This window comes from Danio rerio, chromosome 8, assembly GCF_049306965.1.
Source record: "Danio rerio strain Tuebingen ecotype United States chromosome 8, GRCz12tu, whole genome shotgun sequence".
In the NCBI taxonomy this organism is placed as follows: Eukaryota; Metazoa; Chordata; class Actinopteri; order Cypriniformes; family Danionidae; genus Danio; species Danio rerio.
In genome coordinates, this window is record NC_133183.1 from 45,832,833 (window position 1) to 45,893,780 (window position 60,948).

A 60,948-nucleotide genomic window follows, 5' to 3' on the forward strand; every position below is an offset into this window, starting at 1 on the left:
ACAAGCATCCGGATACCCTTCAAACGTTACCACTGATGCTGAAAAAAGAGACATACATCCGCGAATACTATAAGAGAGAGGGGATTCAACTTGACCCTTCAAAGATCAGTCATAACCCCGCCTAGAGGGCCATAAACAAGCTCCTCCGTAATGCGATTTGGGGGAGGTTCGCCATGCAATCTCGTCATGCGGTTACGCAGCTTGTACGAGACCCTGAAGAATTCACCACGATTGTTTTCGGTAAAACTGATGCATTGAAATATTTTACGTTCATCACAGATGATGTAGCACTAGTCCAATTTCACCCTACCGAAGATAGTCATCAAATTATTTGTGACATTAACATTTTTGTGGGTGCATACACAACGGCGTGGGGTCGGTTAGAATTGTACAAATTGATAGACAAACTTGGCGATCGTTTATTATACTCTAACTCAGATAGCGTTATTTTTGTATCCAAGGACGGTGACTGGATGCCACCTCTGGGGGATTACTTGGGGGACTTGACAGATGAAATAGGCGTCGATGATTATATTACCGAGTTTTGTTCCAGCGGGCCCAAGTCGTATGGTTACCGTACCGCTTCCGGTAAAGTCTGCATGAAAGCTAAGCGTATAACTCTGAATGCTAAAAATTCCTAAATGATAAGATTAGACACATTGATTGGTCTGGTTGATGGGTATGTGACATCCGGCGATGACTCTCGATACATTTTAGCTCAAGTTGACAACATTGTCAGGAATAAAAAACACCTCACACTCCACAACAAATCAGTCGTTAAAAAGTTCAAGGTGGTGTATAACAAGCAAAGACTTTTACCCGACTACACAACTCTGCCTTATGGCTTTTAATTCAGTGTATAGAGGAATGCGTGAAATGGTTGATTTTGATTTCAGGCTTCAACATCCATTTTTATGTGTCATAAGTGGACCATCCAATTCTGGGAAGTCCTTTTTTGTAAAAATGCTTTTGGAAAATGCTGTAAATATGATTTCTAAAAAAAATTATAATGTTGTTTTCCTGTATGACTGTTGGCAACCTTTGTATGATGAATTGCTTAAATTGCATGACATTAAATTCATTGAAGGTATACCTCAGAGTCTGAATGATGATCATCTACTACCCCGTGATAAAACAAACTTGTTGATTATCGACGCAAGTGGATTATCGATAAGCAAGTGGTAATTCCGAAATTGAAAAAGTCTTCACACAATACGTTCATCATCATAATCTCTCTGCAATTGTTATCGTACAAAATTTGTTTGATCAAGGTAAATCCAGCAGAACCATCAGTTTGAACACAAATTATTTAATTTTGTTTAACCTGTTAGCCAGCACTCAATTTTGGGGTTTTACACCTACCTAACTTTAAATAGTAACAGTTCCTGACTCCAGTAAGCTACAAACACAATTATGTATAATTAGAAAGAAGACACTTTGAGCTTTACTGTGGTAAAAGGAGAAGTTGTATGTTAAAAAATATAAAAAGTTATACATTATGAAGTCATGAGGAATTTTTTTTTGTTGTTCGTTTAATTTAAGTTTTCTATATAGAAAAAATATGACTTGAAAGCCAAGTATTTCATATGTTTACATTTTAAATTTGATGAAAATAGCATGCAAAATGAGATTAATGTAAAAAGTTTTCTGAGGCTATGTGCCGATGTCCTTCTCTTCCTCACCGTCAGAGGCACTCTCAAAAATCATCTTCCCAAGTTAAACATTTACAGTTGCTGAATGATTTGGTCTACATTCAAAGTTTATGTATCTTTGGAAAGAAGACACTCTGGGCTTTATTATCCATCATCTTGAGTTCATAATGCTCAAAATGAAAAAAAGTCATAGATGCTTAAGTAATGTAAAAAAAAATAATTCACCGCACTAAACATTTTATTATTTCATAAATAAATATGTAAAATTTGTTCTGGAGCAACACAGAAAAGCAATAGATCAAAAGCTACACATCTCCTGAGTATATGTTTGGAGCTTAGCTTATAGCAGCCATTCAGATGAATGACAAAACATACTGTATGATAGCAACCATTACTGAAAGATTACCGGAGTGACATTCACACTTATAGGCACAAGCAGGCTAAACACAGAGAAGAACTGAGACGTAAACAATGAGGCAATGAGGGTAAGTTTCTTACTGTTAGAAAAACCAAAACTATCAGCTCTCCTCAGAAATAGTCTCCTCTTCGTTTCAAACAATCTTTTAAAACTCTCTTTAGCAGATTACAACTTTTGACGATGCACTTTCAGTTTTCTTTTTGCAAACGAGCCGGAGCCGCGCGCTGTAGCAGCTGTGCTGCAGAGGGCAGGTGCGATCGAGTGATGATTAACAGCTCTCTGAGCCACTAACACTGGAATAATATTGCAGTTGAACAATAATATCAAAATAATGCAGTCATTGGTTCGTTTCTCTGTCAGTCAACCTTCTGGGAAGAAGGAAGTAAGTTAGCTTTTGACGGAGCAGTGACTGAGAAATGCAGACGGCCAAAACACTCGGCTTTGTTTAGATTTGTTGTGTAGATTTGTTTGTAACTATAACTTTGGCTTTTTATTCAGTTTTGGTCACCTTTTATCTTTAACAATATAAGCTATGACATAAACTTGCCTTTTTCTGCAAAAATGGCGTTTTAATGTGTGAGTACCATGGTAAAACAGTGTAAACAATAGGTCTCCGGCAGAAATGGTGACAAACAAATGAATAACCATCCATAATTCAACACTATTGTGTCGGTGGACTAAATGTGTTTGATGGGATGTTTTTCTGTGGACTCTTACCTTTCAAAATAAACTGTGATGTAAAGCAATGAATGCGTGTGTGTTGGTATTACATGATATGTACGCCATATCTAATAAGCGTTTTCTGTAAAACTTACACAAATTTAGCAAATACATTCTTTATAAGCTTTCCACTGAAAAACAACTAGCTGCAATGGGTGCTTAGGGTATGTAGCTTTAAACTGATGTAGAGTTTTTCAAGACTACTCTTGTCTTTTTTGGTGTAATCTATTCATAAACATTGACATATGGAAAAACAGCGCCTCAGTGCGACCTCGTCGGGGCGCTGTGGAAGGGGTTAAAAACCCCCGCGATGCTAATCAAGTAGCGGTGTTGGGGCGTCAAATGTATCCTGGTAACACAAAATATTTTATGGAATGTTATCAAGATGCAGTCAAGAGTCCTTTCGGGTATCTCATGATCGACTATAAAGCTAAAACACCTGAACAATTTCGACTTAGAACAGGATTGTTTTCAGATCGTCAGGTGGTCTATCTCCAGAAAAAAAGAAGATCGTGATAATGAACCATGTCAGCGCGACTATGTAAACATCTACCTGTATTAAAAATGCTACATAAATCTACTCCTAAACAAAGACGACTTATTCTAAGTCTTTTAATCAGACTGGCGGATTTCTTTTACCGCTCCTAAGCGTTGCTGTACCATTTATTTCAAGTTTGATCGCTTCTAGACAGGGGTGAAGGATGGAGTATGCAGAGAAAATGTATCTCGTACCACAGAATCAGCTGGACAAAATACAATCAACAAGCGCTCGTGAAAATATTCAACAGGTCGTAGAGAATAATCTTGATACGGCTATAAGAAATATTTTACTCAAGACTGATTTGGATCAACGTGAAAAAGTTAAACTTTACTCAAACATCTTAACCAGATATTTAACAATTGTTAAACTAGGCGATCGTGAGAGTAGTGTTTTAACGCTATCGCTACCAACCCCTGAACACGATCATAAAGTTAACTCTATCGAAGCACATGCTGAAGACAAGTCAAAATATGCTGTGACGTCTGAAGTTCTAAAGAACGTACCGACAAAACGTATGAAAAACAGCAAGTATATATTAGACAAAATGTCTAAAGCTAAAGATCTCAGCTCCTGGTCCGAGTCTGGTGAGTTTGTGTTTAAGGGTAAAACCATACCTGGTTCACACATGCTCGATTTTAGAAACAACGTTACAGCCCCGCAACAAGTACGAGATGACTGAAGACCTAAAGGCTGGACGGAGATTCTTCAAGCATGTGCGGAATTAAACATACCTTTTTCGACTGTACCAAACCAACAAGTTAGGAGTTAGATTATTCGTTTTAAAACACCCCTATTAACGATGATCAGGAGATTCTGTCTACTAAAAAACTACTCGTAAAAAGAAAAAAAACAGCAAAGGACACAACTGCTGGATAAGGACATGTTTGTTTCACCTACTCGTGATAAGAGTCGATGGATGAATTTTTAATGTCAACATGTTTCATGTTTTTATGTTTTTTTTATTACTCATTAAATTCATTTATGCATCATGGAAGAATTACAGGTCTGAACACAATGGGTACACAAATACATGTTATCACTGCAAACATTAGCTTTTAGTTTTTTCACAAAAAGTTCTACCATTTTGTAATTTTTAACATAATTTTCACTAAACAGATTCATCACATAGTTGTAGTCACGACCCCTAGACATATGATACAAGAAAAAAACACAGTGCTGACCACACACATTTGACATAAAGTCCTGGACACGTTTTGTAGAATATTTTGTCACTGTACTATTTCTCATTAAAAAGTTTTTGATGGATATTGGAAATCCATCATTGTCCGGTTTGTTACCGAAACTGTCAAAGAAACATCCGACACCATCTTGCGATAAATAAACAGCTAGCCAGTGTTCGCCCGGTAGTTCTGAAGGGTGTGTGTTAATAATCACCATCGATGGTAAGTTTGTTAACGGTCTTTCAGATCAGATGCCAGAGTCCCGAGAAAATGGGTGTTACATGTAATTTTGTCCATGATTGCGTTTAGCTGTATGGTGTTCATTTTCGATTAATAGTAATCAACCAGAATCTGTCTTCGGTTAGACACCTCGATGATACTGTCAAACACTGAGTAGATGATGAGGTTTATGGTATTTGGCAATGGCTGTCTGAAACGGGCTTCGAGTCTGATATTTCCAGACTTTATAAGCGAAACGTGTTGACTGCAGTCTTCGTCCGGTGTAAGGTTGAATGCATAAAGAGAATAACCCCTGGCAAATTCAGATCTGCTGATAGACAGTGCATGATTTTTAAGATGTCTGCCGGTAGCTGTTACCAGTTGATAAAATTCTCGTACCACAGACCCGTCTGTAAAATTTGGCTGTAGAGGTTTAGCAGGAATTTGTTGTCCGTTGACGTAGATGGCTGGGAACTCCAAATCGTAATGTTTGAACGCAAATGGGTTTTTATCATAAGAACCGGTAAATGCATCGTTATCGGTCATCCCCAAGACGATTGATTTCGGTAAAGTCCCCAAAAATAGATTTTCATGATTTGAAACTCGGGCTCCTTCTGGTATGGAGAAATTTTTCAGGCATACCCTGTCAATCGGATACTTTGCGTTGGTGGACAGCAAAGCCTGAGCATGGGCCAGCCGAACGATCGGAGCGACTGATACTTTCTTGACAAATAGCGATGCAGACACAATCTTTAATTTATATGCTACGTCATCACTCCTCATCAGACAGAACTCGTCTTTACCTCTGATTATGCGTATTTTTATATCGACGCCATTAAGCATTAATTTTTCTTGAAAGAAAATATTGCTGTGAATAGGCCCCATCAGATCAACAATCTTACTCTTGCTTGTGTATGTTGACCTTTTCAGGAGACCCTGATTATTGCCTAAGGGGTTTTTGTCATCCATATGACCACCCGTGTCTTTGAAGAAGAGACCGGCGCTGAATGTTGATTCCAGCGTGTCTTTGCCATAGTTGATGAGACTCTCGATGATACATTGGTACGGGTGGGTGCTTGAGCTTTGAGAGATTAGTCAATCTCCGAGACTCACGTCGACTTGTGAGAAAATGGTGGCGGCGGGGTAATTGATTAAACCGACTTTTGCAGGATCTGCTATTTTACCATCATTAGGCTTTGTGATTTTAAGTCTTAGATGCAACAATGTGTTATTTAGATCGATGTATTCCTCACCAGACCCTGCTATAAAAAACTCCAAAGGCAACGAATCCGAGATGGCTGATAGAGGAGGTACCTCAACATACGTATTTTTTTCTATAGCCGTCTGTGTTAAAGGTACTGTAAATAAGTCAAGCTCTGACTTAATACACTCTCCGGACATGCGATGCAGTAGAGCCATGTTAGAAAATCGTGTTTATGTTTCTCTTAGTGAAGGTATTTCGTCTCACAGTCTTCTTACGCTTCCTGCGTGTGAGTGAAGTTTTCTTGACAGTGCGCTTTTTCTTTATAGACCACGACCACGCCTCTTGACCTCTGGTGGTTTAGACATTCTCTTACGGGCCATGACCATAAGACCTGAACCGTCTTGTTGTCTTTCATCACGATTTCTTGAAAGCACGTTTGAAATTACGTCCGATGCTATGTTTTTTGCAGCCGTTTTCAAGTGAGGCTTGGCGATGTTGAACCCTTTTTTTAACAAGGGTACCGCCATTCTAAACAGACCTCTAAATAACCCTCCCAGGCCTGATCCGTACATGACGGCACCGCCTGCATACCCCGGGAGGCCTCCCCCAGCTTGATTTTGGTAGTAGTTGACATAATCGCTGATTTCGCCGTGATGTGTATTGTCAGTGTTGGGGAGTAACTAGTTACATGTAACGCCGTTACGTAATTTAATTACAAAATAAAAGTAACAGTAATTAGTTAGTTACTAAGAAAAATATATAATTAAATTACAGTTACTTTTGAAAATGTTAAAAATTACAAATGGGGTTACATCTAATAATTTTCTTTAAATCTCTGTGATATGTTGAATAATATTAATCTATTGCTTTACCAGTTTTTGATATGCACGATGGCTTCTGCTAAGGCCATTTATTCAAGCGCTGATGTGTTTGATTTGCGGCGCAACCACGTCCGTAAATCCCGGGGGGAACATGTTTATTGTCCTTCTCACCAAATAAAATATATAAATATATATGTATATATAAACGCACTCTCTATTTTGAAAAATATATGTGTGTATACCTAAAATAATTGTCTAAGTAGAAAAAAAAACGCATTTATTATTTAAAATGCATTTAGAAAGAGTTCACCCCCGCTTCCTCATAGTGGTTTGATCCACCTACTCCTCAAGTACACGCAACCTGTCACACAGTCACAGACAAACAGACGCAGAAGTTAGGTGTGTGGCTTGTGGTATTTTTCAGTTTAAATAAAACTTTGACATGTTTTCCATGCATAAGAAGTCTTTAACGATTGACCCATACACAGCAAATTCATCACAGTTAAATTCTCGCTGTTGAAGCATTTCAGAGTAAAGTGTTGACGTTAAAGAGTTAAATTTTGATAAATGAATATAATAGGAGTTAAAATTGATTTTATTCAGTGCGAAATCAAGGAGTTATCTTTTCAACACTTGGTGGTGTTATTTTCAACATCCGGGAATTCATGCAGCCCCAGTCACTGAAGAATTTTCCAGACGCCATTTTCCATCTGAGGTTTAGAACAGCAACTGGTGAGTCAAACTACCTACATGTTGGTATTTTACTGACTTTCTTTAAGGAAATACAGTTGTAAACATATTGTTAAGTTAATAACTTTAGAATGGAGTGACAATTTTAAACTTCTGCGGTTCATTCATGGTCGTTTGTGTATCTAGCTTAACTGCATTACTATTGACTTCTTTTCAAGAATGTTTTTATATATGCTCACGCATACATAGTGCATAAAAACATCAAATGTACATGTTCAACACATTTCTGTCACGCTTAATGCCATTTTGTGCGTTGTTACCCATCTGTAAAATAAAATCGACACTTCTCCTTTAATTCGAAGCAAACTAGCGAGGGAATCCCCAGAGCGCCTAGCCTACTCTGCCCGGATGCTAACGGCAACACAGGACGGTTTCCATGAGCTCTGGAGAGTTTCTAAAACATATTTGGTGAGTAAATGAACATGCTTACTTGTAAAAGGCTTCCTGACTAAAACATATGATTGTTTGTTATTCGTGTACGTTAATTTGGTTATTTTAAACACCGCGGCCCTTTTAAACTGGTTGATTCGTGGCCGTCCATATACCGTTAGTCCATAGACTCGTGTGATAACGTAACAGTTACGCTTGAATTATATTAAGTGTTGACAACTATTAAAGTCGGAATGTTAACATTAATGTCTTTAAATGACCGCGTTTGCACTTTATCAGACATTTGACGTTACAGAAGTCTCCCGGAAGTTGCGGGACTAACGTTAACGTTACCCCGCAAATGCACAGACTCCCAAATGCCCAAGTAGATGCCCGCAAATGAATGATAATCTCCTGGAAATCGCGCGTCTCCCGCCCGGTCATTAAACACTTTGCACACCCCTCTCCACCGCATCCCTCCCAGCTCTTCAGGTACGTCGCGCGCAAGTCACCCCCACCTCTCTTTAGGTAACGTAGACTAACCATATTCCGTACACAACGATGTTCCGTACAGATGACCTTTTAACGTTAATCTCTGAATAAATACTTATGGGTCGTAGGCAAGCTATATATCTGTGTAATCTTTAATTCTCACTCTTTCAGCCCCAACCACAACAGAGACATTCCTACTATATGTTTCCGAGTAAAATCAGTAAGTTTGCTACGTCCACCTAATGCGCTTGAAAACAGAAAGTGGGCAAGCTTAAAGTGCGAGTGTCGCCTGGGAGGGGAGACATTTAAAGCCCCGACAATATGCTTTTGCATTTAATTTATGCATCACATGGTATTACAGTCTTTATGAAGTGAATATTATGTTATCACAAATTGTTAAATAAATTATCTTTTGTTAAATAAATGCTTTGAAATGGGGATGTTTAAACATCAATTGTGGGTAAATACTGCATGTCGCAACTCTCCGCCTGAGAGACAGGCTGCAAACGCTGTTTGGATCCTCCTTTTGCAGTAATGATGTTTATATTCATAAAAGGTCAGTCAAGTTAGCTTCAATGTGCATGAATTTAATGTTTTTTATATTTTAAATTGTCATGCTGTCATAAAATAAACATGATACAAAAAGTAAATGATTTTGAAGCTATTTCATTTAAAACTTTCATAAAAGAGTTATTTAATATATCATTGACTTCAAGTTAAACACAATAATAGTAAATTCTGACATAAGAATTTAATAAGACTTCAAACAATGCCCATTTTTGCCAGTAAATAAAGTTATGCGCCCTGTACGGAACACTATTTTAGTCGTGTACGGAACACCGTTAATACCTATCATCTTCCGTACACATGCGAAGGCGATACTTTTCCCATCTTTTCTCAAAAACTACTGGTCCAAAAGACATCAATCAAGATTTGGATTGTGCAATAGGTATTCCCCCAGAGAATGAACACACAAGCATGCTTATCTGGCTTTCAATGACGGAGGAATGGTCGTTTGAGTGCGCTGAATAGCGAAAAGTGTACGGAACATGGTTAGTCTACGTTACGTCGCGCGCAACTCATCTCATTGCTCTTCAGGTACTCATCTCTCCCGCTACCTCCCGCAAATCAACTCTGTATCCCCCGAAAATGACTTTTGCCAACTCGGGATGTCTGACGTTAGTAAGTTAGGCTATTTCTGTAGTCAGGAACATCTTAGTCAAGCTTTTTCTCCCGCATGATATTGTGCTTAAAACTATAGGCTAAACTTAGCATGTACTGTACACAACATTCCCGTTTTATTAAAGACAATTTAGTGCGTTGTAAACAGCCACCTGTCTGTAAAATTAATCAACTGATTCATATTTGAGCAGCCAAATGATGATACAGGTTTGATTTGTAGATGTATTATCAATAATCAACATCTGAATCAAAAGATATCTGAAAAAGTGTGAGGCATACTTTGTGATGTTTATCTCTCTTTTTTATCTGAAGGTTATGCATATGTGTTAGATACTAATGTGTTGTTTTTTAACAGCCACAGTTCTCTATACAATAACACAAGACCCTGTGACGGTGGCTGATTAGAGACGGATGGTGTATTTCCAGAGTTGGTGAAATGACCAAGCACACCTTCTTGGTCATATGTGGTGATAATAATGAAGGTATGTTTGATAAAGTTCTGTATTTGTTTCACATTAAGCTAAGAGGGTATTAGAGCATTAGAGAATAACAAATGACATGAAGGTGATAAGTTTTGTATTGTGGGTGAACTGTTACTTAAATAATGTTTTGCTCTTTGCTTTGCACTTTTCCTCTTCTGCTTATCCTAATATTTTAGATTATATTTGGACCTGAAACATCTGCTGGACTCCAGGAAAGGTGGCGTCAATACTGGACCTGAAAGGGCCTAACAAGTTGAATCTGGTAAAGAAACACGCACGCACACACACGCACGCACACGCTTACAGAAAACTGTAAGTTTATGAATATTTTTTAAACTGGCCAATATTTTGGGGAAGTCAGCATCACTAAATGATATAAAAGATTTTAAGCTCCTCTAAATTTTGCTCCAAGTGTTGTGTTAAATTCAGGATTCTGGACAGACAGCTGCCTGTTTTTCCAGTTCTAGCCATAGTGGTTAACCTAATTGTTTTTGGAGATCCAACAGGGATGTATGTGTTTTTTCTACTCTTCCTTATCCACCTCACCTCAACCTCACCTCAACCAGCTGGGAGAGTCAAGTTGTGGATCATCATGTAGATTTTCAAAAGGTGAGTTTAGATTTCTTGAATGTTTTATTTACTTTAAATGTTCTTTTAAATATATCATAGAATTTGATTGCAATTTGTTTTCAAACATTTTTCTTATCATTTTTCTTTTCATGCTGGAGTCTTGAAGAGTTCTTAGATGAGCATCACCCTATATCCGTGCATCAGGAACCACCAGATGAGCGATCAGCAGCTGCTACATCGTCATGGATAAAAAGGTCATCCTGTGGCTGGGAAGCACTTCATTCACAGGACATGCTTGATGAGATTTCCTAGCTCCAGTTTGTTTTCACACAAGTTTACAGCATTTGTACCTTCATTTAAACTGCTGTGTTTGATATGGAGGACCAAGGAAACACCAGAAGTGAAAGATTTGCACGCCAAGTTGTTTAAAATGTAATTTCAGAAGAAAACTATGCGTTCAGAAGAAAACTATGAGTGACGATATATTGAACTTTCAAATTGCACTGATGAAACATCAAGTTTGGACCAAAGGACTGAAACAGCCTTTTTGAGCACTGGTCATACATATTTTGTTGATACTGTCTGTACTAATAAAACATTTAAAGCATATTTGACATTGTTGCATTTTAAAAACTGAATGAATTGTTGAAGTAGTGAATGTTTTCAAATAAAATGTATTTTCTTTTGTAATTTACAGTCTATTTGACCTTTTTACCATATTTACACTCAAGAGAGTTGAATAAAATAACAATATATTATACCAGGCGGTGTTAAATATAGTTACATATTTTAACTCTGCCCAGAGTTGAAATTAACCCTTACTTTGGTGTCAATGTGCCAACCCTTTTGAAAGTGTTGATTTAACTCTGTTTTGAGTGGACCCCATGAGACACTTTCAAAGGGTTGAAATTAACACCCATAGAGTTGTTTTGGGTCCCCATATTTTGCTGTGTAGGGTGTTGGTTACTATGAAATCGTCTGAAGGGTTAACAGCCATATTGTGAGCACGGTATAGACCAGTGTTGCAGACTGCTGAGACCAGCACATCCTGTTATTGAATATAGGTGCGAGTTCTAAGAACGACAGTATGTATGAGCCATGTGTGTGCTAAGAAGAGACATTTGCCTTAAAAGGTTAACTCTTAAGAGAAGATGCACGGAAGACAACTGTGGTATAAAAGGATGTGTCTCTGAAGGACAGTTCAGAGTTGAACCTCTCCTGCGCAGTGTATTGCTTTTGGTTTCTTTCCTGCTTGAGCAAATAAAACTTATAATTTTTGACATATTGACTCCGAACCCATTTTTGAACATGCACTGGACCCTTTAAAGTCCAACAATTTTGGTGACCCCGACGTGATGGGAAAAGGAGGAATTTTGCTGAACAGAGGGATGAACTGAATTCAACACAAAGGCGCGCCTAAAAAATAAGGTAAGCAGAAACCTTTTAAATAAATTCTGCGATTGAATACTGCAAATTAAGTGTTGAATTCAGCATAATCCTGATGTAAGTAAAATACAGAGAAACCAAAAGTAATATTTTACATTTTGTTTTACATTTTTTGAAGAGTATCAGGGTAAATTGTTAGAATTTAAAGGAAAGGCCTTGTCCCTGCAGGGTAAATTTAGGGTGAATTACTAGAATTCAAATAAAATCCTTGTCCCTACAAGGTATAAGGGCGAATTTTCGCGCAAGAGAATTCGAAGGAAATCCTCTTCCCTTAGGAGGTAAAAAATTAAAAGTGACCCTACTCTTGACGAAGGTAGAAAGCTTTTAATACCAGGGACAAAGACAGAAAGTCATGTCTTTGTAAGGAAGTCCCCCTCCCTGGGGAGGCATTTTTGAGAGTCACTCTTGTTCTGACGAGAACCAGATACTTTCAAAATAAAAATTGAGAAGAAAAAATAATTTCCTGAGAAAGACTGATTGCAGTATCAGGAACGGATAGAGTAGGGAACAAAAAATAAATAATAAAAAAATAAAATAAAAAAATAAAAAATAAAAAAAATTCTGAAAAGACGTAGGGACAGCTTAGGTAGCCCCGGGCGTGGGTGACGCCGTATACTGAGGGTCAGAGTAGGGAACAGAGCTCAAAACATCTAACGTGCGAATACAGGAAAGACGTCATGGAAGAAGAATACAAGAGGGAGTGATAAGGAAAAATAAATGAGAGAAAAAGTTAATATTGCAATTTGAGGAACATAAAGAAAATATGAGATATACTGTATATATATGAAATACTATAGAAAATATGAAATATACTGTAGAACAGGGACTAGAAGAAAAGGTTCTAGAGAACCAGGATTAGGACAGTGTAGGGAAAAGCACTGACCTGACGAGGTCATGTGTTGGTATGAATGAGATAAATGGTAAAGAAGTGTGAGGATGAGTGACACCACACCCTGAAAACAATGTTAATGTGAAGGTTAAAAGTATATGTGTAGTTGTGTCTTGAACAGAAACTAGCTGAGTCTCTCGGGTCCAAGAGAGGGAGGCAACCAGGAAGGAGACCACTGCAGAAGGAGGTGACACATACCAGGGGCGTTGCGAGGGGGGGGCTTTGGGGGCTTAAGCCCCTGATGTATTGTCAAAAGCCCCTGATCTCTTGGAATATGTTGCACTTATATAAAAATATGTAGTATAACATTTATTTTGTTATGTAAGTACTAAAAATTACCACATACATCACGAACATTCCACTTAACGCAGCGTTTGTGTCAGGTAATTAAACCGTCAGCTGTTCAGCAGTACCTGTTTCTACCGGCAGGTGGGAGTGGCTCTGTTGTCACATGGTGTTAAAAAAAATCCCGTCACTGCACATCATTCATTTATTATTTTGAGGAGCTAAAGCTAGTGAGGTAATAATACAACTCTTTCGCGAAACTGAATAGTTTTAACTACTGATAAAGCTTGTTTCCACAGCATAAAATGTGTGTAGTGACATAAAATAACTATAATCAGTAAAATGTGCATCATATCAATGTAAATACAAGTAAAAAAAACGTAAATTGTTCTAGCTTTCTAGATATGATATATTTATATGATATAGCAAGTCACATCTGTTTCTGTAATAGTTAAATCACAGTGAGTTTATGCATCTAGCTTATTATTATATAACTATATATACTGTAACATGCTATGTTACTTTGAATCAAATTATAAATCGACTTTCTTATGAAAATACCTAAAATGGTTGGAAGAACACACAGTTGAAGTCTGAATTATTAGCCCCCATTTATTTTTTCCCCCAAATTCTGTTTAACGGAGAGAATATTGTTTTCAGCACATTTCTAATCATAATAGTTTTAATAACTCAACTCTAATAACTGATTTATTTTATCTTTGCCATGATGACATTACATAATATTTGACTAGACGTTGTTTAAGACACCTCTATACAGCTTAAAGTGACATTTAAAGGCTTTAAAGGCAGGTTAGGGTAATAAGGCAAGTTATTGTATAACAATGGTTTGTTCTGTAGACTATAGAAAAAATATATAAAATCTTAAAGGGGCTAATAATTTTGACCCTAAAATGTTTTTTTTTTAATGTAAAACTGCTTTTATTCTAGCTGAAATAAAACAAATAAGACTTTCTTCAAAAGGAAAATATTATCAGACATAGGCTACTGTGAAAATTTCCTTGCTCTGTTAAACATCATTTGGGAAATATTTAAAAAAGAAAATAAAATTCAAAGGAGGGCTAATAATTCTGACTTCAACTGTATAAAACATTTATTGTCGCAGTCGTGTAAATGATCAGTTAAAGCCTTTTTATTTTTATTCAGATCATATTTTTATTCTACTACAGCAACAGCTGGATGCCTTCATCCATATTAGGGATTTCCTAGAATGTTCTACTACTTTTGTGAAGAATATATATGGAATTTCTGCTCAAGTATGAATAAAACAGGCATTACATGCATTTAAAGTGCTACAATGCCCACATCACCCTATTTTGAGGAAAACTGAAAAAAAATCCCTCTGAAGAAATTTAAAGTAAACATATTTCTAGCATATAGATCTTTATTTTAATTTTTTTGTAGCCTTAGCTAGCCTACTATTTTTGATAGAATTGTTATTATGTAAAAAATAGTAGCCTATTGAATATCAATATTTTGCAAGGTATTGAATTTAGAAATTCCATTATTTTGACAACACCTCAGTTAATCACTCTGTCCAAATGAACATGTTTGTAGCTTTGTATCACATTAGATAACAACTCGCACTATAAAAATAAATCATACTTTCAGATTTGAAGACATGCATTACATTTTCAAAAAACATTACATTTTCAAAAAACAAACAGAAACTTCAAATCAGGAGGAGATAGGAGGCTCAAGAGGTATGATATGGCTCATAACAGACTAGTTTTTTTCCTATTTGGATTTTACAAGTCTTAAAAACCCTTTATGTATTATTAACAATTTTTAATCCTGTTAATAAGATTAGAATAGGTATATTAGTGCGGTGAATTAAAATTTCTTTTTTTTGGGGCAGGGGGCGGGGGGTGGACGGTTCTTTGGGGCTAAGCCCCTTATCCCTTTCGACCCTAGCAACGCCCCTGACACATACACATATAGGAAAAGACCAAAAAGAAAATTTCCATTTACCACAAAGTAGTCTACAAGCTTTGCAATTGGTCCACAAAACTGGGGATTTATTTACAGAAAGATACGGGGTTGACAAAGTAAAGGCAGACAGGCTTAGACAGACATGAAAAAAGGAAGATAACTGGAGCCATGCCTTTTCATGAGGAAAAAACAGTTAGGCTGAATATAGTAAAAGAAAATATAAAAAAATATATATATATATTTGATCAAATACTGATAAATGTTGACATAATAATTAGAGATTTAGTATAAGTTACTAATTAAACAGATCTATTATATTGCAGGATAAAAAGACAAGTGAAATAAAAAATAATGGGAGATATACTTAATATAGTTATAAAAGTTGAAATGGACCTTGAAGCTATATGAATAAATAAATAAAATAAATAAGTATAATAATAAATAATAAAGATAAATTAAAATACAACATAAAGACCAGCTACTAAAGAAACATTAGAAGAGATACATTGGAAGAAAATGAAGAACTGAAATAAGAGATAGAAAATAAGCTGTTAAACAGCAAAGAGATAAAATTGAGGAGTCTTCGGCCGATGGAGAGGAAAATTAGAAAAGAACATTTGACTGGTTGAAAATGGTTAACTGAAGTGATACTGGCCAAATAAATAAGGAAGATAATAATATAATAAAAAAAAATAAGGAAAAATTAAAAGCTAAGAAAAAAAGACTCCTAATTATTGTTTAATAGAAAGAAATGTCAAAAAGATTATAGTTTAAAATATGTCTAAAATATATATATATATAAAAAAGAGAGATATTAAACAGATGAGATAGAAACTAGAAAAAGCTATAACTCTTTAAGGAAGTAATTAGTTGAGGAACTAAGACTTGATATTAGAGGATGAAATTGTGTTTAGGTGCAAAAAAAATAAAATAATAATAATTAAAGAAGATTATAATAATAATAAAAGTTTGTTGTTATTCTAAGATTACTAATGGAGAATTGTGACAATTTTAACAGGTAGCTAATACAAATGAATGTAAATCAGACACTCCTTTTGGCAAAGTAGCAACTGCGTGGGGCACAGTAATAAGGAGAAAATTTTCTGCACCACCTCGTGCTATACATAACATAAAGTCCACCCCTAAGGCAGATGAAACATCAGCAGCATATGTATTGAGATGTAAACTGGAGTGAGAAGCACAGACTGGGACACATATTCAGGCTAACCAATTCATAAAGGAGTGGTTGAGGATACTTCAAGCTGTGTTAAATGACTAAAATAATAATAATAATAAAATCAAAAATATATAAATAATAACCCCTGACATACCAGGAAGTGCTTCGGCCACCTGGGAGAGACACTTGCTCCATCACATCAATAGAGCTAAAGATAAAGCTGATGAGAGTCAGTCTGAGATTGAGGAACTGAAAAACCAGTTAGTGAAATTACAAGTGAACAAAGCCAAACAAGAAGTCAATGATCAAATGAGAAAGATAAAGGCAAACAATTGGTGCAGTTGCCTGACCCTGAACAATCTTACATGGCACCTGTGTACAAACAGCCATCAAACCAAAAACCTAAACACCAACCTCAATTTAGAAGACAGAATAGGGGAGGCATTAGGGTCAAGGGGGTCCCGGGGGCTTACAGAGGGTGTGGATTTGGAGAGGGTTGTTTCAGGTGTGGCCGCCTATGTCAGCTACATCGCAACTGCCAGGCTAGTCAATGATACACGTGCAATCAGCTGGGACACATTTCGACAAGATATCCCAACGGACAAAATCCGTATGCCGAGAGAGGGGGCGTGCAAGGAGGCAAAGGCTTTGTGGCACCACTTGCAGGGCAAGCTCCAAACCCTGGAGGACAGAACCCAGGGCAGGGTGGAACACAATATCCACTCTGGGGAAGATGGGACTATTTCTGAGGAGGCCCACAGGAAGACCAAAGCGAGGCTAAGGTGGAGCAACTGTTATCTATGAAGGGTCAACAAAGACTGTCTGGACTTTTTTGGTCAACACTGGTGCGACTTATTAAACATTGATTAACCCTGTCAATCAGGACTTGATTTCACAAAAAAAAAAAAAAAAAAACTGTGGAAGTAATGGGTTTCACTGAGGAATGTGAAAGACTGTCTTTAACTGAGCTAATACCAGTGTCTGTTGATGGACAACAACTGAAACATCACTTTCTGTTGTCAGACAGAGCCCACACAAACTTATGGGGCAGAGACTTGCTGATAAAGCTTGATGAATTATTCTATGGTATGCTGTATTCAAGACCAACTTGAACGTACACCAGGAGCGCCGGTGTTTATTCTTGGTGATTTTAATCATTGTAAATTGGAGACTGTTCTTTCTGGATATGATCAATATGTTAAAGACAATACAAGAGACAAAAATGTTTTAGACAAATGCTATGGGAACATCAAAGAGGCATACACGTCCAGGGTAAGACCTCCCCTTTCAAACTCTGATCACAATACTGTGTTTTTAATTCCTACGTATAAGACTCTTTTAAAGAAAAATAAACCCGTGGTGAAGACTGTGAATGTTTGGTCAGAGGACAGTGTTGAAGCCTTGAAAGGCTGTTTTCTCTGTACTGACTGGGAAGTTTTTCATAGCGAGGATATTAATGAAACTGCCACGGTAATAACAGATTATATTAATTTCTGCACTGAGAATGTGATACCAAAAAAGGAAATAGTCATCTATGCCAACAATAAACCATATATCACAAAGGACATTAAAGATTGTATTAAGAGGAAGAAGTTGGCCTTTCATAATCATGATCATCAAGGATTAAGAGTTACTCAGAAGGAGTTAAATGGATTATTAAGAGACGCTAGGATAAAACATAAACAATGCCTGGAGAATAGACTAGACATGTCTAATTCTAAACAACTGTGGGACTCTATGAAATCTATGTCCAATATGCAGTCTTTTACTCCCTCTATTTCTATTTTTGATGACTCACAGAAAGTGAATGAGTTGAATGACTTTTTCTTAAGATTTGAGAATTGTGAATACACCCCAGTCAACAGTTCGGAGGTAATGTCTCCTAGAGGTGTTACTTATGATAGGCCACTGATTGATCCTAAGCAGATAAATTTTTATTTTAAACATATTGGCTTAAATAAATCTGCAGGTCCAGATGGAATTTTGCCATACACTGTTAAATGCTGTGCTGATGAACTGACTCCAGTTTGGGTTCCCATATTTCAAAAATCCTTAGACTCTGGTATTGTTCCTAGTTTGTGGAAAAAATCATTAATTGTTCCTGTTCCTAAGTTGGCGAGGCCCTCTGAGTACAATGATTTTAGACCGGTGGCATTAACATCTGTTATCATGAAATGTTTTGAGAAATGTGTGGTGTCCATTGTAAAATCAGAAGTTGCTAGTAATTTAGATCCTCTACAGTTTGCCTATAGGTATGGCAGAGGTACTGAAGATGCAGTTAATAGTATTTCGCACTTGATTCTTAAGCACTTAGACAATCCTAAAGCTTATGCTCGACTGCTTTTTATTGATTTTAGTTCCGCTTTTAATACGATCCAACCACATTTATTAATTGAAAAGATGGAACAGCTGAATATAAACCCATTCATATGCAAATGGTATTTCTCATTTTTAACAAACAGAACTCAGGTTGTCAAGGTTAAAAATATCTGTTCAGAGGAAAAGAACAGTAGTACTGGGGTTCCACAAGGCTGTGTCAGTTCACCTATTCTTTTTACACTTTTTACAAATGAATGTATAAGTAAGCATTCACAGAATTTTATTTTTAAATACTCTGATGACACAGCCATTTTAAGTTTACTTTATGAGAAGGATGATATTGGGGTTATATATCAGTCAGAAATTAGTCAGTTCATTGATTGGTGTGATAGAAATAAGCTAAAAATAAATACTAAGAAAACAGAAGAGATGGTATTTGACCCAAAGTGCATAGGTGACCATCGTCAAGTGGTTGTACATGATGATCCTATTACTCAGTCAGAAACCTATAAGTACTTGGGCATTCATATCGACAGTTCTTTCACATGGAAAACACACATTGATTGGGTTTGTTCTCGTTTACACCAGAGATTGTATTTTTTACGGAGGTTGCGTCTTTTTGGAGTCAACAAGAAGCTCATGATGCTGTTTTATAAAGCAGTTCTTGAAAGCATTGTCAGGTATGGCATTACAGTGTGGTTTGGCAACCTTTCTGTTCAGTGTAAATCTAAACTGATGCATCTCTTAAAGACAGCATGGAAAATTGTCGGGCACAATGAAAATTTTAATCCTCAAGTTTTATATGAGAACTGTGTCCTCAATCAGGTGGATAGGATTGTAAAGGATCCAACTCATTTTTTGTTTCCCCAGTACGAACTGCTTCCCTCTGGTAGAAGATATAGAGTCCCAAAGTGTAGGTTAAACCGTTACAAGAAATCCTTTGTACCTGTGTCAGTGGGTTTACTTAATAAGAGTATATCTTAATTGGCACCATAAATTTTGTAATTGTTGTATTTTATACTGTTTTTTATTGCTTGTTTTAGTGAGTGTCTGCAGCAATATGGCGATGCCCAAAACAAATCTCCTGTCAAGGACAATAAAGTTTTACTACTACTACTACTGATGGTGTTATGGTGAGATTTCCTACAGGGACGACTAAGAACTGTTCACTGGGTACACCTCACCTGCGAGGACAATGGTTGCTGTCATCGATGTGAGAGCCTGTAGGAGCTGACATTTACTGGGGCAAACTGTAGCCAGAAACCATGCCGGGAGACGGCCTTCTCTCACTTTATGCTCAATGGAGACCTTGGGTAACTCTTATTGCACCATACATGCCTCCCACCAACCCACCTCACATGACTTTATATGACATATATGGGTCACAAGGTGGCATGGAAGAGAAAGAACGGATAATGAGGTGACGGCACCAATGCTGTACAGTTTACCAAGCCAATTATGGTCTACAGGACCAGCAGATGTGGGTTTTTGCTCCTCACTCTCAGACATAAATTAAAGTTTAATAATGAAGTTAAATAATGAAAGGCCGATTTGGCAGCCACAGTATCCTCACAAACCACAAGCTGAAGCAGGTATTGCAGATACAATTAAAGAATTGTTGACTATAGTTGTGTTAGAGCCATCGACCTGACACCTAAACACTCCAATTTTACCTGTAGAAAAACAAAATACAGGAAAATACAGAATGGCTCATGATTTAAGTTAATGCGGTAGTGAAAACCGCCACAATGCCAGTTCCAAATTAATATACTGCATTACCAGCTTTACACCAAGAGAATAAGTGATTTTAATGTCTAGACTTAGTCAATGAATTTTTCTATTTAACACTGGCACCAAATTTGAAGGATGTGTTTTCATTTACCTTTAGGGGGCAGCAATACAGGTACACCAGAGTACCACAAGAATTAATATTGTCTGCAGGGTTGTTAAATTACGCCCTGCGAGGCCCGCTGAGTGATTGCCACTTGACAGAGGGGGTGTCACTATATATGATGGTGATATTTTACTAGCTGAAAAATAGTGGACACCTGATTGATTGGAAGTAAGCAGGTGTTATGACACTTATAGGGAACCAGATTTAAAGAAAGTAAATTAAAATTATAGTTGAGTAAATGACACGCCACAATATTGGGACGAGTGGTGTCTGGGATAGGTGGAGTGATTAAGTGTTTACTGAATAACAATCTAGAAACAAATAGATGTTGTGGGAAAATTAGATTAGATAACGATAAACACTGGAATAACAAATATTTTAAATCAGTGGAGTGGGCACTGGGCCTGAAACATGATTTTAGAAATGGTGTAAAAAATAATAATTACAGGGAAATGTCAAGAGAATTAACAGAAATTTGAAAACAAAACTGGCAAAAAATCTGTGCACAGACCAAAAGGAAATGAAATAAAAATCATATTAAGGGATTTTAGTTAATTATGGAAAAAAAAATGGAATTAATGACTTTTAAATTGTTTAAAGGACTGCAGTTTCGGGTACCTGGTGCAGCTTTGATGTGCACTAAATCATTTATGTAGAGATTATATTATGACAGATTAACAACTTTATTCACAATTTTTTTTTAAACAGGTTGCTGAAGGTGTAAGGCTGTCGGGACTAACTTGACAGTCAACACAGGGGTGTAAAAGCGGCCTGGAACTAGGTCCAGGCCGAAAGGGGGAGATTAATTAACAGATGACTAATTGGACTAATTGGTCCAATTGGTGTGTAAGCATGTATTGGTGTAGGAGAAGAACATGCTGCAACACCAATGCATGAGGCCAACTGTATATTAGATACAGGCCAACACAAAAAGGGGAAACAAATACTATGTTAAATTTTAAAATAGAAAAAAAAAAAAAAAAAAAAAAGACTGACTTACTAACACATGACAATCTGACAGAAAGTGTGTGAGTGACAATTGTAAGGAAAATAACATCAAAAGCATCTTGATGCCAAAAATTGTAAAGAAAGAATGAGAAAAAAGGGATATGAATTGGACAGGGTTTCAATAAATTGGACAGAGTTCCTCCAGACACTCCTGTTTCCCCCACAAGTCCAAAAACATGTGGTATAGGTGAATTGGATATGCTAAATTGGGCGTAGTGTATGTGTGTGATTGAGCGTGTATGAATGTTTCCCAGTGATAGGTTGCAGCTGGAAGGGCATCCGCTGTGTAAAAATATGCTGGATAAAATCCACTGGGGCGACCCCAGATTAATAAAGGGACTAAGCCTTAAAGAAAATGAATTAGACAAATTAGATTGAAGAAAATTTAGAAAAAATAAAATAATGACTGGTCTATAATCAGGGCCCTAGAGGAATTGAAAATACTCTTAAAGACGATGGCAGAACACTTTGGTATAGATAACCCCTTTGATGAATGGATGACCCGTGTGTTTGGAAAATATAAAACTATGATAACTTCAGTTTTGATCTCAATTGCTACCTTTGTAGCTATAATGGTGACATGTGGATGTTGTTGTGTCCCATGCATCAGGTCATTGTGTAACAGGGTGATAGTAACAGCAATTGAAAAGAAAGATGGGCCACCACCCCCTTACCAGAGATGTATAAAGTACTGGAGACCCATACTTAAGTAAAAGTACAAGTGCTCTATCAAAAAGTGACTTGAGTAGAAGTAGAAGTGCTCTTTAAGCACCATACTTAAGTGGAAGTACAAAAGTATTCAACATTTTTTGTACTTAAGTATTGCAAGTAGTTTATTTCAAAATTTACTACTCAAGTACTGAAAGTAAAAGTACAAGTATTGTGTAATGTAGTTATTAAAGAAGGCAGTCAAAAGACATCATATTGTTTTGTTTATTTTAAATATCTTTGGGGCACTTGATTAAGCAGAATGAAAAGAAACATGGCTTACGATACTGTTTTTCTCTGTAAATAATTTCTATGGTACAAGAATTCACATCGTCAGGCTCTTTTACCAGAAAATCACTTCACTGATGAGATAATTCAGCATGTTCATTCATACTCTCTCTCTGTCTCTCTCTCTCTTTTACACACACACACACACACCTAAATGTACACTCTTACACATTCATACACTCTCACACACAGTTCTCACTCTATCTCTCTCTCTCTCTCTCTCTCTCTCTCTCTCTCTCACACACACACACACACACACACACACTTTTGTGAATTGTGGGGACATTACATAGGTTACAATTGTTTTTATACTCTACAAACTTTTGAATGCTCTAACCCCAAATCCAATCTCTAAACCCAACCCTTACAGGAAATTATGTGTAGTTTTACTTTCTGAAAATAAAAAAATATTTAGTGTGATTGAATTTTATACATAATGTCCACATAATTCACCATCTCCTCCTAACATCTGTGTAATACCGATGTTGTTATACATATACATGGGCGCACACACACAAACACGAAATTACACTCTTTTACACTCTCATACACACACACTCTCTCTCTCTCTCTCTCTCTCTTACACACACACAGACAGACGCACACACAGGTACAATCACACTGTTTCTCTCTTACATGCATTATTCACTCACACACACTCACACTTTGGTAGTTTTGAAGTTTGATTGGTTAATACCACAATAAACAGGAGTTATGTCTTCTGGAAGCAGTCGTGAAACTAAACTAAACAAGCAAACTAAATCCTGTTGCACTAATTCACTTGATTTTGATTTTATTGTAAAAAAAAAAGAAAAAAGAAAAACAGGAAAGTGTGTATAGTACTGTGTTAAAAGAAACTCTAAAATACTTTATGGCTTATGGCTATGGTTTAGTATTATTTTTTTTAAATTTTGATTATGTTTTTAATTAAATTGGTCTTGCACTTATTGCTTTTATATTGCATAAATATATTGCTTTTGTCTTGGTGTGACAGTTATAGGGTTATTTTTAATACAATTTTGTTCTTTAATACAGCAGTCACATATATGAACTGTACTCTTAATTTGACCTGCTTAAAGAAAGCACTCTTTCTGAATGTATCAAACAAAACTCATGCACAGAAGACAGCATGAGCATTTACAGCTAATAAACTCATGTCAATATTATACCGCCTGCTTTTTGAGCGCTGACAGGCGAGGTCTTATGATGATTGGTTATTATCTTCATCTGCTCAACAGAAAGGGCTTTAGAAAAGAAGCGCTGTTCACCCATGGCGGGAAGAATAGCCGGTTATCACAGGTAATAGACACAGTGGAGAAAACTACATCAGGCACGCTCGTGTCTGGATGGATCGACAGCTTTAACAGCCAAGAAAAGAGGGAAAGTTACCTTACAAACAGGCCAGCGGGTCAAATGTCCAAAGTGAGAAAGAGCGAGGCAGAGGTGAAGTTTTACAACATTTCTCCCTATAGTAAATTAGCGGCTCGTGTGCCGCCTTCACTCGCGCCTCCGTCCTCCGCAATAGTATTGCGACATCGCGCATAGGAGATAAATGACGTCATCACGTAATCACCGGTTATGACCTATTACTGAACTGATATCGATCATTTTGACACCCCTAGTAACGAGTAACGATGCATCACATAAAAAATCTATCGGAGTAAAAGTATTAAACTCATGGAAAATATGTACTTAAGTAAAAGTGGAAGTAGGAGAAAAAAATAACACTCCAGTAAAGTACAGATACTGCCTTTTAGTACTTAAGTACAGTAGTGAAGTAGTTCTACTTCGTTACTATACATCTCTGCCCCTTACACAATGCCAATATTAATATCTGCTGAAAAGAAGGAAGAGGAGGAAAGCCGTGTGTAAATGTCTCTCTACTAACTGTGCTTTTTCCGCAGATGCTGATTCATCATATATTTTGTGTTATAAGAAATGTTAAGTAGATATTTTGAGTCTAAAAGGAATCTATTGAAAAGTTTAGCTTAGATATATTTTTTGTTGTTTTGTTTTGTTTTGTTTTTTGTTTTGTGTGATTGACTCAGCTGACTTGTTGTGGTCGCCCACATGTCAATTAGGGGACCGACTGGGTGTCTTTCCCCACAGGGGTTTTCGGCCCAGTCCTGTCTGAGCACACTGGTTTAAAAGGCATTTATAGGGATTTTTATTTCTGAATTTTATGAGTGTACAATGTTGACTAGGGTGAAATGTTGATCTACAATAGCAGTCTGATACGATGCCTAAGATGAACGTGGTGGCTGCCCATACGTCGACCAAGGTTCATCTGGACATATTGGGCTGAAAAGATTTTTTTTTCCCTTTATTTTTATTCTAACAAATAGATTTAGTTATAGTAGTTTGAAGATTTATTGGATATAATAAAGTGTGGCCTCTTTCAGAGGCCAAGAGAGGGATTTGTGGTATTTTTCAGTTTAAATAAAACTTTGACATGTTTTCCATGCATAAGAAGTCTTTAACGATTGACCCGTAGGGTGTTGGTTACTATGAAATCGTCTGAAGGGTTAACAGCCATATTGTGAGCACGGTATAGACCAGTGTTGCAGACTGCTGAGACCAGCACATCCTGTTTTTGAATATAGGTGCGAGTTCTAAGAACGACAGGATGTATGAGCCATGTGTGTGCTAAGAAGAGACATTTGCCTTAAAAGGTTAACTCTTAAGAGAAGATGCACGGAAGACAACTGTGGTATAAAAGGATGTGTCTCTGAAGGACAGTTCAGAGTTGAACCTCTCCTGCGCAGTGTATTGCTTTTGGTTTCTTTCCTGCTTGAGCAAATAAAACTTATAATTTTTGACAGATTGACTCTGAACCCATTTTTGAACATGCACTGGACCCTTTGAAGTCCAACAGGCTACAGGTCAATGTTAAATTTGAGTAAGTATACTCACATCATATTAATCACATTAAATAAATCGATTCTCTTCAAAGTTAATGCAGAATCATTTCTAAATTAGTTGCGGCAAAAATGCAGATTACCGATGTCCATGAATCTGCTGTATTAGCGGTTAAAATGACTCATGTAGTTAACGTATGCTTGTTTAGCTTACGTTAGTGGTGCACAGCAAAATAATACGCCAAAGTGCATTGTTTCATTTGTGACGACTTGGCATAATGTTAACTTTACATTAACGGCCACAATTAGCATATTGTTTATCTGTGGATTTGCTAAATGAGCACTGTGCTACGTCCAAACTAGCCCCACTTTATTTTTTGTATAATCAATTTCAATTCTGTTCTTAGGTGACTAAATTAATTTAAAATATAAAATGTCCTTGTTTTTATTGTTGTGATGATTTTTATGATAGTGTTTCATTATTTATGTAAAGCACCTTGAATTAGCATTGTGTATAAAATGTGCTACAGTATAAATAAACTTGCATTGCAGTGTCATGGACTAGATAAAATGATTGAGGTAAAGTTGGTTTTATATTCGCACATTCATTCAGTGACAGCTTCATACATTGTTTACCATGGTACTTTGAATATTTGAACTGAAATCTCATGCAAGTTTGACTTCAAAACAACAATAATAATAATAATAATACATTTTATTTGTATAGCACTTTTCCTACATACATGGAACTCAAGGCACTTCACAAACAACAAACAGGCATTGTAAAATAAACCAAATACAAAATAATGTATATTAGACAATTAAAGCAAAATATATACTCAAAGCACACACATATATGCATACATCTACACAATCACACACAATATTCTTTACATACATGCACACACACCGTACATGCATATGTACATAAACCTACACGATATAGATAAATTGCATAAACTTCACAAACTTATATTCATATGCAATTTTAAAAAGGTGCTTCTTAAGCTTTTTAAAAATAAATTCTGGGGGATTCTTTTACTTCATTAAGGAGACAATTCCCAGATTTTGCAGCATAGTGACTAAAAGAAGTGCCGCCAGATCGCATTAGATTTACAAAGTGAAATTCTAAAAGTCGAGTGCTAGAAGAGCGTAGCAAACGGTTTGGATTATATTTTGATAAGCAGTCAGAAAAGTATGAAAGGTGTCATGTTGTGTAGTGCCTTATAAACTAATAAAAGAATCCTAAAATTTATTATATTAATGCTACTGTGATATGTTCTTGTGTCTTCAATTTCATTAAAACTCTGGCTGCTGTATTTTGTATCAGTTGCAACGTCTTTATAGAACCTTTAGGTCAGGGGTCGGCAACCCAAAATGTTGAAAGAGCCATATTGGACCAAAAAAACAAAAAACAAATATTTCTGGAGCCGCAGAAAATTAAAAGCCTTATTTAAGCCTTATAATGAAGGCAACAAATGCCATATGTATCTATTATTTTCCCTGCAGTGCATCCTGTAGAATGACGCACCACGTGACTACTCTGTTGTACGATGCAGCCTCAAGTTTAACTTCATTACAATATTAAGGGATTATGTTTCATTGCTTTGATAAAATAAAATAAATGTAATAAAGAAATTAGATTTTTGATAAAATTTTTATTTTAAGGATTTCAAAAACAACATCAAAATGGAACGTGCATAACGTGCCCCTTATCAGAGCAACAAACGGTGCAATAAAACGCAGACTGCATTTATAAAAAAATAAAACAGCAGCCTTTTAAAAAAAGTATATAAAATCAAATTAATATAGTTTAAGTTTGATTTCTGTGCAAATGCCAAGCAAGTTAGTGCAAGGGTGAAATCCAGCATCCTCTTCTCTTTTGACACGCAACCAACGCAGCTACCTCGGACCTATCAAAACACAATCATATCCCTTAAGTGTCATTCCAAATATATACTGACAAAAATAAGAAATCACTTTATAACTACCACTAAATACGTGCCTATGACAGGATTCTTACCCTTTTAATGTGACTTCTGTTTTCGGACATCACTGGACAGCTTCTCAACATCGGGCATGTAAGATGTAACTTTGATCTTGACGCAGGACTGCAAGCTCTCATGTGTGAGGCGGGTGCGATATTTTGATTTGATGTAGTTCATGTTTGAGAATATCTGCTCGCACAAGTATGTTGATCCAAAGATGGATAATACTCCAAATGCATATGTCTTCATGTTCTTATAACAATCAGGAAGAGCATTCCATGTATCATAGATAAGTTTCTCGGGTACCGGGAGCCCTTCCATTTCGCTCCATTTGTGGCTTTGGGCAAGCTGGGCTTTCTGGCGAGTGACGTCTTCAAGCTCGGCTGTCAGACGTTTGAATTTAGACACCCATAAATCTTTGTCGGATATATCAGCCATTTCCATTTCAAGGTCAGCTTGAATAATTCCTGGGAATGTGCTTAACAGGGAAGGGTCAATCTCCAGAGGTGTGACAGGGAAAGACAGTGTCATTTTTTCCTTTCTGAACTCGCAAAATCTGCTCTCAAATGCAGTTTGCATATCAACGATCGCATTATGTAAATAATCGCCGTTTATTGTGTGATCTTGATGGGATTCTTTAAATTCTCTCAGGGAGGGAAAGTGAGAGAGCGTGCCTCGCTGTACATCTCTGGCAAAGACAGTCAGTTTGCGCTCGAATGACAAAACAGCTTCCAGCATTTGCAGTGCAGTGTTTCCCCGCACCTGGAGACTTTCATTCAGCTTGTTTAGGTGGCTTGTCATATCCACCATAAAGTGCAGTTTTTCGAGCCACTCGGTATCTTCCAATTGCGGGTAGATCAGGTCTTTGCTTTTCAGGAATGTTTTCACATGTTCTAAACAAGCCACAAAGCGACGTAAAACCTCATCCTTGGAGAGCCATCGGACTTTGTTGTGTAGCAGGAGATCGGAATATTCGCTGTCAACTTCATCAAGCAATGCACGGAACTGACGGTGGTTCAATGCTTTTGCAATTATCTTGTTCACCATCTCGATGACAAGGTTCATCACCACCATACACTCAGATGGGAATGTTTGTGCACACAGTGCCTCTTGATGCAAGATACAGTGAAATGCAAGCAGATTTCGATCCAATGCTTTCTGTAGCAAAGTCACAAACCCCCTTTTTGATCCTCTCATGCTGGGTGCCCCATCTGTAGCCACTGAAATCAGGTGGTTGGTGTTTATTCCATTTTCATTTAAACATTTCAGCACAGCCTCACATATGTCCTCCCCCCGTGTTTGGCCTTTCAGTGGTATTAATTTAATTATTTCTTCTTGCGGCCCATCGGAGTTCACATACCTGCATAAAAGCGCAGTCTGTTCAATATCGGTTACATCACAGGACTCATCACATGCTATTGAGTATGCTGGCGCCGAATTAATGTCCTTGATTTGCTGTTCGGTGATGTTACCAGCCATTTTAATGGCCCTTTCCTTCACTGTCTTAGCGGAGAGAGGCATGTCTTTAATTTTTTGTATTATTTCGGTTTTATTTTTGAAGTCTGAAAAAAGGTGTTCTGATATGTTGATGAATGACTCCTTCATGTAGTCACCATCTGTGAACGGTTTTCCACGTTTTATTATCTCCCGGGTTGCAACAAAACTTGCAGCAGTAGTGGAGTTTGGAGATGCAATCCACTTTTTAAATTTATTTTTGCGCTCCTCTAATTTCTCCACAAGTAATGCAATCGCACTTTTTCTCTCACTCCCAACTGGGTACTCGGCTGCAAATGTAGCATGCCTTCCCTGGAAATGTCTTTCCACATTACTCTTCTTGTTATTTGACAACTTCTCACTACAGAGCAAACATTCAGGCAAACCTTCCGCATTGGCAACGAATGCAAATGATTCGGTCCAAGAAACGTTAAATCCTCTGTTCTCCTCAGTTATTTTTCTCTTTTTTCCTCTTGCATCCATCGTCCATCACACAGCCGCCGGTTTATTTACAATAGCCACCTGTCTGGCATCCCGCCCTGCTGATGGAAACGTGTGTCGCAGACCATGACGCAAATCTTCGTTGACAGAAATGTTGAAATTAAATATTTATTCTACACACTTTTACAGCATTGGAAAACTTTTCCTCCTATAGAAACCATATTAAAAACAAAAACTATATTTACCTCCCACATCTTTTTTCATTTTCAAAATTTATTGAAAAAGCTCCAGGGAGCCACTAGGGCAGCGCTAAAGAGCCGCATGCGGCTCTAGAGCCGCGGGTTGCCGACCCCTGCTTTAGGTAAACCAATATAATATTAACACTAACTGTAAACAATGCTGTACTTTGATGGTTGTTGGCTGCTAATATAATTTTACTATTTAGAATTTCCAAAGAATACTCTTCTGAGTTTATATTATGAGAGACTGAATGTGCAAATATAAAACCAACTTTACCTCAATGATAAAATAACAGAGTAAAGGAAAATGGACATAAGATAATTTTTCAGTGCAGCAAAACTCCAAGTACAAAAAGTTCACATATCAAGCAATTTTGCTTTCTGAATGAGTGCTTATGAAAATCACAGGCAGAGGAGAAAGAACTGATTGAGGAACAGGCAGAGCAGGGTCAGTCAGATGTACAGTGTCAGGTAAGGGTGTTGTGCTTTATTGAAGGGATAATGACAATTCTTTTAGGGGTGAACAATTTTTAAAAATGTTTTCAGAGTTGTGGCTGTTTAGCAGATGAACCTCACAGGCTCACCAATTTACAATATGATCTCTCAATTTAACAAGTGTAATGTAAACCAGTTAGTTATTATGAGTATGGAAAATGTCTTTTCCTGCATTTATTCGGCTTCAGGAGTCAGTCTGTTGACTGTAAACAACACAACAAACAATGCAATAAATAGTTTTCAAGAAAAATTTGCTGTCATTGAACCTGAGAAAAACTTTGAAAATAACCATGATGTAGTCTCCATGCTGTAATATGAACAATAAAACCATTTTTAACTGCGGAGACATATAAGTACAATTCGGCTGTATTATTTGTGTCCCCTTAAAAAATTGCTCATAAGAAATGTTATATTTATTGTCCCCCCTACTGTTAAATCAAATTAATGGCTATGGGCGCACCATGTCTAATCCTCTTTGCCATTGAAAAGCATGAGGAAGCATCTGAAGGTGTGTAAGCAAGCGTTTCTTTGTTTTATAAAAGCAAATGTTTTTGTCGTTATCGTGAGTGTACAGAAATAAAAACAGACCCTTTAATTTCTAATGATATATTATGATTTATAAAGTTATCGATTTGTGAATTTCAGGGCACCAGCAGACTCCTCTGGCCAAAGTGATGTTATCACATTACCAGTGTAGCTAGCTTAACTACATTTCTCAGTAGCCTGACGGTAGCGTCGCTAAAAAATCAAATAGCTTTTCACAGTAGCGAAGCTATTTTATTAGTGAAGTAGCGCAGTAGTGTCCACACAAGCTACATTTACAGATCGCGGATCAATATTGTTTAAAATGTGTAACACCTGGTTTAATTGGATTTTCTTGTTTTTGCTGTTATGTACTATAATTTATTTCTGTTTGGTACAGCATATTATTTACAGTAAATAATTGAAATGAACAGTTCTGCCTCATATGTTTCATTGGCAGTTTTATTGATCACTAAGATGTGATTGATTTGGATTTAAGTGGCTTCGATTTAAAAATGAAAATTTCAAAAATTAGATGTATTTTTTTATTGCAAATGCCACATAAATCACCTGCACAACTAACTAACATTGTGATTTTGTAACAAAAGTAAACATGTTTTTGTGATAAGGTCTGGTTTTGTGGTGGCTCTTCTTTAAATTTAAATAAATTAAATTAATTTTATTTAAGTGATGAAAGCTTTTGAGATTCTAACAGTAAACAGAGCTGCTGTAAGCTCACTCCTGCTCTGTAAAAATGCTTGAAAATTATTTAGTTGAAAATGTTTATTAGAAAATTAAAAGTAATCAAAAAGTAATTAAATGTAATTAGTTACTTTACTTTTATAAAGTAATCGAAAATTACAGTAACTTATTACATTTTAAATAGGGTAATTTGTAATCTGTAATCTATTACATTTCCAAAGTAACCTTCCCAACACTGTGTATTGTAATAAGGCATTTTAAAGAGACTGGTCTAAAATGTAGCTACACAATAACTTTACCGTAAGCAAATCTCACCTCTCGGTTTATTTCTATGTTTATGTCCGTGATGATCGATTTGTTTACCGATGCGTAATGCGGTTTGTCGTATCTGACACTGACGATATTGTTGTTTTCACCCGTTATATGTACGCATCTTAAAAGTGGTACGTATGAATCACAGACTGATTGGTAGTCGATGATATCGGTGTAGACATATAATGTGTAGAATCCACCTTTGATGTCGGCTTGATGAGGTGCATATGTGGTGACGGTCCTGGTAAAATCAGCTTTTTCATGGAAGGCCGAATGACCTAGTCCCTCTTCAGGTCTCACTCCTAATATAGCACCTAGTTTCTCATAGAAACCTATAAAAATGTTAGGTTTTGCAATCAGATTAATTTTATTTTTTAATTCATCGTAAAACAATATCCCAGATGGTTTGATAGCATCGTTTATCATTTTGATCACAGCCGGTAAATCCTTGTAGTATCCTCCGGGTATTTGATAACGGCTCCATAAAGTTAACCTCCACTCCACAGCTGCCCTGTCCTGACCTCTTCATGCATCTCAAAGGACCGAGCTGTCCCGGGAGAAGCTTGCTAATATACAGAATTGGACTCAAGGCCATCTGGGCATTCAAAGCATTTGCAGACCTGGACAGATTCGTCCAGCCCACCACCTCCTTGTGCTGCAAAAGGGATGAATTCTCCCTATGAGCTATCAACCAAGGCTGAACCTGGACGGGGGGTTGTCCCGCGAGTCACTTTTAACACACAAGGCAGGGATAATTTGTCCCAATCGGAACGTAGCCAAGGCAGAACCTGGACGCAGCAGGCATTTAGCTTTGAACTAAGAAGACAGGGCTCATTTGTCTCTACTGAATCTACTTTTACCACACAGATAATAAATAAAAGGAATAATGAAGACACTGAACACCATTTGACTGTTAAGTTGTACAATATTTATTCAGGACGATTCAAAGTCTTCTGTTGGTTCGAGTAGGCGAGCGCCCTGGCTTTTCCCCCTGGCAGGGCGCCATGGCAGCGTCCTCCTGCTGGTTCCCTCCTGGAAAAGAGACACATAAAGGGCAGTTAGCCAATGCCACACGTTCTGCTGTCCACGCCAAAGAGAATCTGATTTTACCAGGGGAGAGACGGGAGTCTCAGTCCTCTTGCGTCCTTTCCGCGGGGGGCTTTCAGTGCCCGCTGCCTCCCTATCCTCCTCCTCCTCCTCCACCAGGGCCCTTTCAAACAGTCTGCGACGCTCGTGTGCTTGGAAAGGTCCGAGGTGAAGTGTGTAGAACTTATCTGAGGTTGAAGTGTCATGGCACATGAATTGCGCCACCTTGCGGCGATCCTCTGAAGAGTGTGCATTCTTTGCCTGCGTCGGAGAGAGACAGAAGCTTGATTAGGACCGAAGCCGCCGCTGGTAGTTACAGGGGCATCACATACATACTCACATGGGTCGCGATAGCAGTCCGTACGTCAGTAAAGGTGGGTTTGCCTGGAAGGCCCATACTGATCCAAGCAGACTGAAAGTACTTGTTCAGGGTCCGAAAAGGATTGGCTCTGGAAGTGAAAAAGAAATAGGTAGCCTGGCTCTCTCCAGGGAGACCAGCCTGCAGCGCCAAGAACCTGCGGAACCAGCTGTATTCCTCCCTGTTTAGGGACAACTGCGCCGCCCCGAAGGCTCTGTTTGTCTTGTGCGTGGTAATCTGCCATCAGAGAACAAGCAGTGAGTGAGAGCATGCTACTGGTGACCCCCACCTTACTTGCGCCATACTCACGTTAATGACATAAGCAGACTCGTCGGGGCTTCTGGAGGCCTCTTCAACCTCCTGGATTGTGAGATTCTGGAAGACTCCACAGCGGTGCCCAGAGATGGAGGTTAGGTAACCAGTCAGAAAGCCATAAAAGCGCCACTGTTGCCTAGTGCTTGGGTTGGACTCAATCTGATGAAGGACATTAGACAAATTAGACCACCGACGGTTCTATTTCCTCTTTGGGTCACCAACAGCTCTTGGCTGCTGGTGACTTGTTCTCCGGGGCGCCAGCAGCTCAACCAAGAGCTGCTGGTGGCCCGGAGAGGAAATGTTCGTTTCTTCTCCAGGGGCACCAGCAGTTCTTGGTTCACCCACTCACGTCTGTCTGCCCCTCTCCCCCGCGAATGGGACTTATTCGGGGGGAAGGGGGGCAGACAGTCGTGGGTGGATGAACCAAGAACTGCTGGTGACCCAGAGAGTAAATTAAACCTAGGCCACCAGCAGCAGTTGGTTCACCAAGCCACATCTATCTGCCCCCCTTCCCCCCGAATGAGTCCCATTCGCGGGGGAGAGGGCCAGACAGACATGGGTGAACCAAGGGCTGTTGGTGCCCCGGAAGAACGAACAGGGGGAATGGTTGGAACAGTGGAAGGCTGGCTTACCTAGCAGGGCGGGAATTTTCCTCCCAGCGGTCCGGTGACAGCGCACTAGTCTGGCCTTGGGGATCAGTCTGCTTTCCTTCGCCTGCTTGGTCCGAACCTCGTGCACGATGACACGCCGGCGTATGCCGCGAATGAGGGCTCTGACCTCCCTTCGAATCAGAACCAGAGGCGGCTGGCGGGGTTGCCAATAGGTAGTCCAGGAACTGGGCCACGTGCTTCAGATAGTGCTGCCTGGTGGGGTCGGCCATCCGCGTCTGACCTAGCAGGGCGGCCCACACTCTGATTCGGGCTGGTTGGTTGAGGAAAAGTAAGGTTCCTGGCTCCATGGTGCCCCTGGCCATGTAACCAAGGAAAGTTTTGATTCTCCCTAGCTTCGAAGTGATGTTGTTCCGCAGGCGGGCGGTGGGCTCGCTGCCCAGTTGGTAGCCTTCTCTTGGGGTAGCCCCCAAGAGAAGGTCTGTGGAACGAGCACGACCAAGAGTCAACTTCCCCGAAGACCCACACCCAGCACAGGGACAGTGACGTGCCTGAAATATACTCAACTCAGCACGGGGATGTGGTCCGGGAATGGGTAGGCATGGGGATCCAAAGCCTCCGGAGGCGTCGGACCTCCGGCCACCCCTCGCCCGGGAGCCGGCGGTGCAGGAGGCGACCTGGTTCTCCTCGCTCACTTACTCCTTCTTTTCCCCCCTTCTCCCTTCCTTAACTCCCGGTAGAGGCGTGTGATTTGAAAGATGGTGGACCGCATCTTGGTAACCTGCTTCCCCAGGTCAATCAGCTGAGCTTGTATGCGCTCCGTGGCACGTCTGCAGCCGCAGTCGGCGCACGGGCGGCCGGGCTCTGGGCCCTTAGAGTCCCGCTCCTCCCCGGAGGACGAGGCTAGCCGGGACACGACGGGGATTGCCGGCTGGGTGGACTGAAGCCACTGCAACTCCCGAGCTCCTTTCTGACGTTTCAGCCTTCCCATAGTCTCTTTCCGGACCAAGGTCGAGAGCTCCGCGTGCTGCCTCAAGTGGCTGTCTAGGCGGGCTGGCGTCCTGCGACAGCCCGGGACTGGGCACAGCGTCTTCTGCGTGTCCACGCGGCCGGCGGCCAGCGCGAGCAGCAGCCGCTTCTCATCCGAGTTGGTCACCTTGTGAACGGTCGTCAGGTGAGGAGCAAGCCAACTGTACACGTTGAAGCATAGGGCACATTCAGCCATGACCGTGCTAGAGCCAATGCAGAGGGGGAAAGGGGCCCACACGCCACGTGCCGCGGTTGATAAGCGGGCGGAGGCGGCGTCCACTTCTGCATCACGACGTTGGTGGAACTGTATTTCTTAAAATACAGTCAGCCGGGAGCCAGCAAGAATAAAACCAGGGGGTGGGCGGCATTGCGGGCGGACGGGATGCAAACGCACACACTCGGGCGGGGGGAGAATCGAAGCCTACACCAGCTCGTTTCCTACGCTGCCCCTGGGGGCTCGATTCACCACGCCGGGTGACTCGACCGAACCCACCGAACATCCCCCAGCCCTCGCAGGGCGTGGGGCGGGGGCTCGGGCCGAGTATCGGCGCGGGGGAATCGGAGTCCAGGGGGGCGGGCTGGCAGGCGGGCTGAGCAGCAGACAAGCTCTGGGTCATAGCCAGACGGGCCATCTGGGTCCTTAGAAGGGGGGGCGCTGTGTGCGGAGGGACACCTCCACGCCTCCCTGATAGAATGCCCAGGACGGGGAGGATCTGCCACACCCATAGAGGCCGACCCCATTGGTGCTTTGGGGGGGCCTAGCCACTGGGGCGTCACACTTGCTCCTATCGATCAGTCACCTAGAGGTCTGGCAACAAGGCTGTCAGAGACTAAGTCCATTATTCTTCGCCTTCACCGAAACCTTGATGGCAGGTCAGAGACTGTTGTGTCAGGCAAATACTTCCAGGCGCGGGACGTCCCGACAAGTAGGCCGGGAAGGGTGGTCTCCCGTTGGACATGGTTTGGTGGGCTCAGGCCTGGGTCTAATCAACGCCCCGGTGAGCGCCAGGCCTAACGTTTTCCTGTTGGACCTTGGGCGCTAGATGCGTAAGGATGTGCCACTGGTGAACCATTGATGGAGCCTCTGACATCCAGGGGGGCCCTGTGCCCTGCGCACTGCCCGAGGTACACCCACTCTCCGGGGGGAAAGCCCAGCTCCACTCCCTGGCCTGGAGCCTCTGACATCCAGGGGGGCCCTGTGCCCTGCGCGCAATGCCCGAGGTACACCCACTCTCCGGGGGGAAAGCCCAGCTCCACTCCCTGGCCTGGAGCCTCTGACATCCAGGGGGGCCCTGTGCCCTGGGCGCAATGCCCGAGGTACACCCACTCTCCAGGGGGAAAGCTCAGCTCCACTCCCTGGCCTGGAGCCTCTGACATCCAGGGGGGCCCTGTGCCCTGCCCGCACTGCCAGACGTACACCCACTCTCCGGGGGGAAAGCCCAGCTCCACTCCCTGGCCTGGAGCCTTTGACATCCAGGGGGGCCCTGTGCCCTGCGCGCACTGCCAGAGGTACACCCACTCTCCGGGGGGAAAGCCCAGCTCCACTCCCTGGCCTGGGGCCTCTGACATCCAGGGGGCCCCTGTGCCCTGCGTGCAATGCCGAGGTACACCCACTCTCCGGGGGCAAGCGCTGGTTCCAAAGTACCCTCCAGATTGGCACCTGATCACCAGCAGTGCCCGGGCACTTGCCCGTGTTTGAACGCTTGTCTTGGAGCAGCTTTGCTGGCCTCTGAGGCCTGGGTCTTTGGTAGGACCGGGGCAGCAGCGCGCACTTGGTTTTGCCCGTGTTTGAACGCTTGTCTTGGGGCAACGGGCCCCTCTTTAGACCCCTGGTACGTTCAACCGCTAAATCAAAAATTGCACTAAGTGCTTTATTTCTGTCTGTTGACGAAAACTCGACGGCAGGTCAGTGAAACCCAGGGACGCGCTACCCCCCTCCAGGCGCGGGTCATGCCGGGGAGAGTGGTCTCTATCCGGGCATGGCTTGGTGGGCTCTCCCCTGGGTCTATCCAACGCCCCCGGTGAGCTCATCCATAGCGTTTGCCAGCGGTCGTTCCAAAGACCCCCCCTGCTAGAGACCCACCATCCCCCAAATGAGTGTTAGTTGTTTCAAACAGCAAAAAAATAAAATCAATGCATTTCGTTTTCAAAATGAATTTTTTTTACTTTCTCGAAACAAAGAAACCATGTATATCTGGAAGTACATTTGTTTCTAGTTTTTTTTCTCTCTTCATTATCACGGTCAGGGTACATGTTTAAGTTGAAAATACCATCATCGTCTGTAATATTATACCAACTTCTAGGATATTCAATTTCAGCTAGACCTAATTCCCATTCCCCTTTCAGGTGTATAGTTTCAGCCAAATTAGTCTTATAACTAGATATACGATTTTCAGGATAAACGGATAAAGAAGCGTTACACGGGAGCGTAACATAGAACCCGTTGTCCATAGCTTGATTTGTATAATAATAAATAGCCATGAAAAGAAATGTGTAATTTAAGGTTTTTGCAAGTCTACCAGGGCTTTTTTGTCGATATAGCTATTAAATTTTGATGGCCATCCTAACCATTTTACTAAAACAAGTGTAGACCTCCCTTGCTTTTTCTCACCTAAAATCTTTTCCACTTTAAACGATTTGTTTTTATTTACAAATATTTTCTGTATCTCTTGCTCATAAAAAACTCCTTCGATAACATCGCCGTCATAATCTTTGAGCCTGTAGACGGGTGGTTGACGCGGAATACACTCAGAAACGATAAAAAATTCTTCGGTTTAGTTTTGTTCATAGCCTTTGTCAAAGGGGCCTCTTACTTTAGAAATCCTAACCACGTCACCGACTTTGAATTTGAAATCTGGTTTTTGAATCTTTGTTACCGCAAAAGTTTTGAAACACCGTAGCTTCATTTTCTTTACAGACGTCAACAGGTCTCATCTTAATAGTCTTGTGATAGCTGTTGTTGTATCCTGTCATAATGTCTTGTAAGACATCGATGTAACGCCGTGAATTAGTGGCCGTTAGAAATCGCCACATTCTACTTTTTAATGTTCTATTAAAACGCTCCACAACGCTTGCCTTTAAATCAGTAGCAGTTGCAAAATGATTAATATCATGTTTTTTCATAAATTCTTGAAAATGCTTGTTGAAATATTCCTTTCCCTGATCAGTCGGTAATTTCCGGGGTACGCGACCCTCATCGAGTATAGACTCGAACGCTTTAGTAACTTCGACTCCACTCTTATTCTTCAACACCCGACTCCATGCATACTTGCTGAATACATCGATACAAGTTAGCATAAATTTATTACCGTCGTTTTCCGTTGAATAGGCCGTCATATCGACGAGATCGGCTTGAAATTGGGTATCCATACCATATACCACAACTCTATTTCGTTTGTATTTTATGGGTGCTGTTTTATGTAAAGTGTAAGCGTCTTCCCCGGCCAACCATCCAGATACCTGTATATCGCTTAGACGGACTCCAGTTTCCTTAAACACAGCATCTTTTAAACGTTTTTTACAACCTAAAGCACCGGGGCTTGATGGGTCGTAATAAACTTTCTTCATTATATCAGACATGGTCCTGTTTCGATTGTTGTCAAAGAATAATGCAAAACATTGTTTGTACGAGTCTTTTTTTATTTAAAGCGAGGATACATACATGACATCAAATCAGAAAATGGTTACATACGGTCAAGGTAACAAAGAAATTGGACACACGATGACATGTTTTTATCTAAAATGCAAGTGACCAAAGATTCAACAATTTCTGATATATCATCATCATAATTTTTTGCAATCAGCGAAATGCATACATCTGTTACATAGGTAGACATACAGAGGACATCACCGACTCCAAACTGATCAGATACTTCAGACATAGCATCTAAAACTCTTAATCATAATACAACATGGTTCGGTACCATTAACACAAACATCAATCATATTGTCCCTTGAGTTATTCAGACTTCTAATAATCTTCATTTCTTTTTTAAAATTCATCACACGTTTGGATTGTGATAAACGATCATTATTCGTGGCATCATTAATGACTTTACATAAAAGACCATTTAACTGATTTTTATAGTACTCTATTAAAACGTTTTCAAGTATCTTACTAGGTTTACATGTGTTTCCCATTGTTGTGTTTTCAGCTGGTTTGAGGTCTAGCTACTGCGGTGCCAGAAATCTACAGCGTCACTGACCATTTTCTCACAGGAGTTGTCCAGAATCTTGGTCCTGATGTCTTCCAGTCTTGCAACGATGAATGGTTCACTCCTCAATTCGTGTAGAATACCCAGGGCTGTTCCGTGGATCGTCTGAGGCTGTGACTTTAAGCCAACACGCATCATAGCCTGTGACACAGCAGTGTGAAACTTAGGTTTAATCAGTTTATTGACGAGTGTTCCAAAGTGAGAGTCGAAGTAGAATGGTGACGGTTCAAACAGGCAGGAGTGTTGCAGCTGGCTCGGGTGGTCGATAGCACAACCCTCACATTCCTTTTTCAGCTGAGCGTTGATGATGTGTTGCATGAGCACTGCGATCAACGCTTTTATGATCTTGAAACCGGAACTGCAGAAACATCCATCTGTGACGTCAAACTTTGTATCGTCATCTTTTTTTGTACTTGTTGGTCAGGTATGTCAGGTTACGGTATCCTAGTTCGGTGCAAAATTTATCCAGCCAGTTTTTTTCATCGTTTTCTGGTTCAGAAGATTTGAATAGCTCAAAGCATGGTAAGTCGTGGTCTAATGCAGAAGTTCCGAATTTCGGAAAGCATGGCAAAGCGTTGTCATCAGGGGGAATTGCTTTGATATCCTCAGGCTTGAAGATACCAAATTCTGAAGAGAGTTGTTGAGACATGTTTTAGGACTGTGGTGAGCAGTTGTTGATTAGTGACTGGCGTCACTGTCTCCGTTCGGTCACATACTGCGTGTGCTTGAAGTTTGGACTTGCTATTTACTCGCAATTTAAATCTTAATCATAAAATTCTTCCTCATTCGCTAAGTATTTGTCTCTCCTACTTAGGGTGACCAAACCCTTAATACATTTATACAAACAAATCTGCTTTAAAAACGGTCTGTCCCTCGAGCATCCGCCTGTTGTTTGTAGCTTTAGCCTGCTAGCGCCGCTGGTCAGCTAAAGCTACCGACCTCTTTTACCATACACTTTTGACTTACTGGCTTTGCTCTTTACCCCGTAAAATGTCGCTTCCGTCTCTGTCCTTGTGTGCAGGAGAAGCATCGATGGAGGCGTTGGAGCTGGAGCTGGAAGAAGTGGAGTCCCAGATCCGATCGCTTCTGGTGAGACGGTCGCGGCTACGGGAACAACTGCTTGTTGTACCTAATGCTAAGGCCGTCTCATCACCTAAGGTACGTGGAAATTACAACCACATCATTCCCTCTACCTCATCCCCGCGTCCTTCTCTGTCCAGGCCCAGAGCACCCAGGGCGCGGCTCAGCCAGGCGTCGTTCACGCCGACACCCGGCTACCACAGCGCCTGGGTGCAAGGTGCTTCCCAGATCTCGGGGCAGAACGTCTCCTCCCGTGTTTGAGATCTCCACGGAGAACCGCTTCTCCCCTCTCCGCGAGTCGGGTCCCGATGTGGCCATCATCGGTGACTCGATCGTTCGTCACGTCCGTGCCGCTTCCTCAAAAGGTAATAAAGTACGTACTTTCTGCTTTCCTGGTGCCCGTGTGAGAAATATTTCTACACAGATTCCAACCATCCTGGGCGTTGCCGAGAGCCCTGGTGCCGTTGTCCTCCAAATGACTATATTAGTTTAAATGAAGCAACTCCTCCAGGATTCTTATATAAACATGAGGCTCGTCAAACTGGTCGTGGTGGTGGAGTTGCATCAATCTTTAGTGATTTCCTTAATATTAAACAGAGAAACAGACTTATGTTTAGCTCCTTTGAAGTATTATCGCTTGATGTTCAGCTTCCAGATACTATGCAAAAACCTATGTTATCTCTCGCTTTAATCACCATATATAGACCCCCAGGACCCTATGTCAAATTTCTAAAAGAATTTTCTGATTTTATTTCTGAATAACTAGTCAAAACTGATAAAATGCTAATTGTAGGTGACTTTAACATCCACATAGATGACGCTAATGATACTTTAGGGCTCGCGTTTATGGATTTAATACACTCACTTGGGATAAAGCAAAACGTTGTGGGTCCAACCCATCGCTTAAAGCATACATTAGATCTAATTCTGTCTTATGGAATCGAGGTTATTGACGTAGACATTAAACCACAAAGTGATGATATTACAGATCACTACCTCTTACTATATAAGCTGTGTTTACCTGAAATCAGCAAACCCGCTCCAATACTCCGCCCTAGTAGAACTATTTTTCCGTCCACTAAAGATGAATTTATAAATAACTTACCTGATCTCTCTCTATTTCGTAATGCACCCGCAAACTCAAATGATCTTGATGTAGTAACCAGCAGTATGGATGCCATCTTTACTAGCACACTAAATACTGTGGCACCCATCAAATTAAAAAAGGCTAGAGAGATTAAAACTATACCATGGTATAATAGTCATACTCGTGCGCTCAAAACAGCAACCCACGCCCTGGAACGTAAATGGAAAAAAACTAATTTAGAGGTCTTTAGAATTGCGTACAAAGGCAGTATGTCCAGCTATAGGAGGGCTCTAAAATCTGCCAGGACCGAGCACCTGCGCAAACTGATAGAAAAGAATCATAACAATCCTAGATTTTTATTTAACACCATCTCTAAATTAGCAAATAATCGGTCATCCTTGGAACAAACTACTCCACCGCAAATTAGTAGTGATGACTTCATGAATTTTTTCAGTAATAAAATAGAAGGCTTTAGACAAAAAATAGGAGATGCCAAACTCTCTGCACCGGCTTATACTCAAAATCCTGTAAATATTTCATTGAATCATAATGATAACCTACACTGCTTCAAAATCATAGAACTATTTCAAATCTTCCATTTATGTCTAAAGTACTAGAAAAAGTTGTTTCCACTCAATTATGCTCTTTTCTGCAGACGAACAATATTTTTAAAGTGTTTCAGTCAGGTTTCAGGGCTCACCACAGTACAGAAACCGCCTTAGTGAAAATAACCAATGATTTACTCTTAGCTGCTGACCGAGGGTGCGTCTCGCTATTAGTTTTACTCGATCTTAGTGCGGCATTTGATACCATTGACCACAATATCCTCATAAATCGCTTAAAGTCTACAGGTGTCCAGGGACAGGCTCTACAATGGTTTAAGTCATACTTAACTGACCGCTACCAGTTTGTGAATATTAATGGACAGCCTTCACAAGTCAGCCCAGTAAAGTATGGGGTGCCTCAAGGATCAGTTTTAGGCCCTTTACTGTTTACAATATACATGCTACCTCTGGGAGACATTATTAGAAGACATGGGATCAGCTTTCACTGCTATGCAGATGATACTCAATTATATATTTCAACTAAACCTGACGAGACGTCTGAATTGTCTAAACTAACTGAGTGTATCAAAGACATCAAAGACTGGATGACCAACAATTTTCTTCTCTTAAACTCCGACAAAACAGAATTATTACTTATTGGGCCTAAATCTGGCACACAGCAGATCTCGCAACTTAATTTACAATTAGAGGGATACAAAGTTAGTTTTAGCTCTACTATAAAAGATCTGGGTGTCATATTAGACAGTAATCTAACTTTTGAAAATCATATATCCCATGTCACAAAAACTGCCTTCTTTCATCTGAGAAATATCGCTTAATTACGAAATATGCTATCCATCTCAGATGCAGAAAAGCTAGTCCATGCTTTTATGACTTCGAGACTGGATTACTGTAATGCTCTATTTGCTGGCTGCCCAGCATCCTCTATTAACAAACTTCAATTAGTACAAAATGCAGCAGCCAGAGTTCTGACCAGGTCTAGAAGATATGATCATATAACCCCAATTTTATCCTCCTTACACTGGCTGCCTGTTAAGCTTCATATTGAATTTAAAATATTACTTCTCACCTATAAAACTCTAAATAATCTAGCTCCTGTTTATCTAACCAACCTTCTGTCTCGCTACAAACCAACTCGCTCTTTAAGATCTCAAAATTCAGGGATTCTGGTAGTACCTAGAATAGCAAAATCAAGTAAAGGAGGTCAAGCCTTCTCTTTCATGGCTCCTACACTCTGGAATAGCCTTCCTGATTACGTCCGAGGCTCAGACACACTCTCCCAGTTCAAAACTAGATTAAAGACCTATCTGTTTAGTAAAGCATACACTCAATGCATCACCTAGCGGGTTCCACACAGGCTTCTGCATCTTGCTTATATACACGATGAACAGCAGCTACGCTAATTATTCTCTTTATTCTCTATTTTCTCCTGGGGATACTCATCCCGAGGTCCTCAGATTATGCGGAGTCACTGATTGGATCCAAGACCAGCGACGTGATGATCCCAAGGTTTCCATATCCGGTACCAGGCCATATCCTGAGCTGCTGCTGCGCTGATGGTTGTGGGGAGTGGAGATCATGAGTCTGATTCCAGCGACGTTCCAGGGACAGACGAGTCTTCGCTGAGGCCATCTTCCTGCCTAAACCACGGCGAATGAAGCTCTGCACAAGACTTTTGGCCAGCGGAGAAATTAAAATGGTCGTGCCCAACTGAGTCTGGTTCCCTCAAGGTTTATTTTCTTCACTCCCATCAGGTGAAGTTTTTTTTTTCCCTCTCCGCTGTCGCCACTGCCTCGCATGGTTCAGGATTGGTAGAGCTACGCATCGATGAATTGGCTCTTCAGTGTTTGAACTCTCAGTAATGATTAAATCACACTGAACTGAGCTAAACTGAACTGAACTGAACTTAAACACTAAAACCTGAACCACACTGTTCCAGTTACTATGACCATTTATGTGAAGCTGCTTTGACACAATCTACATTGTAAAAGCGCTGTACAAATAAAGCTGAATTGAATTGAATTGAATTAGGGGTTTTTATGCTCGTAGTAGATGGGCGGAGACAGTTGGGAGTGTTCCCTCCCTCGTCGCACAGACCTCTGGGGGTGAAACAGCTGAACTTTAATATCCCTGTATCAATCATTCAAGTCACACCATTTGAACAATTGGTTTATGGTGCCAAAAATTTCAGACAGCTTGTCGACGTCTCGCCAGAGGATGGGGAGCACCATTTCATATCGCTCGTTATGCTCATCAACATGTATTATGCCAGAACGCTCACAAAGCTTTGTCTTGTCATCGCACAAGAATATGAAAATACAGTCTTTAGGATTCTTTTCACAGTTGTTTCCAACCACTCGAAATCGATTGTTCGGTTTTTCAGAATCCCACTCGGCGATAAACAATGGCTCCTGTTTAGAATTCTGGATATCCGGCCAGACATGATTATAGAATAAGAACCAGTCTTTAACTGGTAAGATCAGACAGGGGTCATCCAGAGTGTGCGGCTCTCCAGATTCCGTTGTGTACAAGGTAACAACCCGCTGTTTTTTGTCAAATAGTTAATGACAAATGCGTTCGCTAGGCATAGCAAACTCTTTTTTCATGTAACGTTTATTCTCGTGAAGAAAATTTGTTTGCTTCAGGTTGGTGATCCTTTTTCTAGGAGCCATCGTCAGCCTTCTCAGCATATGGTCTTCCCAATTTTCTTCCATAGAGATAGGATTACCGTTTAAGTCAGGTATTGAGATCGTCGGTCCAAATCTGACCCAGTGTGCTAGTGTTTACTTCAAAGGCAGACATGTCTTTGACATAACACTCACTCTATTTCTTGGTCTACATATACATATACAGACATATGTTGATACCATCTGTAGTGACACACCCGTACTCTATCAGTTATATGTTGCGTCAATGCTTTCTTATCATTATTTACCATTAGGACAAACAATAAACTTATCATTCTATCATCCTGATGTATCTGCGAGGGCGTTGTCTAACAGTCAACATTTTTTCCTTTCCACCTAACAACATATAGTAGTTAGTAGGTGACACCCAACATATTCAATAAGATATACATATTCTACATCTGATACAAATCTATCTTTCACAAGCAGTTGATAGGTGTTGTCTAACGTTTTTCTTATCACATACAGTCAGTATGTTCATACCACCATGCAGGCAACATCACATGGGTAAGTGATGCATTTACTATAATTTATTAATTATATTATAATGTAATAATTAAATAATGGTTCTAATAACAGTTATTTAATTACCGTTATTAATATTAAATTAATTTTATTTCAGTTTGATTAGAATTGAATTACCAATATTTTCATTACCGGAAATAACCTATTAATTTAATTAGTCTGATTAAAATCAAACTACCGGAATCATTAATTTATGTAAAAGTTAAAATATTGCAAATATTTTGATATCTTTGACAATTCAAAACATGAGCTGAAAACAGAGACTGGTGACTTAACAACCCAGCAGGTGGGAATGCGGGAAAAACTAGTTCCTGCTACATTTGCATCTGAGTCTGCTGAAACTCAGCTTCATCCCCCCAACTCACGCATATGGTCATTTCAATGTTTGAATGTTCTAGATTAACCAAACTGACTTTAACTATCATGTTTGATATCATTTGAAATGTCTCAGTGCGATTGGTACAATGGTCTCATTCTCTCAGAAACAGACATAATCAAAACAATAAATATATAACTTCAGGCATCTTTCTAACCACTGTGAAGGGTGTGACTTTCCACTAAGTGTGAATGCCTTTTGTTATTCACACCCCCTTCCTTGAGGGAATTCTTGGATTATTTAAGGTAAGGTCTGAGAAAGACTCAGCGCGATTCTGCCTACCCAGATCAGCCCATAACATTGAGCCTAGGCTCCACGTTATGTAAAATTTACACGTTATGTAAAAGGTCAGGTATGCATTTTTTCATCTTGGATTTATCTTTGATAATTTGATGTTTTGTAATGATCGTTTATGAATTGACTGATTGAATTGGCATAATACATTTACCTGACTAATAAATTGTTATGTTTTGAATTATTCAAACCTCGTGTTATTATCACTGATAAATGTTGTTGTCCATAGCACTACAAGCCACTGTACAGGTTAGTAACGGACTAAAACATGTTAGACGGAGCAGTGTGGCACGCTATACAATGTTGTTAGAGATCCGACTAATAAATTGGCATTAATTCAAGTATACTTGGACTGTAAAAGGCCAATTATTTAGAACAACAAAATATTGTTGAAACTAATTTAAATGTGGATATTTAGGCCTTCATCTACAAACGTATAATCCTGCGCGATTATTATTAAAATACTTTGTCTTGATTAAGTAGATAACAGATCTATTGGGAACACATAAAAATCTCCTAAATTGAGTAAGTAGGGTTCTGCCTTTTTAGGAGAGTGGTTAATCGCCTCTGTGTAATGACCAAGACTGACAAGCTTGTATTAAGAGATTGTATACCCGGCCGGTGCAAGACTCGGGATGCTATAGGAATCTGAGTAAATGAGAATAAGGTATAATAACAAATCAAAAGAATATTCAATCATGATCTAAAATAATGTGAAAGGAAACAAAATAATCTTCTTAATGTTTTATAATTGGAGTCAGATAAAACGAGGATAAATATATTAATATTCTAAACCACCTCATACTAAAATTGGAGTCAGATATGAGCTAAGTTTAATATAAATCAACATTGTGCACTGGAAAGACCGAACATGCAGTGAACCTTCATCCACCATTGGATACCGTCATTGGACCAACTGGCTGGACCCTACATTTAATTAGCCTGATAAAAATCTAATTACCGGAATTTTTAATTTATATTAAACCGATAAGAATCTAATTACCGGAACTATAAAGTTTATATAAAAGGGGCGGGGCTAAGACCGAAAGTCCCGCCTTAGGGGCGGGGCTACAATCCATCAAACTTTTTGACAGGTTGTTCATCATAACTCTCTCTCCTGTGGCTATGTCCCATCTACAATAATAATAACAACAACAACAACAAAATAATAACAAAAAATAAAAATAATAAGACAGGTCTACTTTGATGTTGCAATAAAAAAGTTTTAATTATCAAATAAATATTTACAATAGGCTAAAGCATATATTAAATTAAAATAGGAGAAAATCCAATAGAAACAAATGGTACCATTTATTATAGCCCCATGCAACCATTGAATAACTAAGTAAATAATAATAATAATAAATTATTATTTTATACAGAGTAGGCTATTATTTAGGCCTACAATAGCCCTGAAACAATCATACAAACCAGGTGCTGCTCGGAAATGGCTATCTTTGCTCAGCATCAGGTGCACAGCAGCAAGAAGCTTGCCAGTGAGCTATGACCTTATTTTAATGACAAATGTCTAAGAATACTGCTAATTTACGTTTTTAATTAATTTATACATACGCAATGAATGTAAGCCTAACTGTGTGTGGTTCAAATGATAGAATATGTAAACTTATATATAATTGAATAATAATAATTAAAAGCCTGCTTGTAAGGCTTTTATTTTGAGGGCAACGTCACAACCTCAAATTTGGTTGACCAATTAGAGGAAAGTGGGTGTTTCAGCACCGCCTACATGTGTAAAACGAATTTTAAAGTCGTTAATCCGTTTTCCTACCCTAAACCAAAAAACGAAAATCCCGCCAAAATCTCGTTTTTTCGTTTTCTCGTGAGCAAAAGAAAAACGGAAAAACGGATGTTTTCTCCATTTCCTTTATTACGTTTGAAAATGGAAAACAAATGAACAAAACGTACACGGACCTATTTAAGCCCTGTTTTGTTGTAAATATGCAGAGTAAAGATGACGCTCATATAAAAATGTAGCTACACGAGGCTGTTTGGTGTCTGTTAATCATAATTTTAAAATAAAACAAATTTTACTTAATTTATGTTTTCATTGTTTAGATAGTGAAACAGCAAGCAGGATGATTTTTTTGCCCCAGTCCAGCCCTGCCCTGAACGTATCTCCTGTACATAATGTTTTATGTGTAAATTCAAGTGCATGCCTTAATTTATATGTAAAATGTATTTATAAGTAACTTTATCAATAGATTTCATATATGTAGGTTTATATAGTTTACAGTTTTATACAGTGAACTAACTCCCACACGTTTATCTCGGGTTATTTTGTGTGATAGTATAATATATTTTAAATAAACTGCAAACAAAAAATATTGGGGTTATTTTTTTTTCAGATTCTTTCTTGAAACTCTCCCCTCTTTGTCACATACCTGTCTGATGGCTGATTATGCAGCTCATTATTTATGGAGCTAGATTTGTTTCTTTATTATTTAATCAAAAATATTTACTTTTAAGGAAAAATTAAGCACATAGTAATTAAAAAATAAAAGATTGCAAATAAACAATTAATTCAAAAAAATATGTCAGTGATAATAAAATGTTTTGCATTGCAAAAAATAAACTATGCAATAAGCACAATTTTCATTGCACACTCATTAATTTTGCTCTCTGTTCTGCTGTTATGTATTGCACATCTAGAATCTTTGCTTGCGAATCGTAAGGTTTTGCTTGCATGTTGAAAAGTTTTGAACCGCTGTATGCTAGAGTAATTTTTGTGTCTTTATTATTCAAACAAACATAATTAGTATTAGACCAAAACTAAGTACATTGTAATTAAAAATAAAAGATAACAAAAAAAAACATTTAATTGAAAAATGTCATTGGTTAAAAAAAAATCTGCATTGCAAAAAATAAACTTTTGCCATTTTATTCAGTTACCAGTAGGGTTTTTATTCATTTTGCTTTCTGTTTGGTCATTTTTTATTTTTTTTTTGCGGATCTTAAATCTTTGCCTGCGAGTTGAAAAGTTTTGAACTCTTTAGCGCAGGGGGTGATATCTTCCCTCTGGGATGAGTGGCCTTTTTCTATTCGTAAATCTGGATTGACGTCACAGGTTGGCCACGCCCGCTACATTTTCGCGCGATTGGACTCCTAACAGTTAGATGAGCGAGCGATGGCGAGCAACAGGTCTACTTCGAGGTAAGTTAACAAAAACTGTATAACTTGTATATTATCCACATGTCCCATCGGATAACATAACGACTGCTATTATTAGCTCGGTGTACTTCGTAATATAGCTGAATAATCTCGATTAATTTACATTTGCTGTCGGCCATCAGTAGTGCACAGCTGCAATAGGCAACGAAAGGCCGCTGTACGTTATTTTGGAAAATATACATTAATGTACTGTCACTGTAAAAAACAGGCTTTGCTTATGTCTCTAGACGACAGCTTTAAAATAATTGGTTTTAGTGAAGCCGGACATCACAGTAAATAAAAATTTGTAAAATCTAACGTTAATATGGTGTCGCAGGGGCGGCCTGATACTAGAGGTCTGCATTCCCGTGCAGATCTCTACCTGGGACAGTATTTTTGACCAGGAGAGATTGAGGTAAAATAGGTTTGATATTCATACATTCATTCATTCATACATTCTTAACGGCCCATATATTGTTTACCACGCTAAGTTTAATATTGAGTCTGAAATAGCATGGAAGGATAACGTTAACTTCAAAACAATGTTTGCACTATGTAATTGACTGTGAACAATGTTGTAACGTTACTTTGATATTCATTAACTTCTAATATGATTTCCTTTTTAAAATTTGCAAAAAATACTTTTGTGAAAGCCAGATTCACAGTGGCAGGCCAGGTAGACTATTGGATCCATCCCACCCCTTGGCCAGTCTGCCCCTGTTGTGTCTATTTAAAGGAATATAAATTGTCAATCTCAATTTCTTAATTACAGAATGGAAAACCAAGCAGGCAGATCGCAGCAACCGGTTATTATTACCTTATTCCTACAAAGTAATCAGATGATCATTTTGTAATTTGATCAGTATTGTGATAGTAGTGCTTTGCATCAAAACCTTTTTCCCCTTGTATGACCAACGTGCCATTACGGAAGCTGCACAGCATTTTATGTCCTTGGTGGCAAGAGTTATACCAGATAAAAAAACTCAAGACAGGGCCAGACTCAGATCCAACCCCAGCAGTCAGAAAGGCCCACAGTGGAGCATGAAATGGCTAGGTAGAACAGCAAGCGTATTTTAAAGGGCCAGTTCAGGTGTTGAATATTTAAAAAAAAAAAAAAAAAAATATATATATATATATATATATATATATATATATATATATATATATATATATATATATACATGTGTGTGTGTGTGTGTATATATATATATATAATTTTTTGTAGTTAAATATTTGCCTAACTGTTTAGTCATGACAATGGAAAATATACTTGAACCTGTTCATATGTTAAGCACAGAATGATTGTATTGTTTGATTCTTACAAAAAGTATTCATAGTTTCACCTGTTGTAACAAACAGAACTGACAACCACTCATCCAACCTGCAGAGGGAGCCCTCACCGGAATTCTGACTGTCAGTTCTTCGTTGGTTACTTCCTGTTTGGTGGCCATATTAACCTGGCCACACCAAACACTCAATGCGAAGTATTGCCAGTATCTGCTGCCTTACCGAGCGTAATTTCTCTGTTTGATCTGCCTTTTGTTATGACCTTTGAGCCTGTTCTATTTGACTACTGATTTTGGAAGACTGTTTTTGCCTTGTTTGCCTTGGTGGACACTCTGTTTGTTACTTTGAACCTGCCTGCTTTTTGACTACGATTTAGCCTAGTGTTTTGGATTTGTTTACTCTTTACTATTAAACTTCTTGCATTTGGATCCCATCTGTTTCCATGTCGTCACCACCGCCATTGTCACAGAATACTTCGCCTAACATGGATCCAGCAGAAGTTTCTCAGATGCAAGCTGCATTTGCTTATCAAAGTGATGTACTAAAGGGATATCAGGAACAACTGCAGCAATTATCGAACATCAACGATCATCTCATTCAATACAACCGTTCACTTCCTGCTCCTCAAAGCTCTTCGGTAAGACTGGCTTTACCTGACAAATTTGATGGCTCGCCTGAGCAATGTCGTGGGTTTGTTCGCCAATGTAAGATATTCTTTACTAGCCAACCAGACACTTATGCACTAGATACCCAGAAGTGTGCAGTGTTAATGTCGCTGCTAACGGGACGGGCCCTAGATTGGGCCTCAGCAGTTTGGGAAAGCGATGCTGCAATACAAACGTCCTTTAACCATTTCATATCCCAACTGCAGGAAGTGTTTGCTTATCCTGAAGGGGGGCAGGATATTTCTGAACAACTCCTAAATTTAAAGCAAGGATCACGCACGGCAGCTGATTATGCTATTGAATTTAGAACGCTGGCTGCCCAGAGTGGATGGAATGATGTTGCACTCAAAGCAGCATTCAAACAAGGATTAAATACTAAAATTCAAACTGAGCTAGCCTGCAAAGCAGTAGACTTGACATACAGTGAATTCATAACCCTGGCCATTAAGATAGATAACTTATTACGTAGCAACTCACGCAGTCATAAACAACGAACAACCCACCTGGAACAAGCCCAGACATGCCTGGACACTCTAGAACCCATGCAAATTGCTGCCACTCGTCTCTCTACGGAGGAAAGAGATCGACGTCAGCGTGAAAACCTGTGCTTCTACTGTGGAGAGGAGGATCATCGCACTGCTTCATGCCCTCACAAAGCCAAGAAATCTTCAAGAACCAAATACAGTGTGAGTACCATTGAATTTCCCACTTTTTCTAAGCACAGTTTTCTTCTAAATTGTGAGTTAAGTTATAATACAACCTCTCAATGTGTTTCAGCATTAGTGGATTCTGGGTCAGCAGTTAATATCATAAGTCAGGAACTCACAGACAAATTAAAGATCCCAACATCCCCCTGTGTTCCAGTCATTAATATAACCACAATTGACAAGGGTACCATCGGCTCAGGGATTAAAGCCATCACACAACCTGTATCCCTGAGCATTGGACTTTTCCATGAAGAAACCATCACATTCTATGTGATCCCATCTTGTAAATATGAAGTTATTTTGGGTCACCCATGGCTTACCATCCACGACCCGACCATTTCCTGGAATCAAGGTGAACTCGCACACTGGTCCACTCATTGTCAACAACGATGCTTTTCCAAAATATTGTCTCTACCATGTTTGTCCACCAGCATTGAAAGCCCAGAGGCCCACTCACAAGTGACGTTACCACAGCCCTATAGAGAATTTGCAGAGGTATTCAACAAATCTAAAGCAGCCCAACTACCACCTCATCGTTCTTGGGATTGCGCTATTGAACTGCTACCCAATATGTCCCCACCTAAAAGCAAAATTTATCCACTGTCTCGTCCTGAAACTCAAGCCATGGAAACATACATCGAGGAGGCCCTATCTTCTGGTTACATTCGACCCTCTACTTCCCCCGCAGCAGCAGGATTTCTTTTCATAGAGAAAAAGGATGGAGGTCTCCGTCCATGTATCGACTACCGAGGATTGAATAACATCACTGTCAAATATCGTTACCCTCTTCCCTTGGTTCCTCCTGCCCTTGAACAACTACGTGAAGCCCGTATCTATACTAAACTTGATCTCAGAAGTGCTTATAACCTTATTCGTATTCGGGAGGGAGACGAGTGGAAAACCGCATTCCTGACCACTAGGGGGCACTATGAATACCTCGTTATGCCTTATGGCCTTGCTAACTCCCCAGCAGTCTTCCAGTCATTCATAAATGAAATTTTCAGAGATTTGCTGAACAAATGTGTCATTGCTTATATAGATGACATTTTGATTTATTCCCCTAACCTAGAACAACACATCAAAGACGTTAGGACTGTTTTGACACGATTACAAGAAAATCAACTCTATGCTAAGCTGGAGAAGTGTGAATTCCACATGTCCAAAACCTCCTTCCTAGGATACATTATCAGCCACCACGGAGTGGAAATGAATGACACCAAGGTTCAGGCAGTCACTGGTTGGCCTCTCCCCAAAACAGTGAAAGAACTACAAAGATTTCTAGGGTTTGCCAACTTTTATAGCCGATTCATAAGAAACTACAGCCTAATATCGGCCCCCCTCACCTCACTGCAAAAGGGTAAACCATCTAAGTTGAAATGGAATCCAGAAACAGTCAAATCGTTTGAGAAACTTAAGACCAGCTTCACCACCGCACCCATTCTGAAACACCCCAACCCAGAGCTACCCTTTGTTGTTGAAGTGGATGCATCCGACTATGGCATTGGGGCAGTCTTATCACAACGCCATGGTAACCCAGGTAAACTCCACCCCTGTGCTTATTTTTCTCGCAAACTGACGGCAGCTGAAAGAAACTATGACGTAGGTAACAAGGAACTACTTTCCATGAAGGCAGCACTGGAAGAATGGCGCCACTGGCTAGAAGGAGCTGTCCATCCCTTCCAGATTATCACAGACCACAAAAACCTTGAGTATATCAAAAGTGCCCGACGACTAAACCCTAGACAGGCTCGCTGGTCTTTATTTTTCACCCGTTTCAATTTTACAGTAACCTATCGCCCAGGCACCAAGAACCATAAGGCAGATGCCCTTTCTCGCAGATATGACCAAGGGCAATTGGATCAAACCCCAGTATCAATTCTTCCACCATCAGTAGTCATAGCCCAAATCAGCTGGGATATCATGGAAGAAATACAAAGAGGCCAACAAGATGATCCACCACCTCCAGAATGCCCCCCAAATCGCCAATATGTCCCACAAACTCTCAGACTACGAATCATGCAGTGGGTACACAACTCTCTAAGTTCAGGACACCCTGGCATCTCTCGTACCTTGAACTTGGTACGCAATGCATTCTGGTGGCCTAAGATGAACCAAGATATTACTACGTTTATCAAATCCTGTGCAGTCTGCGCCCAGTCAAAAACACCACGGGAGCTACCATCCGGATTACTTCAACCACTCCCCATCCCTCATCGTCCATGGTCACACTTATCGATAGATTTCGTCACCGATCTACCCAACTCCAATAACTACACAACGATACTCGTTATCATAGACCGCTTTTCTAAAGCCTGCAGACTGATCCCACTTAAGGGACTACCCACAGCCATGGAAACTGCCCTAGAACTATTCCAACACGTATTCAGAGTGTAAGGCATCCCAGAAGACATAGTATCTGACAGAGGCCCCCAGTTCACTTCCAAAGTATGGAAAGCATTTTGCAAACAACTAGACATCAACGTCAGCCTCACTTCAGGCTATCATCCTGAATCTAATGGGCAAGTGGAAAGATTAAACCAGGAAATTGGACGCTATCTCAAAACCCACTGCAGCAGAGAACAAGACAAATGGAGCAACTTTCTGCCATGGGCGGAATATGCTCAAAACTCTCTCACCCATTCCTCCACGGGACTAACTCCGTTTAAATGCATCCTAAGCTACCAACCTCCCATGTTCCCCTGGTCTGGTGAACCTTCTATGGTACCATCAGTGGATGACTGGGTCCAACGCAGTGAAGAAGTATGGAACATCGCTCATGTGAGACTTCAAAGAGCCATTCGAACCCAAAGGATTAATGCAGACCAAAGACGGCGTCCAAATCCTAACTATCAACCTGGCCAGAGAGTCTGGTTATCAACCCGAGACCTCAGACTACGACTACCTAGCAGGAAGCTATCACCAAGGTATGTAGGACCCTTCAAAATTCTGAAACGAATTAACAATGTCACATACCGTTTAGAGCTTCCTGCTGATTACCGCATCTCCCCTTCTTTTCATGTTTCCCTCCTAAAACCGGTCCACCCAACGTCTGACTCTGGCACATCAAACCCTGAACCCCCTCCACCTTTGGAAATTGAGGGAGCACCTGCATATGCAGTTAACGAGACTTTGGTCTCGTTTTGGACTCTCGCCGCAGAAGGGGTCAGTTACAATACTTGGTGGACTGGGAAGGCTATGGACCAGAGGAGAGGTCTTGGGTTCCGTCGAAGGATATACTGGACCCATCTCTTACCCAGAACTTTCACCAACGGTACCCCAATCGCCCAGCACCACGACCCAGAGGTAGACCTAGAAGATGTACACCTGGAGGTGTTTCTAGAGGAGGGGAATCTGTAACAAACAGAACTGACAACCACTCATCCAACCTGCAGAGGGAGCCCTCACCGGAATTCTGACTGTCAGTTCTTCGTTGGTTACTTCCTGTTTGGTGGCCATATTAACCTGGCCACACCAAACACTCAATGCGAAGTATTGCCAGTATCTGCTGCCTTACCGAGCGTAATTTCTCTGTTTGATCTGCCTTTTGTTATGACCTTTGAGCCTGTTCTATTTGACTACTGATTTTGGAAGACTGTTTTTGCCTTGTTTGCCTTGGTGGACACTCTGTTTGTTACTTTGAACCTGCCTGCTTTTTGACTACGATTTAGCCTAGTGTTTTGGATTTGTTTACTCTTTACTATTAAACTTCTTGCATTTGGATCCCATCTGTTTCCATGTCGTCACCACCGCCATTGTCACACCTGTTCTGTCATTTCCAGATCCTTTCCTTTTTTTTTTTTAAATGCTGGCAAATATAAACGTCAGCTTGCTAAAAGTCACAAGCCTGTAATCCCAGCAAAGGCACAAAAGAGATTTGCTTTCTCTGTTTCTTTGCTGGGATCTAAATCAGAAACAACCCCATCCCTGTCGGAAGAGCTGGAGTTAATGCAAGCAGGTTTAGGGAAGAGGACCCTGTCCTTAACTTCAGATTTAACACATCCAGAGGTGAGAAGTCTTAAGCAAACACATTAAAAAAAAACAATATTTGTTGTATTAGTTGTTAAATAGTTTGTTTACTTGAAGCTTTTATTAATGTAGTTGTCAAATAAATTACGGGAAACCTATCCAAAAATGAATGATTTGGAAGACAGATGGCTAATTTTCAAAGCGCAGGTGTGGTTTCATTAAGTGTTCACATTCTGAAATATAACTTAAGGTTTAGAGACCACAAAACTTATGTCATCCTGTTTCTTTTGTTGTATCCCCAAACAATGTAGGTGGAAATGGACAAAGGAGAGGTCTGCTGTACTGTTGGATTCAGAGGGGTATACAGGGTCACTAATCAAAAATGCCTCAGGTGGAGGAAAAATTTTACTCTACATCGTACCACTTCAACATGAGCTTGATTTGACGCCACTGCCACCAGATGCATCTGAATTTGCACGAATGCCAAAGGCTCATTGTAAAAAAATGCAATACTTTGATGCCTCTTCAGACATTGGCTTTGCATGCTGAACAGTGTGACAACTTGGAAACTTCTGAAAATGAGGTAAAGTTCAAATTAAAATATAAAAATAAATTAGGGCTGCACAATATATATTTCAGCATCAGTATCACAATGTGATCATTTGCAGTAGTCACATTGCAGGATATATGCAATGATGAGTTTGTATTTTAATTTATCATTTGTGGGTGTTTTTCATGCCTGTCATTGTATAATGATTTTAAAAGCATTTAGGCATAAGAAATTTACCATTTGTGACTTTAACAATGATTAATTTTTATTTTTAACATTCAATTACTGAACTTGATTACTGTTACTGACGATAAAACGCTTTAGTTGTATCTTTTTCTTGATTTGTATTTAGGTTGTTTATTAGACTTTATTGAGATGCATTCCCACTGTAGAATCATCCCAATCAATCTAACGTCATACATTTTGTAAATAGAGATATTAAGTCATCTGGTGAAGTTTTATTTATATCACAGTATATATATATAAAAATATATATATATATATATATATATATATATATATATATATATATATATATATATATATATATATATATATCGCAATCATGGAATTCTAGCCCAGAATTGCATGAGACAATTAATTTTTTTTTTTTTTTTGTTCACAGGAAGATGATTTGGTGTTGATAGAGGAGACAATGTCTTCAAGGCAAAATATTGCACCTTTTAATGATGCATCATCCAATGTTGAACCATACCCTCAGGAGGTACACTGCACATGCTAAAACTAAACAGTCATTTGTGACCTTGGACCACAAAATCAGTTAAAAGTAACATTTTTGGAAACTGGCATTTTAACATCATCTGAAATCTGAATAAAGTTTTCCATGGTTTGTTAGGATGGGATAATATTTGGCTGAGATACAACTATTAGAATATATGGAATCAGAGTCTTTTAAAGTAATTCAAATGAAGTTTTTAGCAATGCACAGTACTAATCAAAACTTGATTGCTAATGTATTTACCGTAGGAAATTTACTAAATAGCATAATGAAGAAATCTTTATTTAAATTATAATGATTTTTGACAGAAATCAGAAAATCATTAATTGTGACCCATACAGTTTAGCTTTTGCCAAACATGCCTGTTCAATATAAGACTGGCTTTGTGTTCCATGGTCACAGTTAGTAATTACTTTTTTTATTAAAAAATTACTCCAGCATACTTCATATATATATATATATATATATATATATATATATATATATATATATATAGGCACTTGAGGCCCAGTGCCCAATTTGCACATTTCTTGTTTCAGAACTAGAAGTGCATGCCAGCTTTTGTGGAGAAAGTTAATACTTGTAGTTACTCACTTTAAAGCTTAAAAACAATGTTTTCTATATAACAAAAAGATTAGATCGGAACTTTGTTACCTATCCTTTCTCAATTTTAATATAACATTGATAACAGTCCTCATAACAAATTATTAAACTACTTGTGTATTTTTATGGGTTTAGAATGGCAGGAGGTTAAATATAAACTTTCCATTTTATTTAAACACAATTTCTTTATTTGATTAAAAGCGGTCCATATGTGTCATGACTCTTAGACAAGGAGGATCCAAATGCAAGTATTTTAATAAACAGAGGACACACGAAAGTTCAAAACAAAAGAGAGCCACAGGCCACGACGATGACATCAAACGGACAGCGAAGGATACTGGGAGACAACAATCAGGAACAAAGACAAACAAGGACAACCAACGGACTGATAACCAGCACATACCACAGGAGGAAATATATAGCCAGCCAAATGAGGTTCAGCTGGAGGATGACAAGTCAGCTGACGACATCAGCTGTTTCTAGCACGTTGTCAACACAAAAGGTAAACAAACACACACCCTCACACATGACAACACACAAGGTATGATACATAACACACAGGAGGAACACACAGATCCATAAACCGTGACAGTACCCTCTCTCCTAAGAGTGCTCCCAGAAGAGTTTACCTGGTGATTGTAATCATTGATGAGAGAATGATCCAATATGTCCCTTGCAGGAACCCAACTCCTCTCCTCTGGACCGTAACCCTCCCAGTCCACCAAGTACTGGAATCCTCTTCCCCTCCTTCTCGAGTCCAGAATGCGCTTAATCGAATAAACCGTCTCCCCCTCTACGAGACGCGGTATGAAAAACGGGCTTCAATTTGGAGACATGAAAAACGGGATGAATTCTCCTGTACGCTGGAGGAAGTTTGAGGCAGACTACCACCGGACTAATGATTTTGACCCGTAACGAAATCTAGCAAAATCTTAGAAACAGCACAAACTGAGCAAGCCAACACAAAATTCCTTATGTCACGAGCCATAACTTGCCACCAGAATTGTTGTTTGATTAGATACAAGGTACAACTCACCCCTGGATGACAGGCCAACTTGGAAGAGTGACCCCAACGGATGTCGTCAGACCGTAATTCCTTTGGCACAAATAAATGACTCGGTGGGCATCCAGGCTGAGGCGTTACCCCTTCAAAGGCCATGCGGACCCTCGACTCGATCTCCCAGGTGACAGCAGAGATAAAAAGTCTGCGTGGCACGATGATCTCAGGAGATGATGCGCGCTCAGAGTGATCAAAAATTCGAGAAAGTGCATCAGGTGTAACATTCTTGGAACCTGGTCGGTCAAGATGGAAAATCGAAACGTCCAAAAAATAAAGCCCCCCGTGCCTGCCTAGAGTTCAATCTTTTGGCGGATTGGATGTACTCTAGATTTTTATGATTGGCCCAAACGATAAAGGGAACCCCCGAACCCTCTAGCCAACAGTGTTGGGGAGTAACTAGTTACATGTAACGGCGTTACGTAATTTAATTACAAAATAAAAGTAACAGTAATTCGTTACAGTTACTGAGAAAAAATGTGTAATTAAATTAAAGTTACTTTTGAAAATGTAAAAAATTACAAATGGGGTTACTTCTATTATTTTTCCTTAAAAATCTAGGATAGGTTGAATAATATTAATCTATTTCTTTGCCTGTTTTTGATATGCAGGATGCATTCTGCTAAAGCCATTTATTAAATTGCTGATGCTTTAGATTTGCGGCGCAACCACGGGCGTAAATCCCGGGGGGAACATGTTCATTGTCCCCCTCACCAAATAAAATATATAAATATATATAAAAACACACTCTCTATTTAAAAAAAATATATGTATGTATACCTAAAATAATTGTCTAAGTAGAAAAAACACCCAGCATTTATTATTTAAAATGCATTTAGAAAGAGTTCGCCCCTGATTCCTCATAGTGGTTTGATCCACTGCCGGGAGCGCGTCTCACCTACTCACGCAGCCTGTCACAGCAGACCGACAGACAGATACACGAGTGAGGTGTGTGGCTACGGGCCAATGTTGAATTTCTGTAAGTATAGTGTATTAATCACATTAAATAAAGCGATTCTCTACAATGTAGTTAATGCAGAATCATTCATAAATTAGTTGCGGCAAAAATGCTGATTACTGATGTCCATGAATCGGCTGTATTAGCGGTTAAAGTTACTCATGTAGGTAATGTATGCTTGTTTAAGTTAGCTTGTTGCATATTGCATTGCAACGTAACACTCCAAAGCCGTTTCCCATGCATTTTTTCATTTGTGACGACTTGGCATAATGTTAACTTTACATTAACGCCCACAATTAGCATATTGTTTAGCTGTGGATTTGCTAAATAAGCACTGTGCGCTACGTCCAAACCAACCCCACTGTATTTTTTGTATAATCAATTTCAGTTCTGTTCTTAAGTGACTAAATTAATTTAAAATATAAAATGTCCTTGTTTTTATTGTTGTGATGATTTTTATGATAGTTTTTCGTTCTTTATGTAAAGCAAAATGTGCTACAGTATAAATAAACTTGCATTGCAGTGTCATGGACTAGATAAAATGATTAAGGTAAAGTTGGTTTTATATTCGCAAATTCTTTCAGTGACAGCTCCATACATTGTTTACCATAGTACTTTGTATATTCAAACTGAAATCCCATGTAAGCTTGACTTCAAAACAACATTAATAATAATAATAATGATAATAAATTTTATTTGTATAGCACTTTTCCTACATCCATGCTACTCAAAGCACTCCACAAACAACAAACAGGTGTTGCAAAATAAACCAAATAAAAAAATTTATAGACAAATAAAGTAAAATATATACTCAGATAAAAGCATACATGTACACCCATATATGCACACATCTACACAATCACACACAATATTCTTTACATACATGCACACACCATACATAATATATACATTAACCTACACAATATACATAAATTGCATAAACTTCACAAACTGTTATATTCATACGCAATTTTAAAAAGGTGCGTCTTAAGCTTTTTTAAAAACATCAATTTAGGGGGATTCTTTCACTTTATTTGGGAGACAATTGCAAATTTTTACAGCATATTGACTAAAAGAAGTGCCGCCAGATCGCATCAGATTTAAAGAGTGAAATTCTAAAAGTCGAGCGCTAGAAGAGCATAGAAAACAGTTCGGATTAAATTTTGATAAGCTGTCAGAAAAGTATGAAGGTGTCATGTTGTGTAGTGCCTTAAACTAATAAAATAATCTTAAAATCTATTCTATTAATGCTGGTGTGATATGTTCGCGTGTCTTCAATTTCATTAAAACTCTGGCTGCTGTATTTTGTATCAGTTACAACGTCTTTATAGAACCTATAGGTAAACAATATAATATTAGCACTATTTAATTGGTTATAAACAATGCTGTACTTTGATGGTTGTTGGC

The 60,948-nt window shown here is 39.3% G+C and overlaps 2 protein-coding genes and 3 long non-coding RNA genes across 5 annotated transcripts; 3 read left to right on the top strand and 2 right to left on the bottom strand.

Annotated features, from left to right (window-relative positions):
- Positions 1-4,782: 4,782 nt before the first annotated feature.
- Positions 4,783-11,209, top strand: LOC137496374 (uncharacterized). The gene is made up of 7 exons (XR_011016677.2): positions 4,783-6,041; positions 7,360-7,488; positions 7,809-7,914; positions 9,905-10,031; positions 10,208-10,293; positions 10,598-10,640; positions 10,760-11,209. It is a non-coding gene; the product is annotated as an uncharacterized lncRNA (long non-coding RNA).
- A 14,915-nt stretch (positions 11,210-26,124) lies between these two features.
- Positions 26,125-29,729, bottom strand: LOC141375887 (general transcription factor II-I repeat domain-containing protein 2B-like). Its single transcript, XM_073910961.1, has 2 exons — positions 27,447-29,729; positions 26,125-27,336 (listed from the first exon to the last, which is right to left on the bottom strand). The coding sequence occupies exon 1, from the start codon at positions 29,386-29,388 to the stop codon at positions 27,451-27,453; it is 1,938 nt and encodes a 645-aa protein (XP_073767062.1). The 5' UTR covers positions 29,389-29,729; the 3' UTR covers positions 26,125-27,336; positions 27,447-27,450.
- Positions 29,730-32,549: 2,820 nt separating this feature from the next.
- Positions 32,550-35,208, bottom strand: LOC141375874 (uncharacterized). Its single transcript, XM_073910881.1, has 5 exons — positions 34,765-35,208; positions 33,370-33,534; positions 33,043-33,297; positions 32,727-32,963; positions 32,550-32,648 (listed from the first exon to the last, which is right to left on the bottom strand). The coding sequence occupies exons 1-5, from the start codon at positions 35,206-35,208 to the stop codon at positions 32,550-32,552; spliced, it is 1,200 nt and encodes a 399-aa protein (XP_073766982.1).
- Positions 35,209-48,966: 13,758 nt separating this feature from the next.
- On the top strand, positions 48,967-55,901 carry LOC100150811 (uncharacterized). The gene is made up of 3 exons (XR_012384693.1): positions 48,967-49,012; positions 49,782-49,815; positions 55,448-55,901. It is a non-coding gene; the product is annotated as an uncharacterized lncRNA (long non-coding RNA).
- Positions 55,902-55,945: 44 nt separating this feature from the next.
- On the top strand, positions 55,946-58,028 carry LOC141375888 (uncharacterized). The gene is made up of 3 exons (XR_012384692.1): positions 55,946-56,217; positions 56,810-56,908; positions 57,754-58,028. It is a non-coding gene; the product is annotated as an uncharacterized lncRNA (long non-coding RNA).
- Positions 58,029-60,948: the final 2,920 nt, after the last annotated feature.

What these genes read in the sequence shown, in the direction of transcription:
- LOC141375887 (XM_073910961.1), bottom strand. Translation starts at nt 29,388, where the DNA reads ATGGATGCAAGAGGAAAAAAGAGAAAAATAACTGAGGAGAACAGAGGA.
- LOC141375874 (XM_073910881.1), bottom strand. Translation starts at nt 35,208, where the DNA reads ATGGCTGAATGTGCCCTATGCTTCAACGTGTACAGTTGGCTTGCTCCT. An exon ending in AGTCTGCTTATGTCATTAAC is followed by an intron (nt 33,298 to 33,369) that starts GTGAGTATGGCG and finishes CTCTGATGGCAG; the next exon opens with ATTACCACGCACAAGACAAA. An exon ending in AGACTCCCGTCTCTCCCCTG is followed by an intron (nt 32,649 to 32,726) that starts GTAAAATCAGAT and finishes TCTCTTTTCCAG; the next exon opens with GAGGGAACCAGCAGGAGGAC.